General features: G+C 33.3%; 5 protein-coding genes across 7 annotated transcripts in view; 4 read left to right on the forward strand and 1 right to left on the reverse strand.

The window, feature by feature from the left end:
* LOC130961662 (actin-related protein 2/3 complex subunit 5A) overlaps positions 1-1,642 on the forward strand; it is a 2,700-nt gene extending 1,058 nt beyond the window's left edge. Inside the window, exon 4 of the mRNA XM_057887643.1 lies at positions 1,370-1,642. Coding sequence (XP_057743626.1) covers positions 1,370-1,505 — 136 coding nt within the window. The 3' untranslated portion in view covers positions 1,506-1,642. The remainder of the gene's footprint in view (positions 1-1,369) is intronic.
* A 1,526-nt stretch (positions 1,643-3,168) lies between these two features.
* LOC130961728 (homeobox-leucine zipper protein HAT3) lies at positions 3,169-6,764 on the reverse strand. The gene is made up of 4 exons (XM_057887720.1): positions 6,323-6,764; positions 5,774-6,114; positions 5,253-5,332; positions 3,169-3,983 (listed from the first exon to the last, which is right to left on the reverse strand). Exons 1-4 carry the CDS (start codon positions 6,522-6,524, stop codon positions 3,626-3,628), a joined length of 981 nt encoding a protein of 326 aa, XP_057743703.1. The 5' UTR covers positions 6,525-6,764; the 3' UTR covers positions 3,169-3,625.
* Positions 6,765-29,051: 22,287 nt separating this feature from the next.
* On the forward strand, positions 29,052-32,101 carry LOC130961061 (transcription termination factor MTEF18, mitochondrial-like). 3 transcript variants are annotated; one of them, XM_057886710.1, is made up of 3 exons: positions 29,052-29,389; positions 29,651-31,049; positions 31,189-32,101. In XM_057886710.1, the coding sequence occupies exons 1-2, from the start codon at positions 29,091-29,093 to the stop codon at positions 30,789-30,791; spliced, it is 1,440 nt and encodes a 479-aa protein (XP_057742693.1). In that variant the 5' UTR covers positions 29,052-29,090; the 3' UTR covers positions 30,792-31,049; positions 31,189-32,101. The 3 variants fall into 3 exon arrangements, with proteins under 3 accessions (XP_057742693.1, XP_057742694.1, XP_057742692.1); XM_057886711.1 differs by having other exon boundaries at positions 29,052-29,339; XM_057886709.1 differs by having other exon boundaries at positions 29,052-31,049.
* Positions 32,102-32,332: 231 nt separating this feature from the next.
* Positions 32,333-34,035, forward strand: LOC130961063 (oxygen-evolving enhancer protein 3-2, chloroplastic). Its single transcript, XM_057886712.1, has 3 exons — positions 32,333-32,754; positions 33,304-33,599; positions 33,818-34,035. Exons 1-3 carry the CDS (start codon positions 32,439-32,441, stop codon positions 33,914-33,916), a joined length of 711 nt encoding a protein of 236 aa, XP_057742695.1. The 5' UTR covers positions 32,333-32,438; the 3' UTR covers positions 33,917-34,035.
* Positions 34,036-55,635: 21,600 nt separating this feature from the next.
* LOC130962476 (uncharacterized) lies at positions 55,636-57,644 on the forward strand. Its single transcript, XM_057888683.1, has 3 exons — positions 55,636-56,481; positions 57,066-57,278; positions 57,639-57,644. The coding sequence occupies exons 1-3, from the start codon at positions 55,636-55,638 to the stop codon at positions 57,642-57,644; spliced, it is 1,065 nt and encodes a 354-aa protein (XP_057744666.1).
* Positions 57,645-59,973: the final 2,329 nt, after the last annotated feature.

Below are 59,973 nucleotides of genomic sequence, written 5' to 3' on the forward strand. Positions count from 1 at the left end.
AGTTCATTCTATGATTCTAATATGATGATAGTTTTACTTTGATAGCTTCCCATTCTTTGAGCATACATTTAAATTTACTTGGACTATGTTGAATTTCAGCAGTATATATAGTGACTTACTGATTAATATAGTTTTGTTCCTCCACTTCACCTATAGATCCCAATCCCAAAGGCACAAGTGTATTTCCATTTCCTTTTGCTTTTCCAGCTCACATATAGATCCTATATGTGGATTGCGCTATTCAAATATTAATTGGAAAGCATAACTTAGCTAGAAATCGGAATATGCAACTATAATGAATATAAATAATTTTCTTACCTTTTTAAGAGGCGGGGTGCTATCCATATAAGCAGATAAGCTAGATATGATTACATGAATAGCTTTCCAAGTGATGCTAATATTGGCAAGGTAACAATTCTGGATTCAACCATTTCTTGTTCTGGAATCTGGAATGTTTTGTGCTGGCTGTGTAAATTAACCATCAACCCCGACTACAGGTCTACAAGGTTGGAAATTCGAACTCAAATGCTAAATCTTCCTTTTTTCTCTATGCTCAATATCCTTTGTAATTACATTAACCACAAGAGCTGCATCTAGAGTTCCTTTCTTTTCTGCTTGTCTCTTTAGTATCTAGCCTTGTTGGCTGTAGCTTATCCACATCAACAGGATTCCAATACAACCCATCTATATAATTATGGGAACTGGGAAGGCATCACCTCATGGTAGAGAAATAAAAGCATATTGATATTCAAAGCAATGGACTCTTGAGTCTCTCTCTCCACCCTATTATTAATTATCTCTATTCCCAATCTTGCATTGGTGCCTCTCTCTCTCTCCACCCTATTATTAATCACCCCTTTATCATCTTCAGTCTGAATCTTCTTTACCTTGTTGTACATAAAGTATCCCATTCTCAGAATCCAACCTCCAACCTACTTAAGGCACCGAATTTGTTAGTCTTAATCCCTTTCATCTCCTTTTCATCTTCAAAGAACTTTTATAAGGTTGAATCATTCACTCATGCAATCTTCTACAGGTTGAGTTGCAGGAAGTGAGATATAATACATTAGCTTAAAATTTCAGTCAAGGATTTTGGCCTACATCATCAAAGTTTTTCTTGATTTGGACTGTTTGGTTAGCCATCTTAACAGTTTCGGTAGTGGCTCGGGGATGAGTAGTTTGATGAGACTGACATGATAGGTTTATAAGTCAGTAATCTAGATTAAATAAGAACCTCTTAAGAAAACAACATCTCTATAGAAAGTAATTTTTTCATTTTTTTTTTTTACTTCAATGAAAAGTACTTTTATATATATACCAAACGGTAAACCAACCAAAGAGGCACTTAAGATGCTCTTATTCACTACAGGTACTTATATAGAGGCTTAGCTACCGGAGATCGTCCCACATGTGACCAATGTCTCCGGATTCATGAAAAGTTGACAGAGAAAGCAGGACTCGGTTGCATTCTACGCTTCCTAACTGATACTGTAAATACTGTTTGATCTCTGGACTATCTTTTTCTTTCTTTTTTTTTTTTTTGTTTCGAGTTCCCTTGTATGCATTTGCAAGACCACAGAATCAATGTAGTGCAATATATTGATGTTGAATTTTAGACTTATTTGAAATGTTTGCCCTGCTATGTGCCTTTATTTCTAAGTCTTCAAATCTCTTGAGAAATCTGAATTTGTGAAACGGTATATATCATTTTTGGATTAAGTTCCTCTAAATAGAATAAGTTGATGAAGTGAGAAAGTGAGAGATTAATCACTCTTAAATCAAGATTGTGTGACTCACACATAATAGAAATTACATTTTTAATAGTAATTAACACTTTATTTTATTACTTTACGAATCTCTTCACTTTAGAGGATTTTTTCTATTGTTTTTACATAAACGACAAGAGTGAATTTTGCAATGTCTTCACACTTATATCATAGATGTAACCAACATTCGGGATTCTTAACTTTAAAACTATGCATTGCTTGGTTACTTATATTTGTTAAACAAAGGTATATACTCTTAATTTAGTATTATGGTATAAATCTTGGATGCAACTTCAAGTCCACAAGCTAAAAGATGTATACATACTATTATGTTTCATCATATTCGCATCAAGTTGTATAGGAAAATTTTTCTACATCAAACACTTATCATTCTATAAAATATCAAGTTGTAACTGACATATCCTGTCAAACCAAAAAAAAAGGTTGTAACTCGCATAGAGTAGTGTTGATGTTACTATCCACACACAATTTTATGATTAATTTGCCGACGGGCTTGTAAATTAAGGATGAAACCAAAGCTTTTCAGCCTCTTTTGCTCAGACTATTATCGTTTATCATCTTATGTGTAGACTAGCTAATTCACTAGAATAAGCAAGAGTTAAATTTGCCACTAAACATTGCTTCTTATGACACAAAAATTCTCATCTTGCATGATAGTTTTCACTAAAGTCAAATTAAACTATTATCTTTTACTTCACCAATTTATGGTGGCTGTTAATTGACACTTGGCATAACACTAAGGTAATAATTAAGAAAAATGAAGCAACAGTTTAGGATAACATGATTTAGCAAGAAAAATTGAGAATGAATCTGAGGCCACAATAAAATTAAAGATTTAGTTAACATGTGTGCTGAAATTACATATTAAGGTTATTAATGGAGAAATTTTCTTATAAAAAACATAAAAAAAAAGTTAAAATTTTAATACATATGTTTTGCATTTATTAAAGTAAAATGTTCAAAATTTTCTATTTACAGTAATAGTAATTTTAGTATGTATTCTTAGAGCATATAATAGTTAACTCCTAAAATTAACATAGTTCAATGAACATTGATTTTGTAATTTGGTCAAAAAACACAAGAATGCAACTACTACATTTGGTTGCTTCGTTGTTCAAACAAGAAAAAAACAAAGTTTGATGCACATGCTAAAAAAAACCTATAAAAAAATAGAAAATAAAAATTCAATGCAACAACTGTTAGTAGTGGTAACCATTGACCTTTATTTACTTGTTTTGTCAACTCTTCTAAGTGGCATCAGTAGTAACCCACATTCAAATAGATAATGAACAATTGAACAGAACCATCTACAGTTTGAGTCCCACAATAATATCTGACCCCATGTTCAAGAATGGTGAATTAGAGACCATAAAGTATGGGGAATCTGAACAAAAGTTGGACAAAATCATTTGTAATGGAGACCACAGTCATTTTGGACATGAGATTCCCTTAATTGTCCCCTCAAAATCTGCACAAAATCCCACCTTTCCATGAGCAAGTGGTATTAAAGAATCTATGAGAAATACCAAAACAGATTCGGATTCTTTTTTTTTCCCTTCATCTTTTCAAGGCTAACAAAAAAAACTTTTCAGCATATGGAAGACACAACCTACTTTAGCATGTCCACACTTTACATATCCTAAGGTTCACTTAAAACATGTTATACCTAGCTAGGTCTTAGCATAATTAAAATGAGCCTAGACTGAAAATGTTAACCAGAGTCATAATCTTAAATAAAAAGTCTTTGTAAACCTAGTGTTCCCTAATTGCATCAATTCATTTATGCAATTTTGCCTAGAAAAACAGCAATGCCCTTGTCCTCATTCTGAGCTTCATAGTTATGGCCGGGTAGTCGGGCTCTCGATGGGCCGGCGTTGAAGTGACATTGCTCCCCATGGATTGACAGGAACCGGCCGCTGAATGTTAGGTCCCATTTGGTTTTGACTAGCTGAGGCAGGGGCGGATTGCATGGTGGCCGACGAGGAGGAGGATCCGGTGGACGAGACGGCTACACGCTCACATGAAGGGCACATTGTAAGGGTGGTGGGAGGGTTCATGTGCATGTAAAGTTGTGGTGATAACTTCAATGCTCTAAGCTCTTGCACTTCCTTTTGCAACCTCCTATTCTCTTCAGTTAGATTCTCACAACATCTTTTCAAGTATTCACAATCAACTTCAGTTTGCTTCAATTTGGTCCTGCATTATTAATTGAATCTAATGCATTCACATCATTTTCTTCTACTACACAACACAAGATATATTAATACTATAGAGGCAATATTTATTTTATTTCACAACATTACTTTGGATGAAGATCTTTTGAACATGTACAAGTGATAAGAGGGAAGAGTATCCACTATCCACGCTTAGATCTATAAAGTTAAAGTGCACAATAACCCCTCACATTCTTAATCTAAAAATAAAATCACTTTAGGTAGTATTTTTCAAAATGCTCGAGATTCAAGTGAATTGTCTCATCACATGACAAAGGAAGGAACATCTGCAAATTATAAAGATTCCAAATTTGAAGTATTGACTTGCACCTCCATCATCACAAGATTACAACATGTTTGTTACGTTTTTGTGCGTGCGCCTTGGGCCATGCATACACGTGTAGCCACGTGTTTGATATTTAGAAATTATGTTATCTGTTTTTAGTACTAAAACAAGTAAGTCTCAAAAGATTATGTGATGGAAATCTCTTAAAATATAAATAGATTTATAATTCTCTGGGAAAAAAGTTATAATTATTTTTTTCTTTGTGGAGACTTATATGTCTATATAATTATTTTTTTTTAAGAATTAATAAGTCTATGTCTATCTACAAAATTTCTAAGGACCTAGTTGTTTTATTAATTGCAAATAAAAAAGAAAATTTGGTGTCCATTTAACAGGGTTTGGAAAAAAAAGGATGGAAAGAACAAAAGTATTCTTTCTTTGGGAAAGAATAAAAGTAATGTTTGTGTGACAAGTTAGGACCACCGACTAATAATATTTGCAGATTGAGTGTCTAAAATATTATTATTATTATTATTATTATACACTAATTCAGAATGTACAAATAATATTGGAAAAGTCTAGAGGTCAGCAACTTTTGTATTTTATTATCAGTACTTAACTATAAAAAAAAGTGAGTGATCTTCCACCATTGAATGTAATCTCACACTATTAAAAATATTATTGATGATCAATTGATAGTTACAAAACACAAAAATTACTGTACCTAACACTCCTCTTTCTTATATATACGGACTCAATTCTCAAATCTAGACTCAACAACTTGGTCAAATATATACCATTATTATCAATGTTAAAGCTATGTGATTGGAGTTACCTTGATTTCTTTCTCATTTCTCTAGTTTTGAATTGTAATTATGAGGAATGAGAAAGCACATGCCTAACAATAATAACAATAAAAATGCCTAATATTCCAATAATAATGGTCTAAAGATGAAGAACCCTCACCTTGCTCTTCTGTTCTGAAACCACACCTCCACCTGTCTAGGCCTCAGATTCAACTGCTTTGCCAATGCTTGCTTTTGTTTCTAAACATTAAACAAAATAAACACTTCAATCTCTCTTTTTTTTCTTATTTCATCTAAACTACCAAAATATATTAGATTTTGATGACTTTAATGATTTAATTTAATTAGAATAGAATCACACCAAATCCTAATTAGTAACTATTTTATTTCTATTTATATTTATAAAAAATCCAACTAACATGAAAAAATATATATTGTTTTATGAAAATTAAACAATAACATGCTTCAGAACAACAACAGTATGGAAAAATATTATTAGTACTACCCAAGGCTCTGAAAGTTGAAAAACCAAAATTGAAATCATTGAAAAATATTAAAATGGAAAAACAGTTTATCTAAATCCAAAAACACTATTAAAAAAATGAATAAGGCCAAAGTGAAATCCCAAAAATGCCCAATTGTCATTACTAAATTTACGGAATTACCACTGCCGCCACTCACCGGGTTGAGAGTGTTGTACTCCTTGAAGGTCTCTTCCAGAACCACCGCCTGCTCCTTGGACAACCGCAGCTTCTTTCTCGAACTATCCCCGTCGGCATCGCCGCCGATTCCGCCGCCGTCTTCTTCGTCGCTCCCTCTAGAATACGAGGCTCTCTCTGCGGCTTCGTTCTCGTCGTTTCCGTTGGGTTCCCTCTCGCTCCGCTTACCGCTGATGCTCGACACCGTGCTGTTCGGCGACGAGACGCCGTTCTCGTCTTCGCATGCCGCCGTCGCCGCCGTAAACGTCGGCGCCGAATTAACGTCTATTCCGCGAAGGAACGACCTCGTCTCGGAGCTCAGATCTACGAACACGTGAGTTGCACGTGAGTTAATTAGTGGCAATGTTGTAATTAACACTCAAGGGCATCATCTTATATTCTTATGTTCCCAAACCATTCAAAAAAAATCTCGCATTAAAAATCTTCAGAACAAAAAAATAAATAAATAAATAATAAAAAGGGAGAAAGAAAAATAAAAAATGCATGATGAGATAGATACATAAATACACACCATGAAAAGGAAACAAGTTGTTGAAGGAAAGCCTATGGTTTGGAAATGATTGAGGTAGAGGCTTCTGGATGAGATTGAGCTTCAAAGCTTCTTGCTCTTCGTTCTTATTATTGTTATTATTATTATTATTATTATCTCCAAATGATCCTAAGCTGAGACTCAAACCCAAACTCATCTTCTCTTTCTCATCGGGAGTAGCCATGGTTTAAGAGAATGGAGGAGTGGGGTGAGAGTGGGACAACAGTAAAAAGGTTGAAGGATTAGATGCGATTTATACATACATTGGAGAAGTGTATTTTGATAGACAGAGAGAGATGGGAAAAAGAGAGGTAGAATAGGGGTAATAGGGGTAATGATGAGGGGTGTCAGAGAGAGAAAGAGAGAGAGGCACATTGGTTATTCAATCATGATAATAATTATTAATGTTAGGGTTAAATGGCAATAGCTGCCTGCCTGCACCACTCCTTTATTCACAGTCTCTCATTCTTTCTTCAAAGTCCAAATCTGGTTACTTTCCCAACCCTACTCTACTCCTCTGCTTTGGGTTGAGTTTCTCTTTCTCACTTTCGGGTTTAACTATGTACCACACTTTAACCCTTCACCCTGTTTTTCGCTACCCAATGCGTATGCCTTCCAATTACACCTATACGCTGTAGACTACTGTATGGTATTTGCAAGTATCCAAAAAAAAATGAAGAAGAATTTTGTTAAATATATTAAATAGTTGTGCAGGAATATTATTGATAGAGGATAATATGATCCTTTTACTTTTTTAAAGAAAAATTAAACATTAATTATGGTAAAAAAAATTTACTTTTTTTTAAATTAATTATTATCTTTGACTGTATTAACTTTTACGTTTTAATATATAAAAAAAAGGTAATGTCTCAATTGATTTCTGAAATTTTTAACTTGTTTTTTTTAAATAACTATATGTATCTCTTACTCTTAAAAAATGTGAGTCTTTATTATTTTAAATATTATCAGTTATTTTAATGTTACTGATATATACAGTTAAGTGTCAACTTGATAATTTATTTCTAAAGTGACATAGACGAACAATAAATTTAATTTAGGTTAATATTCCAAATTTATTTAAAACATTCAAATTGATCTATACACAATTATAAGGTCCTAACTTTTAAATCTTCTTCAATTTTTGTTTCTCCTCTCCTCTTTTTTGTTGTCCTTCTCTTCATCGATTCTTGTTGTTGTTCTCCTCTTTTCTATCACTATAAGAAAAACGCTAATTATCGTAAAATTTATCGTTGGATTAATCAAATAAATCCACAGCTAAGTACATTAATGTCAAAATTACCATCGTCCTGTAGTTGACGGTATAAACGATGCCGGAAATAACGATGGAAATAGGGGTAATTACCCGCCTCCGCACCGGGGCGGGTTCTTGTGCGGGACGGAACGGTGTCGGGTTTAGGTTAAACCCTCCCCTACCCGCCTCGGTATATATAATATATGTATATATAAATATATATACTTTTAATATATAATATATGTTATATATATAAAATAATTAATAATATTGTATCATATTAAAATTTTTACTTTAATTTATGTTGTGTATGTAACGATGGTTATATAAATTTTAAAATTTAATTTTATTTGTTGGATTTTAATAATTATAGGGGCAGGTAGGGGCGAGGAAGGTATCCGTAGGGGAGAGTTAGGGTTTAACTTTTTACTACCCGCCGGTAGAAGCAGGGCGGGTTTGATACGGGTTATTGTATGGCAGGGCGGCGTCAGGTAGGGCAAAAACGTGTCCTTACCCACCCCATTGGCACCCCTAGCCGGAAACCCCTTACCAGTGGATTTTTTTAGTACGACGCTAATTACTGGCAAATTTTTTGTCGCTATTTTCAATGGATTGTCGAGCCTGGGTTGATGATTACTGTCGGATTAATCCGACAGTACATTCGCTAGTAGGACTTTTATTTTTTATTTTTAGCACAATTTAGCCACAACTAACAGTCAAATCAAATTAAAATTTTTGTTAACGAAATTGGTATCAGAAATCTAAAATTAATATAAATGAACAAATTATTTTATAAAAAATAAATGGTATGGATACAATAAAATGTCACAAAAATAGAGTAATGTGCCCTAAACAAACAAAACTACATAAAATGCTAACCCTTATAGATCCTGGTAGTCATCAGCGGCGGAATAGGTGCTGCCGTCGGTGCCCCACCAGTAGCGTCGCCGTTGGAACCAGCAGCGCCATTGCCTCCAGCACGCATCTGCTGGCTGTACTCCTCCATTTGTTGTCGCAGCTGCTCCAGCTTTTCTGTCAGGTTCGAGCTGGCGACAACGCGTGCAAAAATCTCTCGATACTTCTCCTCAGATTGCTCCTGCTACTGATGAAACTCCTGTGTTAGCTTCTGCACCTCCTCCCTCAGGTAGATAACTTCCTGAGGATAGCAGGGCGGGTGGCAGAGGCTGAGGTAGAGGAAACCACGAATGCGAAGGAGCGGAGGCCACTGGAGAAGAACTAGCCTAACCCGAATCGGCGATTCTTGTAGGGTTCAAAGGCGGTCTCCCGCCAAATCTTGTCGGAATCCATGACTGAGATCTCGGAGCCGGCTTCGTCGTCCCTACCAGGCGGCTGGGGTTGTTGGGTCATGGCCTCCAACTTCTGTTGATACTCCTCCTATGTCACACACGTTAGTTGTGATTAGGATAATAGTTAAATGATTGATTTCAAACCAAGCGAAGCTAAAATTTAGGATTAATTTAAACTCACATAATGGGCCGCCGACCGCTCGTAAGCAAATCTACTTGTTTGCCTTCAAAGTATGAGTATACTTGAAGGTCTCCGCCAATGTAGCCTCACGATCCAACGATTTAGACTGCAAATTAATATATCAAACAAACAATAAAATAAACGAATAAATTAAACAATGATAGACAAATATATATGAAGTAGGAAATCTCTATTCTAATATGAAAAATATAATTTTAATTTTTTCAATTTAAATGAAAATCATATAAAAATTTTGACAGAGTCTCCCCTGATATTCGGATTTAGCCACTCTTAAAGGGTTCCATCCAAACCAAATTAACATCATTATTTTCACAGTCAAGCATTTTTCAAACAATTTCAGCAATAGAAATCAGAAAACGATTAAATAATCCAACATTTTTCAGCAATCTAAGAGCCTAATCTAACCTATTCTAACCTATCGTAACTAAAACTGAAAATTAGTTACCTAAACTCTACTAACTGAATTGGGTAACTTGGTAATAAAAAAGAAAATTAAACACCGTAAACTCTACTAACTAATTCAAATAACTACTATAACATAACACAATACCAAAATTCTTATCAGTCTCGTGTTTGTCTTCATGAAGGTCACCGATCTACCCGTATACCTCGACGATCTGGGCGAAACTCTGTTGGCGATGTTCGTCAGACGTTGACACTTAAACCCCTCGTTATCTCTAAAACGAGCCTCCAGATCACGCTTGATATTTTGATAAATCCACAAGTTCAGGTGGTCTTTCCCCTAACGAACATCGCTCATCATCTACTGAAAATGTTTGGCTGCCCAGTGGTCGTAGATCTTCCAAATCATGAGGTTATGCTCCCATCCCATATGAATTTCAACTGCACAAAGTGATTCACCAACATTAGTTAGTTGGAATAAAATATAGTTCAAATACAGTAAATCAATTCTAACCAAATTGGGTTCTTACCGCCCATTTATGAAACCAGCACTCTCTAATCTCAGTTGGAATCTATGTGTAGGTTAGTCATGGATTGTCATACATGAACTTAATGACCTCGTATATCTCCTATGTGCAAGCATTGAGGTTTGGTGCAAATCTGCCACATACTTAACATAAGATAAACAAACTTAACATAAACAAACTAAAGATAAACAAACTTAATATTATAAAATTGAACTCACGTCTGCATGCCATTGGGTCAAATCCTCAGCCGGATGACAAGCGTAGTGGAAGAGCATCCTGCTCAGGGGCATCGGAGGTATCACCCATCACAGGTTCTGTCGACGTGGTCGCTGCATCTGCAGGGGCGTAGCAGAAGGAAGCACCCAGTTCGAGTTTGGGACCATGATAAATTGCTGATCTGATAGACCCGTCTGTGACGTCACAGGGGTCGATGGAGATAGCCGGATTAAAGGGCAATGTCTGAGCAGCCCTAGAAATTCGGTGGCAACCTGCCCTCTACCACGATCACGTATTCCACTCGACCTACCTCTGCTGCCTGTGGTTATGTCTGTACAGCGAATATATTAATAACATATTAATAGTATAACAAACACCAACAAATAATAACATAAGAAGAAACTCAAGAAATAACAATTAATTCGAAAAGTGGTTTAGTTTAATAAATCAAAAAAAGAAAAGAAAAAATTACATAGTATTTTAGTTTCAAAATAATTATATTAGACTTTTAAATCATTCTAACTTTATTCTAACAAAGTATTCTAACTCTCAAAGCATTCTAACTTTGTTAAGAATTTTTGAAAACATTCTAATTTTCAAAACATTCTAACAATCAAAAAATTTATCTTATGCAAGCTCAAGAAAGCACAAAATTATATGATGAAACATCACTAGCAATGCATACGACAAAGTGCTGTAATTAATCAGCATAAATCAGCAGTTCCAGCAATAATATGAATAAGCCAAATAAGCATTAAAATAGTAATTTCATAACAAAGCAACAGCAACCAGTGAACCATCAAAATAGTTAAGCATTGCTCAAACAAATCCAACAACAATTCTTCAGCCAAATTAACAGTAAAATGCAGAATTGATGATTCAGACCAATTCAAATAATTCCAACAACAAGAATTAACAATCTCAGATATTAATTCCAAATACATTGAGCAGAGATCAGAACCTATCAACTAACTAAATTATCCTAATTCCTAACCTAACCACCTAAAAATAATTTACAGCAGAAATTAATCTACCTAAAATTAATGAAAATCCCTAACCACCTAAAATCAACTAGAATAGAAATCCATCTAATTAAACTAATTAGAGGAGAGAAGAGAGAAAACCTGGAACAAAAATAGGCGGTTTGAGCAGCGGCGGCAGGGCAACAGCGGCGAAAACAGAAGACAGAGAAGGGGGTGTTTCGAGCAGTGACGGCGGCGGTTTTTCCAGCAACAGCAGGGCAGGGCAGCTGCGGCGACGGTCTTTGCAGCGGTGGCAGGGGGTTTGAGAGAGACCGAGGGGTGAGAGGTTAGAGAGAGTGAGGAAGGTGAGAGAGTAGAGAAAGAAACCAATTTCAAAATAAAGAAGAAGAGGGTTCACGGTTCGAATTTAGGACACGGTAACACTGTGCATGTAATCAAAATACAACGTTTCACTAAACAAGGTTCAGTGTTGGATTTACTCGCCGGTAAATCCGACGGTAGCTAGCGTGCCAAAATTTACTTTTTCCCTCCAATTGTTATCGTCAACGTTATTGTCGAAACATCAACTCCGACGGTAATATTTTAGGGTGACGAATTCATTGCCAATTTTGATAGAAAATTCGCCACTAATGTCCGACGATAAATCTAACAGTTCGCAGCATTTTTCTTATAGCATGTGGGAGGCATGATAGACGGTAGATTGGTGGTGATAGAAGTCAAGGAAGTTTAAGCATGAACAATTTTAATTTTGAATGAATGATTCAGTGATTATTATTCATTGTTTGAATTTGAGTTATTGTAGTTTGGTATCCACTGTAATTTCTAAAAGCTATTTAATTTCATGACAACCCTATTGCTAGTTGATTCTAGCCCCTTCACTCCAACATCAACCACTTGCGTATTATTTTCATCTCCTCTAGAAACTACTAAATGATCAGAACATGTTCATATGAACTAACATACTCATTTTCCTTTGTAACATCACTAAAATTTCCGCTAAACTTCTCATACGAGTTCAATTTGTAATTTCTATCCAAACAACATCTAGCCATTGATCCCTAGCAGCTCCAAATATAGTTAAACCACTTTCCTCTTCATACCAACATTCACTAATAGCATTCCCTACAAACCTAAAGTTCTCATTGTCCTCCACAGGATCAAAGAAATTCTAAGTTTTTCTTGACTCAGGAATAGAGGTGGTGGTGGGGACATTGGAACAAATTTAATTCATCATCCAAAAAAGTTTCACTCCCACAAGCATTGACCTTAACAGTGACGAAAGCATTTTTCTCTAACCTCATATAACTGAGTGGAGTCACAGAAAGAGAAAAGAGATTATGAAGTTCTGGCAATGCTAAGTCAGAAGCATCAACCTCTACCTTAGCAAGATGTAAAGGTAGTGATGTTGGAGAAAGGTAGCTACATTAAAATGGGTTTTAATCTGAAATTGAGAGAGAAAACTCCACCAAGACCTTGACTTTCGAGTACCTCCGAAGAGCAATGCCGACGTTTCGAAGAGATTGAATGTAAGAAACATGTGCGACGGCAAGAGCATACCTGGTATCAACGGCAATCTTGATGAGTCGGTTGCGATCCCTGCAAAGGGTCAAAGCTTCATTCTTTTGGGGTTTGGAGTTTGCAGTACTAAATGATGAAGATGAATATTTGGCGAGTAGGGTTTTATAAGTGTCAATGAATTAATTTGGGTGTTTTAACCAAATTTGAGCTGAACTTATTATGTGTCCACATCAGCGTGCAGTTAAGTGCCAACTTGGTACTTAACTGTACACATCAGTAACGTTAAAACGTCTGATAACTTTTGGACTAATAGGGATTCACAATTCTAAGAGTGAAAATTTTATTTGATCATTTTAAAAAGTGGGGAATTAATCTAAAGCGAGTTAAAAATTTCAAGAACTATTTTGGACATTACCTCTATAAAAAAATAAAAAAAATGATAATAAATTGGTTGTTTTAATTGATGTACTAATATTTTAGTCAATTAAAAATTTGGCATGGATATTATAAATTAATTTTGCTACACATCTTATAATTTTTGTCAACCAGATCCAACTATATTTGATTTAACATTAAAAATATAGAAAGCACGTCCATTCTTCTCTTCAATATTTATTATTTATTTATATTTTTTATATTTATTTATTAAATAAAAATATTTTAATAACACAATTTTACAATTAATTGTTATTTTTATGTTAAAAATAATTAAAATGACATAGATCATGACTAAAAAATACTAATTTATAAGTACATACATTCTTTCAAAACTTATGAAATAAGTACTTAATAAATTGATAATTTTTATATAAGTACTTAATAAATTTATTGATTAAAATAAGTGTATAAATTGATTGGCTCTCCTTAAATTAATATTAGGTATTAAGTTTCCATTAGCCTTTGTATTTATCGAAATAACTTATTTTGCTAATGTTATTTATCTTGTTTGAAAGTTAGGTTGTTCATTGTAAAAAGTAAAAACTCTCGCTCTCTTTAATGACAAAGTCAAAAGGGATTTGAATGATATATTTAAAAGTTATTTTTCTTTTATTATATTTTTTTCCTTTTTTAACATTCATCTCTTTGTCAAGTGGTATTTATTATTATTTAAACTTTTCTCCATTTTTTAGCTGAGTTCCAACAAATCATTGAAATAAAAAAAAGTCTTCAAAGTTAAATTAGTAAAGTTACGTTATATATGACGATAGATTGATGATAGATTCACAGTCTGTGTTCTTCATATCACAGGGTTCTGTTAAGAAAGATACACGGCTTTTTCGGCAGGTTGACTGTTGACCGGAGAATTGAGGGAGCGGGAAACAGTAACATAACTTCACGCGCCCGTGAGAACAACGCGCTGGGAACGATGATGACCTCATCATGCACGGCACTAGTGCTTGCAGAGTTGCAGGTCCCACATTTAACATGGTTTTTCCAAAAAATAATCCGTTTCATTATGCTCGCTTGTTAAATGGATTTTTAAAAAATAAAAATAAAAAATGTTAAAACTATTATTAATAAAAAAAATTAAATATTTTTTAATAAATATATTGACAATTTAAATTTTTTGTATTTTTATCATTTTTTAATTTATAATCTTAATTTAGCAAAATTCATAAATAAAATAAAATAAATCACATGTTTAAAATAAATACATCTCAGTCTTAATTCTATTTTATGAAAATTATTACAGTGCATCAAATTTTAAGTATTTACACATAAAAAATTATTAGTGGCAGACTATGGCTGAGGTAGGGTAAAGAAAAACTACGAATTATGCACAAAAAAAAAATTTTGAAGTAGCATTTATTTTGAAGTAATATATTGAAATTTAATATTATATTTGTTTATCTAGAATTTAGTATTAAAATTTCAGTCTTGATATCTAAAATGTCAATATTTTAGTACTTTAAAATGTGAAAACATAAGAGATTAAATTTTTTTAGAACGAAAATAAACTTTAATAATATTTCATATTTAAAATATTCTCATTTTAATTAATTAATTTTAACTTTATTTTTTATATAAATTAAATTAAAATTTTATTTTTATTTTATTCTTTGTGTTTCACTTTATACCAAATATAATAATAAAACTTATTTCAATTTTTATCTTTTAATCTCTGTTTTTCAATCTTAATTTCTCAATCTTTATATCTCTTTCAAATACTAACAAAGAACCACTGTGGCTAAGGGTAGATTATACAAAAAATAGGTGAGTGAAATAATGTGCAGCGATTTACGAAAAAATAGAAACATATAATTAACTTTGATTTACACACAAAATTCATGGTTCTAAAATCGGACCGAATCAGCCAATTGAACTGATTCAACCAGAAACCGACAATGAAAATGGTTCGATTCGCTATTAATAATTATTGATTAGAGAACCGTTTGAAAACCGTTGAATCAGCCGATTGGATCAAATTGCTAACCGACCAGTTCTATGAAAATGACGCCGTTTTGTGTTAAAACTTTAAAAAAAAATAAAAAAAGAAAAACCAAATGTGTAAGGAGCTGAAGCATGAAGCCATTCGTCCATTCCATTCGTGAACCCCCCCCCCCCCCAATTCCCCATCATTCATGAACCTCCCTGTTTCAAGCAAAAGCCTAGCCGCTTCTTCCTCGGGTTTCTTGTTGCCGTCGTCCCCAGGTTCTCCGTTCTCGGTGCCTCCGCTTCTTCCTCTTCCTCAGGTTCGGAACTCAGGTAGCTCGGTATGTCGTCCACTGACTTCTTTCTTTGTGGCTTGGAGGTTGGAGCAGCTTGTCGTTTGTCGTTGTCTCACCTGTTGCCGTCGTCTCATCTCTCGCCAGTTGCTGTCTGTATCTCCGTTGAAGGTGAGTGTCCGTGTCTCTCTATTTAATTTAATGTTGTTTTGAACTTTTAATTTCTGCTTTGCTAATACTCTGTTTAATTTCTGAAATTTAATTAAGTGTTTAATTTAGTGTCATCACTACCTTGCTGAATGTTATTGCTAATATTGCTAATGTTCTTTTTCTGCCTTGCTAATGCTCTATTTAATTTAGTGTTGTTTTGAACTTTTGAGTTTCTGCCTCGCTAATATTCTGTTTAATTTCTGCCTTGCTAATGTTCTATTTAATTTCTAAAACTCAATTCATTGTTTAATTTAGTCTCATCACTGCCTTGCTGAATGGTGTTGCTGTTCGTAATGTATTGGTATTGTTGTTTTAGTGTTTTATAATATATTACTATTTTTAGTATTTTGTAATTGCTGAATAATGCTAATTATTGAGTTCAGATATGGTGTTACTAATGATTAATTTAGTGTCACATTTTAAATGTTTGTTGATGAATGTTGCGCTATTTTTAACATTCTATACATATTGGATACACCCAAGGGTAACAATCTTTTTCTTTCTTTAATCTTATCATCATCATAACAATGGTAGGACTTTGGTGAATTGAGATTATTCAAGTTTTGATTTTGGAGTGCAAGAAAGGTAAAGAATTCAAACTTTCTAAAAGAGGTTTCATCTGTTTGCAACAAAAAAGAACATCTTATTGGGATAACTCTTATCTTCTTCTTCATTTTGAGTTTTCAGTTTGTTATTTTTTTTTCTAATTTTTTTTGTTTGTATTTTAGGATTGCCAAAGTTAAGTGAGATCTCTGTATGAAACTACCAATTTTGTTGCTGATGTAGGTGTAGTTGTAGTTCTTTTCTTATATTATATAATATAGAAGTCATTATCACTCTACTTCAAATATATAGCAAAGGTTATGCTTATTTGTGTATTATAAGGTTATATTATCATGTTGTGTATGTGGCTTTCCATGGATGAGAAGACTAATAACTTTGTATTTAATGTGAATTTGTAGAGCTGCTACAAGGATGTGAAGGATATGGAAGGGGGTTATATGGAGTGGGTCAAAAACAAGTTTTAAGTGAAATCATCATTAGGGAAAGAGAATCTCTAAAGTGTAATTGATGATATGAACATGTTTTTCATTTTTGAGTTGTACGATTGAAATATATAGTTCTTCTTGTTAATTGTTTGTATCCAAAGTGTTTAGCATACACAATATTCATTAATTACTTAAAAAAGTCATCTGAATCGGATTATAATTTTTTGAGTTTATATTTTGATAAGATCATATGAATTTGGTTGATGATATTTTATATAATGTTTTAAATTTTAAAGATATTTTAAAAATTATATTAAATTATAATTATATTTTAAAATATTTATTTATAATTTATTTATTATTTTTAAAACAATTTTTTAAATTGAATTATTAATTAGACTGATTAAACTAATAAACTAATAAACAGTTTGATGATCCATCTAATTACGTGTAGCGTTTTATAAACATTAATTGCTTTGTAAATAACAATGACAATACTAATGAAACAAAAATATAAAAGTGATTCATTTATAAAAATTTAAGACATCTATTGTGTTCTCTAGATTGCTTCTAATCAATGGATAAATAAGGTTTGACCATGATATATTAAAACTTGGTAAAATTTTAGACGAGATTTTTTTAATAAAAATATGATGATATATAATACTTCAATTAGGAAGAGAAGATAAATATTTAAAAAAATCTCTTATATCTGTACATATGGTGTAATCTTCAAAAATTTTACTAATAACAATGATAAAGATAGCGAACCTTATCTTGTTTTATTACATCTTGTAATTTTTGATTGAAATTTATATTAAAAATTCTTATTTTTAACTATTATTAAGACAACTTTTTATAAAGAATGTATGATTATTTATTTATACTTTGTAAAATTTATAAAAAGTGTGGATAAAATATTAGATGGTGTCATTAAGAATATAAAAATAAAGTAACTATATGTTTTAGTCTTGTTTGTATGAATTTTGTACTTATTTATATTTTTAATAATAAAAGGAGTATGATACTAAGTTGATGTAAGCAAGACTAAAATATACGACCACTTTCACTCGTACATTCCTAATGACGTCACCTAAAATAAATACAAAAAATTTCATATATAGGCACGCATAAAAAAATTTATGCACTTTATTACATATCTCGTCCAATAAAGAGATGATAAATAAGGATTAATAAAAACGTATCTAGTCTGCAATTGATATAAGACACTAAGTTCATTGAACTTTAGAAAAAATAAATTTTTATTTTTTTAACAAAATTTGATATAATACAATAAAATTATGTAATTAATTATATTTTAAATTAAGGGGTAAGTATGGTTTTGGTCCTAACGTTGAGGGCCAGAATCGAAACCGTCCCTCATCTAATTTTTTATTTAGAATCGTCCTTAATGTTGCATTTCTAATTAAATTCGACCTTTCTGATTAAATTTTTTTCTTAATGACAAATCTACCCTTTTCAACGTTAGTGTTTCGCGCGAAACACTTCATGTCTTAAATTGGATAAAAACCCTGAACATTAATTAGAACACCCTTTATTCACAATGTTTCGTTAACCAAACCTATTGCATTGTGCCCTAACCCAGAAGCGGAAAGGACCAAAGCTGTTCATGGACTGAAACTGAAGAGAGGAGGCGAGATCGAACAACTGGAAGGAAGGGACGTCAAGAGTCGCTGAAGCAGTACTGATAGGATTTGCGTAGGTATGATTTTCCTCCTCGTTTTGACTATGGTAACTCTCCTTGCAGTGGTTAGTTTCGGGTTAGATGGTTTAGGTTTTGGTGGTCTGTTTATTATTGTTGAAAAGAGACCTTGTGTGTGGAGACTAGGGATTAACGTCGCTATGAAATAGGGAGGTCTGTGTGTTTCATGTTTTTAATTAATTTCTTTGTGTTGTTGTATTCTGATAGTAATTTATTCAGGGTGTTGTAGAAGACAATGGGTTATTTTAAAGTGAAGGTCTACCATGGAGGATGGTTTACTTATAAGAACGGTCCATTAGAGTATGTGGGTGGAGAAACAACAGTGATTGAAGAGATTGATGGTGATCGGTGGTCTGTATTTGAAGCATATGCGGAGCTAAAGCAATTTGGTTACGTGGAGGAGAAAATTCCATCGTTGTGGTTCAAGGATCCGACACATGAAGATTTGGAGACAAATTTAAAATTGTTTAAAAGTGATGCGGATTCCATTGAGATGTGTAAAATAGCATAGTTGAGAGACTACGTAGAGTTGTATGTGGTTCATAAGGTTGAGGAGGAAGAGGTGTTTCCTGCTGCTGGCTACATTGATGTTGGGGAGAAAGATGGGATGGGTGACATTAGTAGTAAGGGGCAAGAGCTGGTTGTGTATGGTGGATTAGATGAGGGGCAAAACCAATCTGGACCAGGTGGTGCTGATTCTGCGTTAGAGGATGACAACGAAGTTGAGTATGGTAACTCTAGTGATGGAGACAGTCTTGATTCAGAGTATAAACCATCTGGAGAAGAGGACGACAGTAAAAATGATATGCACTTTACTAACAGTGATGATGAGCTTGATCCTGATGTAAGTGGTTTTCAAAATGTGAATGTCATGAGTAAAAAAATGCAGGGATGTGAAAAAGAATGCTGTAGGTAATGAGGACTTTGAAAATGACGAGGGAGAAAACAATGATGACTTAGATTTGGACCACGAGATTGGGGCTGAGGGGTCTAATTCAGAGCATCAGGGTGTGAGGCAAAAAAATATGAGTCAATACAAATGGGAAGTTGGTACAGTGTACGCATCTCGGGAGGAGTTCAAGGACACTGTGACTGCTTATGCTGTGCATACCGCAAGGACAATTAAGTTTAGGAAGTGTGATCTGAAGAGGGTTAGGGTTGTTTATTCGGGTGATTGTCCTTTTTGGTTGTATGCTTCCAAAATCGGAGATGAGGATACATGGCAACTCCGCAGGATGAATTTGGCTCACACATGTACACAAGCACACAGGGTGGGGATTCTGCACTTGAAATGGCTTGGGAAGGCGTTTAAGAAGAAGGTTGAAGCAAATCCGAAGGTGAATATAAGAGAGTTGGTTTCAAAGGCACAAAAAAAAGTAGAACTTGACTGTCACTAAGTCACTGGCAAGTAAGACCAAACAGATTGCATTGGATGAAATTCAGGGAACCTTTCGAGAGCAATATAAAAGAATTTATGACTATGGACATGAGCTTATGAGGGCAAATCCAGACTCCTCTGTTCGCATACAAGTTCAGAGGTCCCCAGATCTTGATAATGAAGCACCAGCATTATCCATGACGAATTACTGCATCTTTCAGAGAATCTATGTCTGCTTGGAAGCATGTAAGCAGAACTTCTAGCATTGCAGGTCGTTCATTGGTCTTGATGGCTACTTTTTTAAGACACCACATGGAGGACAATTGCTCAGTGCAATTGGTTGGGATCCGAATAATCAAATACTGTCCATTACATATGCGGTTGTAGAGGCCGAAACAAAGGACTCATGGACTTGGTTTCTAAGTCATCTTGCATCTGATGTTGGAGTTGAGAAGATGGGAAGATCTACCTTCATGTCTGACCAACAAAAAGTAAGCATAATACAATTCAGTTAAAGCATGATGTTATACCAAGAGTTGATAATCGGTTCTGTGTGAGACACTTGTACAGCAACTTCAGAAAAAGGTTTCCAGGGTTACAATTGAAAAAATTGATGTGGAAGTGTGCTAAAACGACTCATTGGAAGGCTTAGGAGAGGCACATGGCCGAGCTGAAAGCTGTGAATCAGGAAGCTTTTCGGTTCCTAAATGCTATCCCTCCTAGGTATTGGTCTAGATCTAGATTCACTTATAACTCTAAAGTAGATACACTGGTTAATAACATGTCTGAGAGTTTTAACTCTGCCATAGTTGATGCTAGAGAGAAGCCTATAGTTACGATATTAGAGGAGATAAGGGTTAAACTAATGACTAGATGGGCAGAAAATAGAAAACTTGCAGAGAATTATTCAGGGACAATCTTACCTAGGATTAGATTAAGGTTGGAGAAGAGATCGGGGTCAGCTGGGGAGTGGCGACTATACTGGTCTGCAGCTCAGAAATATGAGGTTGTTAACAGTTTAGACAAGTTTGCTGTTGATTTAGGCACCCATGAATGTTCATGTAGAATGTGGCAGATGAGTGGCATACCTTGTGTCCATGCTATTAGCTGCATCAAATTTAAGGGGCTTAAGTTAGAACCTTTTTGTGGATGGCTGTTATAAGATAGAAGCATACTTGAGGTGCTATAAGTCAATCATACAGCCCTTGAATGGACCAGATCTTTGGAAGAGAACATCACATCCTGATGTTATGCCTCCCCCTATCGAAGGCCTAGTCACAGGCCAGTGAAAAAGAGGAGAGCAGCTGCTGGAGATGAAGAACAGAGCAGCTGCACTCACTTATCAAGGAAAGGAGAGAAACAAAGGTGCTCTATATGTGGATCTGTTGGACACAACAAAAGCAGATGCCCTAAACCTATTGAGGATTTGGTATAATTTTTTGTGTCTTCCTTCTATTTTTTTGTTTGTCTTAAGCATAATATTGGTATGCTAAATGTTTACATGTTTGTGTGGCCTAGCAGTCAAAAAATAAAGGCAAGCAGCAGAAGGAAAGCACCAAATCAAAGCCTCCAACTGCCAAGGGAGAAAGGAAGACTGCTTCTTCCCAGCCTATTCCTAAGTTATCTGTCAAGAGAAAAGCTGGTTCAGCAACCCAGCCACCATCTTCAGCCCAATCCAACAATGTAGCACAGCCAAAAAGGCCTAGAGGCAAGCCCAAGGTGTTGGGATCAACCCAACATGATCCACAGCCTAACAAGATTGTCAGCCCAACAAGTTCAGCACCTCCTTCATCCTCATCACAGCCAACTACCAGAACTCTTCCTTCAGCTCAACCTCCCCTTGGCACATCTTCAAGCCAACCTGTTGGTCACTTCTCTGCCAGGTTTTCTGGAGAACCTCACATTTCTCCAAAGAAACTGAAGTTAATGGCAAAGTTGCCTCCAAAGAAATTAGGCCTGCTTTAGGGAAATGGAAAACTTAGCATCCTATCGGGTTGATTGTATATGATGCATTTTGTCTATTTTGAGTTATGTTTGTGTTAACTTTCTGGTACTTTCAGTGTGACTTATTAGCTACTTTTTGTTGGTGATATTTTGCCTATGAACATATGAAGTGTTGTACTTAATTACTGGCCTGGACCGGCCAGATGTTTTGGGATTAACTCTGGGTGTGAGACACTTTTTATTATGTATGTTAGTATGACATTTACCAAAGCTTGAGTTAAGCTTGTATTTGTTTCAAGTTTATGTCATTGTTATAGAATTATTCAGTAATGGAAATCAGGCATTTGCTAACCAGAAATGATACTCAGATTTCAAGAACCAACTATACTTACATAATTCTCATTCATACATGTTAAAAATCATTTCAACAGAACACATTCAGGGAAGTTACAGCCTAATAACTAAATCCTAACACAATTTACCAGCAACAACAACAACATCATACTCGTACACCTTTCTCACACAAGGTTCAATGGAATTACATACTTAGTCCTAGACATAGATGAATTCTGCAGCAGCAAATACAGAAACGCAACCCACCCAAAAATCCCTAACACAGCAACGACCATTAACTTTCACTCTGCCGCTTTCGTTCTTGATTTCAGCGAGGCAACCTTCCTCCTCATTCTTGTAATTTTTGGGTTTTTCACTTCTCTCTCTGGCTCTGCCCAACGAAAGAAATTGCAGCCTTCATGCACCTACACAATATCACAGCTTTCACTATTCAATCCTCAACCCAAAAAGCTCAACTCAGAAAAAAAGAAAATAAAACAAACCTCATAGTAAACACAGCCCCATAATCTGCGACCAGGGTTCTCTTTCATCCCCGAGGTTCGCAGCACCGGCCTCTCACCATGGAACAAAATAGGAACCTACCATGCGAGGAAGATTTGCTTCGAGACGAGGTTGAGCTATCGGCATCCATGGCGTTCTCCTTCCACGAGGTCGGCAACGGTGGAATCTGCAGAAGTGGGAGATTCAAACCAATTAACCCTTTTTTTTCGTTTACATATATATTTATAATGCTTTTCATTTTTTTATATTAAACATTTTTTTATTATTCTTGTCTTATGTGATAACTACCCCTAACGATGAAAAGGACATTTTTGTCCGAAAAATATGAAAAGGACGAATTTAATTAGAAATGCAACATTAAAGATGATTCTAAATAAAAAATTAGATGAAAGACGGTTTCGATTCTGGCCCTCAATGTTAAGGACCAAAACCATACTTACCCCATAAAATAATTATGCAAATGCTAATACGTTTTAAAAAATAAAAAGCATCATATTTTTTTAAAAATTTAGTTGTTATTGAAGGTTAAAAAAATTAAAACACTCTAAATATTATAGTCTACATTTTAAATTTTAAATTTTAAATTTTGTACTCTATCTTAAACTGTAAATTAAAAATTTAAAATTTTAATTTGAACTATTAATATAAAATATAATAAATAAAAAATTAAGATTTATTTATTTAAAAAAATACAAACTTAGTAAGAAAAACGTGTAAGGATAATCTAATAAATTACAAAATATTAAATTTTTTTATAAAATTATATTTTAAACTCAAAAAATATTACAAATTTATATGTATATAAAAATAAGTTTAATTTTAATGTATTTATAAAATGATTATTAAATTAAATTTAAATATTTAAATATTTTTTAAATAATGAATTTAAAACTTCATTACTTTTGTTAATACAAATATTTATATAAAATTATTTTATACGGTATAAAAATTAAAATCTCTATTAATAATTTCATAAAGATTAATCCATTTGCACTACCCATAAATTTCTTTCTCCACCCATCATCATCATCTCATCGCTTGGAACCTTAACCCTATGTTTGATTCTCGCGTGTTGTACTTACCATAGCATTTACCCTTCTCAACTTGGGCTGCTGCAATCTTCTGATTTTGTATTATGAATATGAAGCTTTGTTTATTAATAAACAAAGCGCATAGCATATGATTTGTTTTTGTTGCATGTTTTTAAGTAGTAGTAGTATACATAGTGTTGTTAATTTAGGTTCACGTGTAAAGTGAAGCAAGAATTGAAAAATATGGAGAGGGAGTTAGAGGGAGTCACGTGGCAACACGTGGTCCCATAATTGCACTCGTGCGTGTCACTTTGTCCCCTTCACAACCAGACACACAATCTCTCTACAATCATTGGATACTCTAAACTAAATCTTCACGCGTGCTTAGTAAATTTTAGAATTTTGTATACTTTATTCTCAAAAGCTATATATAACTGGTTTTGGATTAATGCATGCATCATAACGCAATAATAAGTAACAATGAAGTTTTTGTTAACAAATTTACAAAACACTTAATTATTATTTCTTCATTTAAAATAAATTAATTTTCTCAAGTATCCAATTAATAATGGTAAATATATTATATGGGTGGGAGGCACATACACCTGTGGTCACATGTATGGTGAAGAGTGAGGACATTATTGTCAAACTCAATGCCCAATCATTTTTCCAACTTCAAATACATACTAGGTAGGTATGTGCGTTGCTTATACTTTACATATGCTTTCTATATATATATTGTGTAATAATTAACCATCACTACTCTTGTCATATACTATTATTTTGTAATCTCATTTGTCCACATGTGTATTTGGAACTAGGGTGTTCAAGTTCCGTTCTGATTCCGAGATCCGGTTTGGATCTAAGGAAAAATTATTTAGGTTTAGATTTGTTATTTTTATCGGATATTATTTTTAAATTGAAATTAGATTATGCTTTCATTTATTGGTTTAACTTAAAAAATTATTTTTATAATAAATATTTTTTTAAATAAAATTAATCATGTCATATTATATTTTTATATTTTAATTAATATTTGTTATATTATATAATATTATTTTATTTTAAAAAATTTATATATACTAATTTTATATAGAATGAACTTAATTTATTTTAAATTACTTTTAAATCGGATTAAGATAGACATAGTGACATTTTAAGACCGGATCCAATCTAATAACATGAATTTCCCAAAAAAAAAAAAAACATTTGTTCGCTTCCGAATTTTCAGTTCATAGCGCTTTTCTAAGTTAGCGTTAATGACATATTAATTTCTAACTCCTTTTCAGGCTACATTTCTTGGCTGTGATAAAGAGATATAATAGTACTATCAATAAACATCGTCACATGATTCCCCCTCTCCTCGTTTCTTTTGGCTGTTTTTATGGCCTTTGGATGAATTTCAACTATATATATATATATATATATATACTGACCGACACCTCAGGTCATGATGGTTAGAAGTGTTGGATTTAAAATCTTGAGGGACAGTTAATTATCAAAAGAACATCATTTTGCTTCAAAAGAAGAACTGAAGGGATTATATAAATAGTACAACAATACACAATATAGATATATAATCTTTTAGGTATTATTGTATATTAAAAATATTAATTATACTTAAAATTAGCTACTAAATATTTATATATATATATATATATTAATTTAACCACAATAAATGAATAATTAATTTTATTAACAATAATATAATAATTTATTTATGAAATATTAAATATATTTTTTTATGTGATAATTAATTGATGACTAGTATGGTTCGTTGGTTTGGAAAGAAAAATTTTATTTCATCCACCATCATATTATTTGATACAATTTTAATTTAATTAGTTATTAATAGAGCTGTACACGAATCGGATATTGAAAACCGATATAGCTTATAATTCTATTCAATCCACACTGTACTTATCGAATCAAATTGGATACGATATTCGTATTTTTTCAAGTAGATCCGATCCAACCTGCATACTTGCGGATCGGATCGGATTGGATCAGATATCAGGTATATCCGCATAATTTAAAAAATTTTGTTTTAAGGCCATTTTTTACTCTAAAAAAATCTGTATTTTCACTTGTTTAACCCTATTTATTCATAAAATATTATCAATAAAAATTCTCTTGAATAACAAAAGAAAAATAATAACACAAGATTTAAATTTAATTCTTCTAAGTTAAAGTACAACATAAAAAATAAAAAATAAGATATTTTAAAATTCATAAAACAACACACTAAAATTCATATCATATTAGGGTTTACTTTCTTAAACTATACTATTTATATGAGACGTGCATATATGCGGATCTGCGAATCAGATTTGCGATTATCACCGCCAAATCTGCAATCCCATCCTACCATAGTGCGGATCGGATCCGATCCCATCCGATGGCTCTGCGGATCGGATAATATCCATAAAATTCGAATCGGATGTAGATAATTATTGTGGATATGCAAATAATGACTGCGGATATGCGGATATTATCCGATCCAGCTGTAGTTATTAATTGAGATTTCACTATTATTATAATTTGCAATAAAAAAGATTTAATTATTAAAAGATAAATGATGCAGACAGTGGTAATGTGAGGTTAGCTGGTACGAAGTATTAGAATATGTGTATGGTATGTACTATGTATTATGTAAGATGAGAATGAAGGAGTTGAAAATGGAGTGGTAGAGCCCACGAAGCATGCATGGGATGCGAATTTTGTGAAGTCAGAGGGAACCTAATAATATTGATGAGTGGGTCCTCTTCTGTTCATGTGATCCGATCCCATCTCACGTTTTATTTTGCATAGATTAGGGAATCAATACCCTCACTTTTACACACAATCATGTTTTGGTTTTTTGGATGTGCTTGTTTGTGCTACTCAAATATATTCTATCATTTTTCACTTCTCGAATCCTATTCGTTTATAGTTTCAATAAAGTGCAAAAATAAAGTAAAATGTAAGGTGTCAATTTTCTCATACAATTTCAATACTAATAGTAATGGTGAAAGATGTTTTCATGTAAATATCAATTACGCTTAGAAATGAATACGTCACGGCTAAATACTAATTTTATTCTGTGAATACTTAATTCGATTAGCGGCAAGTAGAATTTAAAATAAAATGGGTTGAGTTGCCAATATAGTAAAATTTGAATTTAAATTTAATCTTATTTGACCTACTTGTACTTTGGATTTATTAGTTTATATTGTAAAAAATTATTGTTAGCAAAGACTTGATGATGAATTGATATGATTATGTTGTTTGTAATTTTAATATTGAGTTGATTATAATTTAAATTTTTTTTAGGGCAGCATGGGAGTAGGTTGGGGTTGAAAAATTTTCAACATGCGGACAGAAAAAAAATATTTGAAAAAATTTTAAATTTACGAATAGAATTATAGTAAAATTTTTTTGGGGGTATTTAGAAGGGGCTTAAAGCCCAAGGAACACAAATAAAATTTAAATCCTATCGTTTGTAGTAATGAATATTTTCGAGTAACCGAACTAAATTAGATCAGATAAACTCTGATGCTACATAACTCAACTTCAAAAATTAGTAAAAGAGATGGGCGATATTTTGCACATTCATACTTGTAAATATTCTAAAGAAAACTATACCATTGAGAAACTTTTTTTGTTTTTTGGTCTTATACCATTGAGAAACTTGAGACAATAATACGAGAATATCTTTTTGTTTTCTTCAACTGCATTATGTTTTGGAAACTTCCTGGGTATTGTATTTAATCTGTTGATCCAATGAGGCCCATCATTAGTTGGATCAAACCGGCCACCCTTGTAAAGTATTTGAATTCGAACAGTTTAGTCAACATATCAATGAAGTTTAGATTTGGTTCCGGGTCCAAAAATTGATTGCATGCTATGACCAAAAAGATCAATAACCTAAAAGCTAAAACATATATATTAGAGTAAGGGAAATTTTATGGTGCTTAAAAAACAAATCAACATAATATACTGTTTTTATGCGTCAATTATTGAGGATTATTAGAGTCTATTTTTTTTAAATGAAAAAAGAAAAAGAAAGATTAAACTAAAGTAATATAATAAAAATTTTATTACAATAATTTATTATAATAATAAAAATTTTGAGAAATTTTTTAAATAAATAAATTAAGTATTTTATTTATCAAAATATATTATTATAAAAATATTTATTAATTAATGTAATGTTATTTATTCTATTTATATTAAAAACAAGATGTATATACATATATTTTATTTATACTATAGATAAAATAATATAAAAATAATATTAAAAATGTCTATTAATGTCTGAAATATTAATAATAAGTATAAAATTAATTAAAATAATAAATATTTGATATTTTTATTATAAAATTATTAAAACATAAAATTTAGATGAGTTATGTAAATCGATTTTATTTTTTAAAATAATCTAAAATAAACTATAAATACTATCTTTTAGTTTAACAATTATATAATAAAAAATATCAAATATTTAAAGGGAGATTATTTTAAAAAGTAAAATCGATTTATATAACACATCTAAACTTTATGTTTTAATAATTTTATAATAAAAAATATCAAATATTTATTATTTTAATTAATTTTATACTTATTATTATTATTATTTTAGACATTAATAAACTTTTTTAATATTTTGTTTATATTATTATTTATTTTATTTATAGTGTAAATAAAATATATGTATATATTTGTTTTTAATATAAATGGAATAAATAATATTACATTAATTAATAAATATTTTTATAATAATATATTTTGATAAATAAAATATTTAATTTATTTATTTAAAAATTTTCTCAAATTTTTTATTATTATAATAAAATTTTTATTATATTACTTTAATTTAATCTTTCTTTTTCTTTTTTCATTTAAAAAAAATAGGCTCTAATAATCCTCAATAATTGACACATAAAGACAGTATATTATGTTGATTTTTTGAGTAAGCACCATAAAATCTTTTTTAGAGTAGTAGTAAATTGGAAAAAAGGGTAAAATATTGTACATCAATTTAGATTGATTGAGTGGTCAGTTTAAGTAAATGTTGATGGTTCTAATCATACTTAAGTGTTAGTAAAATATTTGATAATAAAATAATATTAATGTTATTTTAAATGCTTTGTAATAAAAATAAATGATGAAAATATTAGAAATCAAAATAAAATTCATCCCAAATATTAAGAGTCAAAACAATACTTTATCCTATATATTATATAAAACCAACCCTTAATTGTGGTGTTAACCTTAATCCCAACAAAAAGAAAAAATAAAAGAAAAATCTCAAAAATTTACATATCCAATCTAATATCCAAAAAAAATATCAATATCTTATAGAATAATAAATATAAATTAATTAATTTAAATTATCATAAGAATTAATTTAAAAATAGCATATCTGTTTCTAAAAAAATTTATTAATACTTTTTTGTTAAAATAAATCTGTGTGAAATATAAATAGAGCGGATTTATTTGTGACTCTCCTAGAAAAGAAATTAAACACTCGACATTGTTACTGTGTTGATAGGACACCATGATTCCATGAATACGATGATGCAAGGGGAAGGAGAAGTGGAAAACATTCCGCACTGTACGATGTTGTTCCTTCACCGCCGTCTATGCACCACCGCCACCAGAACAAAGGTTCCTTCAAAGTACAAGAACCTTGCTCTCTCTCAAGCCCAGAAGATCCTCACTGATTACCTTCATTCCACAAGGTCCATCCCTTATGCCTTTGCTGATCAGATTGCTGCTAATTCTCACACTTCTCTCTCCAACCTCGTTGCAAAGGTGCGATTTTCAGCTCCGTCTTTCTCCCACACCCTCAACAAGTTCCTCAGGTACAACCCCATCAATGAATTTGAGTTCTTTTTTGAAAGCATTGGCATAAAGTATAGTCAAGTTCCTAACTTGTTGCAACCCCATAAGTTTTTCTTCTCTGAGGATGGCTCCATTTTAGATGCTGCTTGTGTGCTCTATGAATTTGGGTTCCCTTGGGATAAGCTTGGTTTGCTTTATGTGGAACGTTGTTCTGTGTTTAGGTGTAATACTGATGAGTTGAAGGGCAGGCTGTGTGTGCTGAAAAGTTATGGTTTTTGCAGTGTTCAGGTCATTGGGATATGTTTGGCTTTCCCTTTTGTTTTTGGTGAGCAGGGAGGAGTGTTGGAAGCTGAGATTGATGGGCTACTTGCTGATCTCAGGTTGGTTTTTCTGGATTTTGATTTGGCAGGGTGTGTTGAGGGGAATGCAGATTCTTGGTATGAGGTATGTAGGAAAATTCGGGTTTTTTACAATTCGAATGGTGAGAAGGGTAAGATGGGGGAGCTCATTGGAAGGTATAAGAATGTGATTCTTGAGCATGGAGAAGAGGAGTTGATGCAGAAAGCTGAGTATTTTTCTAGGTTTGGTGTCAAGAAGGAGGAAGTAGCTCGATTGATCCTACATGACTCGGAATTGTTGAATTTTGATTTCGAAACGCCGGTGATCAATGTATTGAAGCTGTTGAAACACTTTGGCATGAGCTCCAAGGATCTTGAGGATGTCCAGCAAAACTATGCTCATGCATTGGGAACAATAAAAATGGTTAATTTGCCTAATGTAATGAGGGCTTTGGGTTTAAGTAAGTGGTTCTTTAATAGGATAAAGGATGGGAAGCATCAACTCTTGCTGACTTATGTCACAAGCTTTCCCAATGAAGACCAAGATAAAGGATATCAAGATGGTTTAAAGGCGATTCGTGCTTCGAGAACCCCAGTTCACACCATGAATAAACTGAATTTCTTGCATGCCTTAGGCTTTGGAGAAACTGCTTTGACCATGGCTGTCCTAACTTACTTGAATGGGACTAGCAGCAAGTTACAGGAACGATTCGATTGCCTTCTTCATTTAGGGATTGAATTCTCAAAGCTCTCCAAGATAGTTGCAATTCGACCTAAGGTTCTAAGCCAACACCCGAAAATCATTGAGAAAAAGATTAAGTTCCTCTATGAGGAAATGGGATCCTCTGTGGAGCTTTTGGACACTTTTCCAGCATTCTTATGTTTTGACTTGGAAAACCGCATTAAACCTAGGTTCAGATTCTATATGTGGATGATAGAAAAGGGTTATTGTGCCAAAAACTTTTCTATGGCAACCATGATTGCGACCAGCGACAAGAACTTTGTTCCTCATGCTTTTCGTATCCACCCAGCTGCTCCGAAACATTGGTTTGAGCAATTCTATCTCCGCAAATTGCCGGAATGATGAATCTGTACAGATTCTTAATACTTGGTTATAATTCTTCTTCTGGAGTTGAAGACAAAAATGTTTGAGATATTGCTACAAAACTTGTTACAGAGATGCATTTCCTTTGCAGTGGCAGTGAGATAGACATCAAGAACAACCTGCAAGTATCTTGCATAGTTCTTACCGACATCCTATCTCGGATTTGAGAGAAAGAAACCATGAATCTGTGCACCTTTAGTCATGCTTCTACAAACTGATTATGTTAGAGGGAGCTATGTAAGTAGGCCAATTGAATGTTTCGCTAGGACTTGTTTCCTTTCATCATGTAAATTGGATTTTTGGTTCTTTGGTTTTCTCCACCCGAAAAGTTGCTGGAGAAATGTGATACCATTTGATAAACTTTATTTTGTTGCAGCAAGACTGGGAATGGCTTCCTAAACCATGGATGTTGGTGCTTGTGGAAGGTGTTGGAGTTGAGATCAAATCTTTTCTTTTGATGGTTATGGCTCCCAAAAGTAAAAGAAACCTTGTAACTATGAATCTGTGATCATTCCTGAAAGAAAACAAGCTACCAAGTTCTTCACAAAGTGCAAGCATTGATAGTTTGATATGATTGCAAGTAACACTAGGTGGATCATAATGAATTTATGGGGTAACTAGATCAATTGAGCACTTGTATAAGGGGCAAAGTAATTGGCCTACATTCTCATCATTAACCAAATGCTTCATTATCAAGAGAGAAGCAAGAAATGTAAGTTGAGCAATTATTTTTTTTTTCTGGGCCTATTTGTTGAGGTTGTTCATCATATGGCAATATGGAAACTGTTATATTAACCACAAATTTGATACTAAAGTTTTCAATTTTTTCATTTTTTTAGTTGAAATTTCTAGCATTAAGGTTTAATCACTTAGTAGATTCTCATAGTTTTATAAATGTTTTGTTAGGTGTTTGTAGATTATTAGATAAAAGTTTTCAATTAAGTATTTATTAATTTTTTTTGTAGAATGAAATATTCTAAAAATATTCAATTCCTTTTAAAGCCAATTGTTAGTAAGGATTTTATTAAAAAAATATTTAACATAAAAACTTAATTATAAAGTTTTAAATTACTGATATAAAAACTAATTGGTGCAAAATCTAAACAAAGAAATTTAAATTATTGATATAAAATATATAAATTTTAAATTATTGATATAAAATATAATGAATAAAAAGTTAAAATTTATTTAATTAATAAAATCCAACTCTTAAAAAAAAGTTTAAGGATAAGGATAAATTATTATTTACATCTGTCAATTCATTCAACTTTTACAAGTAACTAAACTAAATGACAAAAAACAAATAATAGCAAGGAAAATGAGATGCTAAATAATGAAAAAAAAAACAGTTTTAATAATCTGTGAATCCACGTGTCAAAGTGTTAAAGGGTCCACGTAGGCAAACACAATCCAGCATGTCATATAAGAAGAACAATCCTTGGAACATGATTGGGCAAAAGCATATCCAAGTTTATCCAAATGGCAGATATGATAAGCCACATTCCACTCAACAACTCTCCATCACACACCCCCAAAACAAAACAATCATATTTGAAGCTTCTCTTCTCTTAGTTAACATTCACATTCCCATTCAAGTTTCCACAAACGCACTCACATATCTTAAGAATGGCCCAAGCAATGGCATCAATGGCAGGTTTGCGAGGATCATCACAGGGTGTGCTTGAAGGGAGCATCCAGCTGAGTGGCTCAAACCGGTTGATGAATGTGGCAAGTGGAAGCAACAGCAGCAGGGTGGGTGCCACGTCAGCAAGATCAGTGAGTGTGAGAGCACAACATCAAGAGGCTTCTCCACAGAGCAGCAGAAGAGCCATGCTTGGTGCTGCTGCTGCTGGTTTGGCTTCTGCTTCCTTTGTTCAGGCTGTTCTTGCTGATGCCAAACCCATCAAAGTTGGCCCTCCTCCTCCTCCCTCCGGTGGACTCCGTAAGTCTTCACTTTCTTTCATTCTTCTACAATCTCCTTTTTTGTTCTTGTTGTTTACATGGATTCATCTCTTTATATTAGATGTGCTTATGACTTATGAGAGAAGAAAAATAGTCACACAATTGGCATTAGATATAGTTTTTAGAATTTAATTTTGATGCACTATCCGTTTTACACGTACATCTAATTATGTATTGCTACATCAGCAAAAATAACCTTTCACATTGACTATGAGTTACTGAGTGCATCAAAATTAAACTCTAGTTTCTATTAGTCTATGATAAGTGATATGTCTCACTAGCACACATAAAAATCAGCTACTAAATCAACTGTATATATATAATTTTATATTTTAATATAAATTTTATATGAGTGACTAATTTGTTAGTTGAAATATAGTTATCTAATATTATGTAACGAGGGTCAAGTAAAAAGAGCACAACTTAACTATAGTTGAAACTGGTGATTTTTATGTAGTGGGATAAGATTTTGTTGTTGTGGCTGAAAATTATAACCATGGTGTTTTTGTGTTATGGAAAAATTTGGCAGCTGGAACACTGAACTCTGATGAACCAAGGGACCTTAAGTTGCCATTGAAAGACAGGTTCTTCCTTCAGCCATTGTCACCAAGTGAGGCAGCACAAAGGGCAAAGGAGTCAGCAAAGGAAATTGTAAATGTGAAGCAGTTGATAGACAAGAAGGCATGGCCATATGTTCAGAATGACCTCCGTCTCCGCGCCGAGTATCTCCGATATGACCTTAACACTGTTGTCTCTGCAAAGCCTAAGGATCAGAAGAAACCCCTCAAGGATCTCATTGGCAAGCTCTTCCAGGATATCAGCAATGTAAGTCAATAATGGCCACACTGCGAAAAGAGATGAGAGAATTTTAAAATATTTGTGCATTTGGTTTGCATTTTTATTCTCCGTTTTCATTTTTTTAGTATTTTCTGTTTTTAGAATTTTATGAAGAAAAAAGAGGAAACAGCTTTTTACTAGTGATGTTTGTTGTGAGAGTTTAGAGTTAGACTAATCAAAATTTGTTTTTTATGTGTGATTAACAGCTTGATCATGCAGCAAAAGTGAAGAGCACCCCAGAAGCAGAGAAATACTATGCTGAGACTGTATCTTCTCTGAATGATGTTCTTGCCAAACTTGGTTAAATATGATTAGTATTTTCATGCTTTTTCCTGTCTAAGCTTTGTGTATGATCTTCTCAGACACTTTGTTTGACTGATGATATTTGAAGGAAATCAAAAGAGGGCAAGTTCATTATGAATAATGTGGAAATTATCATCAATTGGCCTTAGCTAGCTTCTCTAATGAAACAGCCTAATAACAAGATCAATGCCTATCATCACTTTACCCTTCCTACAATATAGAAAATGAATAACCAATAAAGTTTAATTTCTTATTACAAAACAAGAGTAAGTAAATAAGAATTGTATCAATATTTGGCTCATAAGATACTAGTCCGGGAATTCCATTTGAAGGAAGAATACAATCTAAGTTGCTGCATCAAAGATTTGCAATGGAAGAGAAAATGGTACATGTTGCTTGAGAATCTAACTTTTATCTATGTATCATTTTAGTTTCTATTCAAAGTTTAGTCTCTAAAGAATGACTATATCACCAATATGGATTGGTCGAATGGTTAGCTCACTTATCTATTTAAGTAAGTGTTAGGGATTCGAATATCGTTTTATGTATGTTGCAATTCATTGACCAACAATAGACTCTTAAATGCAATTTAAATCCATAGTGAGTCAATTCTTGATCTATCGGGCTGCAAAATACCATAAAAAACCAAAAGAATAACTATATAAATAAATAATGATACTATGTGTATATTAAAAATCAACTATCAAATTAACAATCTGTATAAAATATATTTTTGCTATGTATATAATATTTTTGACAAATAAAATTTTCTTAATATATTGTCATATCAACCTCTTTCTTAAAAGTAATTCACTACTTCAAAGAGTATACATGTATAGCCAATTTGATTAAATGATAATATAATATTGTTTGTATTATCATCTATTAACGTCAGATTTTTTATTAACTAATTTATTTTGTTATCTCTAATATAAGTTTTGTAACACCCTACCACACTGAACTTTACGCTTAAGTCGTAAAATAGAGGTGATGTGATATTACGACTTCTAAAATAAAATGTTTACATATAATATCAGAAAAACTATAATATACCAGAAGCTTTGAAGAATAGATGAAATAAAAATCGCAAAAATAAACGCGAAACGCTCAATTAATGAGTTAACTTGCGTGCTAAGAAAATTATAACTATCAAGCATAAGATAACAAAAGTAGAAATAGAGGGCCAAAGATACAAAATAACAAGCTCCTAACTCAGCTCGCGAAGTCTAGGCTGGCCGGAGAATATATTCATGTAACACCCTAACTATCAAAGTGTCACGCTTTCGACTGCGCCACTCTGATAGCTCGAGTATTACGATGACTCTTCTAATATTTAATACTAAAATATTAGCCTATTTAAATCTTAAAACCGCATAACCCTTCCTAAACACTTTTTTTGTTGAAAACATAAACATACATGTACATACAAACCAGATACAATACTATAATATATATATATATATATAACACTAGTTTACAAACATACATATCATAATTACCTATCCCTCTTACAAATTTAATAAAGATAAAGGCGAGGGAAGATAATAACTAAGATAATACAAAGATACCGAATAAACAGAAAATAAACATAACTCTTCTGAAGTTTCGTCGTCCATATCCTGAAAAAGAATAACCTGTAAGGGAGTGAGAACGTCGTCCTCGCTTGTTCTCACTATAGGATTTACAGAAATTGCTATAACAAGATACGTAAAATAAAATTATTCTTAGAGTACGGTGATCATTGCTTGTCTTATGAGTCTTTCCAATAACCTTGGGTACACATTCGAAATCCAGAAAATTTCCTTTTGAAGACTTGGTAAATTTCTCAAATAAGTTAAAACAAAACCTTTTTCGTTTTTTGTAAAATTTAAAAAGTTTTTCCTAAATAGTATGAAAGACCAACATGTCCCAAACATAGGTTCAATTAAGTCTATGTTGTAAGAGTTTGATTTTTCATACTTTTCTAGACTATAACCATGAAAGCAGTTACCTACGTGGTATAAATGACCATCCCGTTCAAAGCATAGGTTCATTAAGTTTATGCTGAACCGGTCAGATACTTTATACAGAACTAGAACTCAATATACCAATCACAGCCTCAAGCCCATTCAATCCAACACGGTCCTCGACCTAAACAACTCAATCATCAACCAATTCATCACCAACTAACCAATCAAACATAATCACAAATAATGTAGTTCAAACACAATCAATAACAATTACAACAACTATAGCAGTTAGCAATTAACATAGTATTCACAAAGGCAAACCAATTACAATATGCACACTCAAACAATGTCATATAAATGCAAAGGATGAATGTCTGCCCTATTGGCTGTGATATCACATTGTCGGTTCAACAGCTAACCCGACACATCCCCATGGAGATGTTGCCCTTCGGATTCATGGTGTGGGAACCTGACGAACTGATTTCTGCCAGTAAAGAATTTCATAGAAATAATCACGTTGTAAGTATAGTTTCTAAACCAACAGAGAATCATTTCGTACAAAAGTTTTGGTTGTTACTAAAGCAAACCCAATAAAATTTATAACCGAAGTATTTAAACCTCGGGTCATCTCTCAAGGAATTGCAGGGAGGTGTATTTATTATTGGTTATGAGTTTTCTTGAAAATTTGGAGTTTGGGCAATGAGCACAAGTATATGATTGTAAATTAAAGCAATGAAAATTAAAAAGAAGTTTTATGTAATTAAATAAAAAAAGCCTTGACCGGGGGTATGATTAATTAGAAGTTCTATCTTTGTTGGAATTTTCTCAAGTGTAGTATCAAAATGTTGTTATTTTCACTTAGTTAACCCTTACTAAATAAGGAAAAGTCAAGTGATTGAGCTAACTCTTATTCGCAAATCCTAATCTTCTCCCTTGGGAAGGACTAGCGTTAGTAAATAGAGAATTAGCTAACAACTTCCAATTTAACTAATCACTTGAGCATTCCAACTCAAATGTCTCCTTTTAATCAACCTCCATGTCAAGTTGGGAGTCTACTCTATCAACATGCATACCATCTTCGTTGTTGGGAGAAGGGAATAGAAAAGAGACATGATAATAAAATTGAAAGTAATTAAATAAATAATAAAATTAAATAAAAAGTACTCTTTGCATTAATAATTTAAATGAACATTGAACCTGGAATTGAGAAGAAGCAATCCTAAAATTAAGAGAAATCCTAAATCCTAAATCGTAAGAGAAAGGAGAGAGCCTCTCTCTCTCTAAAAACTACATCTAAAACCTAAAATTGTGAATTTGAATGTTGTGTGAATGAATGGATGTATTCCTCCACTTTATAGCCTCTAATATGTGTTTTCTGGGCCAAAAAATGGGTCAGAAACAACCCAGAAATCGCTGGGGGCGAATTTTGCCACGTGTAGGTCACTGATTTTTCTGCAGAACGCGCGTCCACGTGATTCACGCGTGCGCGTCATTTTGTTGTACGGTCACTATAACAAATTATATATCATTTCGAAACTCCGGATGTTAGCTTTCCAACGCAACTAGAACCGCATCATTTGAACCTCTGTAACTCAAGTTATGACCATTTGAGTGCAAAGAGGTCAGGCTGGACAGCTTAGCAATTTCTTCAACTTCTTGTATTCCTTCCACTTTTGCATGCTTTCTTTCCATCCTCTGAGCCATTCCTGCCATGTAATCTCTGAAAATACTTAACACACATATCAAGACATCGAATGGTAATAAGAGATGATTAAACATAGCAAATTTAAAGCCCAAAGAAGCATGTTTTCAATCATAGCACAAAATCTGGAAGGAAAAGTAAAACCATGCAAATAGTATGAATAAGTGGGTAAAGAGTTGATAAAAACCACTCAATTGAGCACAAGATAAACCATGAAATAGTGATTTATCAACCTCCCCACACTTAAACATTGGCATGTCCTCATGCTAAGCTCAAGAGAAGCTATAAAGGAGTGAAGAGGAATGGTAAAATGTATGAAATACAATCCTATCTATATGAATGCAACTAAATGTGAAATGCTTCTACCTATTTGGTTAAAAGTAAATAAATTCTTCAAGACAAACATAAATCAGATTCCACTAATTTAAATCACACAATAAGAGACTAGTAAACTTGTAGTAGCTCATGAAAGCAGGGAACATAGAATCAAGCGTTGAACCCTCACTGGTAGTGTATATCACTCTGACTCTCTCAAGTGTCTAGGGTTAATCACTCTACTCTTCTCTAGTCATACTTTCTAAACTTTGTTCTTCATCTAACCAATCAACAAGTATTTAATGTACCAATGCAAATATCATGAGGTCTTTTCAAGGTTGTAATGGGGCTAAGGTAAAGGTGAGGATATATATGGGTAAGTGAGCTATGAATTGAATCTTTGACTAGTCTAAGCTCTCACCTAACATACACATATTCTATATAACTCTAAAATCATGCCTAGCTACCCAAAATTCCCATTTTTTTCATCTCATACTCATACATTAACCTTTCTTTTAATTTTTATCACATATGTATTGATCTTTTTCTTAACTTAACTTAGCATTGGGGTAATTTTGTCCCCTTATTTATTTACTTATTTATTGAATATTTTTTTTATATTTTTTATATTTTTTTATTTTTTTATTTTTTTATTTATTTTTTATTTATTTTTTAAATAGAAAAATAAACATAACTTATCAATGCACATGGATTTTTAATTTTTCTGGTCTCACATGAGTAGGTACCCAAATTCCTAATATTTTATCAAAGTAAAAACATAACACATTCCCTTATTAACCTATGTTCCCACAGTTTTCCCACATTTAGTTGATACACAATCTCTATCTTAAGCTAACCAAAGATTCAATTGGGTTGATTACTTGTTTTTCCGCTTAAGACTAGTGATGTAGTAAAATATAGAATAAATGGAAATTAAAAAGGCTCAAAGTGGCTAACAAAGGTAAATGGAAGGGTAGGCTATTTGGGATAAGTGAGCAAAAACAAATCATGGCATCAATCATATGCAAGCATGTAACACATTAAACATTGGACATATAAACTGGAACAAAATATAGATTACAATCATAGAGAAAAAAACATACAAGAATAAAATATTATAGTTAAATAATGTAACCATGCAATTAAGTTTAAATCTCACTTATTTTGTGTGTTCAAGCTCTAAAACCATATTCCGAATTAAAATTTCTTCAAACAAGTTTTTCGAAAAGTTTAATTCAAATTAGTGAAATGCTATAAAAAGTTTCTTGAAAAAGAAAATATTTCTTCAACCAAGTGGTAAAATATGCACAAAAATCAAACAAACATGCAAATGCAACAACTCATTTAACAAAAAAAAATTAAACATTGGTGTTGAGACAGGAAGGTACTAACCCACGGAAGTCGGTATCGACCTCCCCACACTTAAAGATTGCACCGTTCTCGGTGCATGCTAAGATGTGCAAGTGGATGGAGGTTGTGGTTTCTCAGCTGGTGCTCTTTTTGTTCCTTTCCTTTCCTTGTTGGTGGTTTGGGAGTAGCTTTCTCTTTACCCTTCTTGGTGGCCATCCTGAAAAGGGAAAAAGTAAGTAACTTTAAAACTAAGGGTTAGAGCAAGGAAGAGGATGTGACAAGTGATAATCAATGCACTGTAAAGAAGGATGTCGTTAACACATGATCGTGACTACATGTGATAAGTTCATCAATGGAAATATAGCAAGTGCATGTTATGGCAATTAAATGCAAGATGTTTATTGACATGCTGGCAAAGGCATGAGTATCATAGATCAAGCATTAAATGTCTAAGTTTGATTATCAACTCTTTCAAACTAACAATCTGTTTGTATTGATAATTATATTCAATTAATAAAATAATGAAAGAGTTTTATGAAAAATAGGCATTAGAGTAGGAGAATAGAGTAAGTACAAATGCATAATGCTATACGAGCTTTTTCACAAACACTTAGTATGCATGGTAAATGTGTGATTGAAAGTATTAAATTTGAACATGCAAGTGACCCTAAAAATAATTAATAATTGTCAAACAATTCCTAATTAATCCACAAGCAATTATATAGGAGAAAATAATTACCCAAATAAATTTCTAACACTAATAAAAATAATACAAAAAGAAAGAAAAAAAAATATAGATAATGAAAGTAAAAAGAAAAGAAGAAGAAAACATAAATAAAAATAAAAATAATAATGAAAAATTAAAAAGGGGAAGAAGAAAAGAAAAGAACATTGATAATGGATGTGAAAAAGAAGGGGGAAGAAAGTAAAAAGTAAGAAGGAATAAAGAAGAAAGAAGGGAGAAGAAATAAATAAGAAATGAGAAGAAAAAAAATTAGGATTGGGGAAGAAAAGATAAGATAACTGGGCTGATCTGGATAAGCTATGCGTCACATGTGACGCGGACGCGTGGAGCACATGATCGCGTGGTGGGTGATAAGTTCAGGTGACGCGGACGCGTGACCTAATTTGTGCTATTGGCGCGAGTGTAGCCTCGTGTATGCACAACTCTCTGTTTTAAATGCACATTGCCAAAAATTTGGGTGACGCGTGCGCGTCACTGGCCATATTTTGAAAAACGACGCGGCCGCGTGGGGTGCGCGTTCTGTGGTAGGGCTGGTGCTTCCAGCACCATTCCAGCCCCACTCCATCATAACTTGCTGCCATATACCTCTTTACGTCGATTTTGCAAGGTCACGCGTGCGCGTGGGTGACGCGCACGCATGGAGAGGCTATTTTCCAAAACGACGCGGGCGCGTCAGCGACACGTTTGCGTGGGCATGCTTGTGCCTAAGGCACGCCTCCAGCCACGCTTTCGCGTGACTCTCTGCTTCTTTTCTTCTCGTGTCCAAGGCACCTATGATGCAGACACGTCGGTGACGCTCGCGCGTCGCATGCGATTTTTTTATGCAGTATGCAAAATGCAGAATGCAGAATGCAGATGACTATGTAGAAATTATGAATGAACACGAATGATATAAAATAAAATAAAGCTAAGAACAAAAAGGAAAGAATATACCATGGTGGGTTGTCTCCCACCTAGCACTTTTAGCTAAAGTCCTTAAGTTGGACATTTGGTGAGTCCCTTGTTATGGTGGCTTGTGCTTGAACTCATCCAGGAATCTCCACCAGTGTTTGTACTTCCAATAGCCTCTGGGATCCCAAATTAGGCGTAAAGAGCCTTCAAGCAAGTTGAAGCAAGTGACAAGGCCCCAAGAGTGTTAATTGCTAGAATGAATTCCGGGGTCCCAGACCTTACTTTTACACCCGTCTTCTTGTTGATCATCATGATTCCATCCGGGTGGCAAGCAACTAGAATTCTCACTAAAGCGTCCAAACAACTTTCTAGAACCATTCAATTGAGCTCTACACCAAACCTTACACTTCAATTTGGAGCATGCAACCATATTGAACATTGATTGACAACTCTTCCCACTGACCATCTCCCTCTTACTCTTAAAGCCACAGAGAGCTCTAAGTTGACCATCCATCTCCAGTAGCCCATATTCAAGTGGGAAAGTAAATGTCAAGGATAAAAATTTTGCCCACTTCAACGTTGTGTTGGACGGTAATGGCCTTGGGAGAGGTGTTTCTAATGATCTTACAAGCTCCACTCCCGTGTGCTCTTCTCTGACAACTTCCACCTCCTTGCAAGCCTCTTCAATTTCAACCTCTTTTTCTTGGTAGCTTTCTTCCAATTCAATCTCTTCTTCCTTGCTTACCAAGGACATGGGAGGTTGTGCTTCTTCTTCTTTAATCTCCACCTCTTGATCAACCTCTTCCAAGTTTTTAACCATGATATACCTTGGAGGTTGTACTCCCTCCTCAACATCAACATCAAACATCTTGGAAGGAGGTTCTATGACTGGACTTTCCCATGGAGACTCAGCATCTCCTAAGTCTTTAACCACTTCCTCTTTGACTATTGCGGCTTTGTCCAGTTGTTTTAGCATAAAATCGTACTCCTCCTTGATGATTACCTTTCCATGACAACCCCCTTCATCTACTCCTTCATCTTCAAGGGTCTTCACTATCTCTACCTTTTGGGTCTCCTCTTGCTCCTCTGGAAATAAGGATGCGTGCAACCGATCCATTGCATCCCTAAGACGATCCCTTCTTTCTTGTTCTATGTCAACAGCATGATCGTGTTGCTCTTGGATTGATGGATGTGGGTGCTCTTCCATGGATGGTGGTGATGGGATGGAGAGATCATTCTGTGGTTGAAAAGAAAGTGCACTAGAGCTTGAGGGTTGAATATTGGAGGTGGAAGGTTGGTCCATGCGGGATATAAGATTTTGGAGTGTAGAGGTGAGACCAATGAGAGAGGTAAGTGTGCTCTCCATAGAGGTTTGGGGTGGATAGGAGGGTTCATTATTTTGGAAAAAGGGTGCATGGTAGGAAGGTGGTTCTTCTTGATAAGGATATGGAGATGGTGAATATTGAGGTGGTGGTTCTGGGTGTGGTTCATGTGGTGGTTCGTTCGGCTCATAATGTGGTTGGTATGGTGGATATGGATTAGGGTCATATGGGATGTTTGGTGGTAAGGCGCTTGTGAGTTTGGTGGTTCAAAGGTATGTTGTGGAAGTGGTTCATAAGCATAGGGTGGGGCTTGTTGGTAACTACAAGAGGGTCCACCATATCTATCATCTTGGTATGCACCTCGAAATGGCTCTTGACCATAGTAATTTGGTGGAAGTGGGTTGTCACGAAAAGGTCCACCATAACTATTGTCCTGGTATGCATCACAGAGTGGTTGTTAGTGATAGCGCATTGGAGGGGGTTGTTGCCAAGAGGGTTGATCAAATCCTTGTGGCTCCTCCCATCTTTGATTCTTCCAACCTTGATGCATGCTCTCATTATAGCTTCCATTCCTTATAACAACATTGGAATCAAACTTGAAGCCAGAGGGGTGAGAATTCATAGTAGCAAAAGAAAATAAAAACAAAAATTAATGAAAATAAACTCCTAAAATTAGAAACACTAACAAGGAAATGAAAAAACAAATATTTACAATAACCAATAATAAGGTACACGTTTCTAATTTTCCGGCAACGGCGCCATTTTGACGAACTGATTTCTGCCAGTAAAGAATTTCATAGAAATAATCACGTTGTAAGTATAGTTCCTAAACCAACAGAGAATCCTTTCGTACAAAAGTTTTGGTTGTCACTAAAGCAAACCCAATAAAATTTATAACTGAAGTATTTAAACCTCGGGTCGTCTCTCAAAGAATTACAGGAAGGTGTATTTATTATTGGTTATGAGTTTTCTGGAAAATTTGGATTTTGGGCAATGGGCACAAGCATATGATTGTAAATTAAAGCAATGAAAATTAAAAAGAGGTTTTATGTAATTAAAATAAAAAAATCCTTGACCGGGGGTATGATTAATTGGAAGTTCTATCTTTGTTGGAATTTTCTCAAGTGTAGTATCAAAAGGTTGTTATTTTCACTTAGTTAATCCTTACTAGATAAGGGAAAGTCAAGTGATTGAGCTAACTCTTATTCGCAAATCCTAATCCTCTCCCTTGGAAAGGACTATCGTTAGTAAATAGAGAATTAGCCAACAACTTCCAATTTAACTAATCACTTGAGCATTCCAACTCAAGTGTCTCCTTTTAATAAACCCCCATGTCAAGTTGGGAGTCTACTCTATCAACATGCATACCATCTTCGTTGTTGGGAGAAGGGAGTAGAAAAGAGACATGATAATAAAATTGAAAGTAATTAAATAAATAATAAAATTAAATAAAAAAGTACTCTTTGAATTTATAATTTAAATGAACATTGAACCTGGAATTGAGAAGAAGCAATTCTAAAATTAAGAGAAATCCTAAATCCGAAATCCTAAGAGAGAGGAGAGAGTCTCTCTCTCTAAAAACTACATCTAAAACCTAAAATTGTGAATTTGAATGTTGTGTGAATGAATGGATGTATTCCTCCACTTTATAGCCTCTAATATGTGTTTTCTGGGTCAAAAACTGGGTCAGAAACAGCCCAGAAATTGCTGGGGGCGAATTTTGCCACGTGCAGGTCGCTGATTTTTCTGTAGAACGACGCATCCGCGTGATTCACGCGTGCGCGTCATTTTTATGTACGGACATTATATCGAATTATATATCATTTCAAAGGCTCGGGTGTTAGCTTTCCAACGCAACTAGAACCGCATCATTTGGACCTCTATAGCTCAAGTTATGACCGTTTGAGTGCAAAGAGGTCAGGCTGGATAGCTTAGCAATTTCTTCAACTTCTTGTATTCCTTCCACTTTTGCATGCTTTCTTTCCATCCTCTGAGCCATTCCTGCCCTGTAATCTCTGAAAACACTTAACACACATATCAAGGCATTGAATGTTAATAAGAGATGATTAAACATAGCAAATTTAAACCCAAAGAAGCATGTTTTCAATCATAGCACAAAATCCGGAAGGAAAAAGTAAAACCATTCAAATAGTATGAATAAATGGGTAAAGAGTTGATAAAAACCACTCAATTGAGCACAAGATAAACCATGAAATAGTGGTTTATCAGAACCCCTGAGATATAGTGCTCGGATCACTATCCAGGATTTTGCACCTGTACGCTCTGATGATCCGAAGGGATGCGAGCGGGATCTATTGCCACCAACCTCACATCTAAGCGCAAGCGGGACGAACCACCACCCTTACACCGCCGCCGCTACCTCGACAGGCGGGATCCAACCTCGGCCCCAGCCGGGAGCATAGCATCTCATAATCTCAATATAAAATAGTAGTCCAGGGGTTTTTCAGAAAAACATTTTCAACACATCAATCAGGCTCAATATCTTACTTCAAAATCATTCTTGGCCCATTTACTTTTAAATAACAACCGTATTCAATTCACATCTTGCCAAGAATCATTTTTCAAAATGGAGCCACTTTCCACGTCTTTCCAACACTTCCAAACAATCACAAAACCATGCCAAATTCAAAATCTCTTTGAAAGACTCAAAATCATTCATTTCTAAATCAAGATATGGTCGTAAAATTCCTTAGCAGAGTCTCAAGACTTCAGGGAAGAATAACCTAACTCATTTCTTAAATTCCTTGAATACCTCCGAAACTTTAACTTCTTGAGTTGAATAAATAGAATAGAGTTTAAACCAAAACCAAATCGTGTTTCTAATTATTCCAAACCAATTTCAAAACCAACCAAACTTAAGCCAAAACCAAATCATTTTTAAATCGAAAACCAATTTCAGTTTCATTCTTAAATCTATTACCAAGTGCTCGGAAAGTGTTTCAATTTTAATAAATCAAAGTTTCAGGAAATACTTCAAGCTCTTCCCAAAATGTCCTAAAGTGACATAGATTAATTGAAAACCAGGTTTATTTTAAATCCATTAAAACCCCTCCAAAATCTGTTTACTTAAATTAAATTCCAAAACATAAAAAGTTCCATATTTAAATTGATTTTTAAGACATAATTCCTTTCTTAATAATTACATCCAAAATATAAAAATTTCCTTAATAAGGCAAGTTCAAACATAATTTATTTATCAAACATTTAATTCAAAGCATAATTCATTATTTTTAAAATAACGTTCCAATCAAAATCTCAGATTTTATAAAAATTTCGACAGCATCTCCACTAAAACTTGGACTTTGCCACCCTATCTGGGTCCCAACCAAACCAATCCTCAACTCTTTCCAACAGGTTCAAGACCAAATCAGTTTCTAATAAAACAAAAACTCAAACTTTCACATTATCAAAAATCATTTCAATTCAATCAAATCTAGAAACCTCCAATTTATCAAAGCAGACATTATCTCAATAAAACAAGCAACCATATTCATTCAGGACAAAATCAGACAATTCATAAGACTCACATAATTACCAGAAACATGTTTTACACGGCATATCTATTTATAAAAATTTTCAATTTAAATTAAATTAGTTTGTATAAAGGCCCCTACCTTGACTCGTCGAAACCATAACCCAAACACCTTACTGAGTCCTTTTCGCCTCAACTCGAAATTACTGGCAACCAAAACCTCGGCTCCAAGCCACTTTCGCAATAACCATAACGACACTAGTCGCAACATACAATAATTAGGACTCAACCCCACGTTATTCAAGTTCACATTCATTAACCAAACACGACAGAATACTAACGCGAGACTTTCTGAAACATAAATACTTACTGAACTTGCGAAACGAAGCAGCCGCGAACTCTGAGCACGTCACGCAAACATCGATACACAACCCTACAACTGATAACGCCACAACACCTCAGCCTAAACTATAAGAACAATAATCTAAAGGGATTTCAAATCGAAAACGCTTACCGAACGAAGAAGGAACGGCTGAACCGGAATAGCGGCGGTCTCCAAACTGGTTTGGCGGCAGCCCGGCAGCCACATCAAGCGGCAGCGGCGACCAAAACTCTGGCGATAGCGGCTGTAACAAACAGGCAGTGATGACAAAGCTCCCAGAAACTCAAAAGAAATGAAGACCAACTTAAACCCTTACCGGCAGTGGCGTTCCCAGCGGCAGCAGTGGCAGTTCTCAGCGGCAGTAACGGCGGCATGGAACTCCGGCGATGCAGCAGTAGCGCGAGCATGACGGCGAAGAGGCCAACACGCGGCGGCGACAGCAGCTCCGCAGTGGTTCTCCTTCTTGCGTCCTCTGTTCACAACCCCAATGGCGGATCTGATGGCGGGCCTGAAGGCAAGGCGAGCTCCCACTCTTCTTTGCGAATGGCGACGGCATCTGGCAGCAGGGAAGATGGACGGCGGCGGCAACCTCCTTCCCGCGGTGGCTCCCTCTCGAGTTATCTCTCTCTCTGCCAGATCTCTCTATCTCGTCGGCGTTGGGTGGCAACAGCGGTGCAGGCTTCACGGCGAGGACGACAACGGCACCAGGGACCTCGCGAAGACGGCGACTGACACGCGCCCGTGGCGGCTTCTTCTCCTCTCTTCTCTTGACTTGTTTTCTCTCTCTCTTTCCTCCTGGTGGTAACACAACGAAGGCGCGACGGCGGCGGTGAGGTCCAGCACGCCAGCACGGTCTTCTTCCTCTCTTCCTCCCTTCCTCCGCAGTCCCTTCCCCTGCTTCCCCCTTCCTTCTTCCTTTCTTTTGTTTCTTCGGGTAGCAGCTGCTGCTGCAGCTTCTGGGTGTGTGTGTGGCTGATGGGGAAAGTGGGTAACGAGTTAGGGTTGTGTGTGTTGAGTTTTGGGATTAGAGTAAAATTGGGTACAAGGGTAATTTTGTAATTTCAAATAAAAGTAGGGGATAATATAGTAATTGAAACCCAAATTAAATCCAACACTAAATATACTATTTGTTCATCAAATTCACAAATTATTTTCAATAAAATGTTCAAACCCCAAAATTAGAAATAATATAATTAATTCCTTTATTTTTTCAAAACAACAGTATTAATATTTAAAATGCTAATTTTTCAATTCAAATCATATAAAGATCCCTATTATTTTATAACTGCCGACTTTATAATTTAAATATACAAAATAATTCAATAATTATAAAATTAGATAAAATTCTAATTTTAAATAGCCAAACCTCAATTTTTAAATTTCTAAAACTTTAAATTGTAATTAGTAGAATAATCCATAATTATAGAGTTTGGATAAAAATCTTAATTTTTCTCAAATTCAATTAATCAAAACTACCTTTAATTACCTTAAGATAATTTATGAAATTAAAACTGTAAATAAATATATGGTATGAGATTAGTTTAAAATAGGACTTTTCAAAAGTCTTGGGTCTTACAATACACATATATATACATATCCAAAACCCAAATTTACATAAACAAAATCCTGTCTCTCCATAAACTTCTAATAGGATCAAAGGGAACAAGTTATACGGAGAAAAAAATAAGTATATATATATATATATATATATATATATATATATATATATATATATATATATAGAACTATACAACCCAAAAAAGTAACTCGATAACCACTTTGTTTTTGGAGCTAAGACGCCTAAAGAGGTGCCTCTCGACCTGCATCTGAAAAATAATAATATAGTACGGGGTGAGAACCGGTGGTTCTCAATATGGTAAAGGTGCCATACATATAAGATATAAGGTCCTGGGAATGTCAGAGGCAATCCTAGAACGCCGACACTCAGATTATAAAGCTTAAAGTATTAAACAGAAGCCATAAAAGGTGGTGTTCTAAGAGTATCTGGGTCTAACTTAACTTAACATTAAATCTAAGTCTCACACTACCATTCCTCCATACCTCCACCTCCGTCAGCATTTCATAGACAAATAAACAGATAAAGTCAAGCACAAGAAGGTTGCAAGTACTACATGTAATAAATATACATTTAACTTGGCGAGTACACTTAGGCACACCTAGTTAATGCACAAACAAGTAATTCAAGTAGTATGCACATGATGCACGCCTGTCCTATGGCTGACGAATCTCATCTGTCGGTTATCAAGCCAACCCGACAAGTCCGGTTTGCTATACCATTGGACTGTCCCCCGACGTGCATCCCCATGAGTTTATGCATAACTTTTACTCATATATATATATATATATATATATATATATATATATATATATATATATATATATATATATCAAATCGCTCAATGGGGGTACCATTCCCGAAAATTTATAAGTACCCGGTCATCCTTACGTCGCAGGGTCAACAGAGTATCGAGTTTTTGACTTGGTACACATGGTAACAAGCCACGGTACTTTACCCAAGGAATCTCGTATCTCAGATCATTTGATTATTTAAGCCAAGTATCATACATAATCTTTCATGTGATTATTCAAGCCAAGTATCATACATGATCATCTGGAGCATTTCATAATCAATTCATCACTTTTCAGCTTTACTTCTCCTTCAAGTTATCCCCATTTCCTAACTTCATCTGATCATCAGGTTTAATACTGTTGTTTATGACTAAAGGAATGAAAATAGAGGTTTGAAAGTTTGAAACAGAGTTTAAAACTCAGAAAAATCATGTTTGCTGAAAAGAAGGCCACGCGTATGCGTGTGAGTGTAAAAATGCAGCTCGCGCGCGTGTCTATTAGTCATGCGTACGCGTAGTTGAAAACTTCATGTCACGCGTGCGCGTGGGTCATCGCGTACGCGTGGGCGTATGTTTCTTTAAAACAATCAGATTCAGTAGCAAAGCTGCAGAATTAACAAAAAAAAAACAGTTTTTGATTATAATCTTCCAACACCCATAACTTCTTCGATTTAAAATATTTTTCACCCGTTCTTCGAATAGCGTAAACTTCGTGAACCCAATTTTCACTTTAAAACAAGTTGGAAGCAAATTGAGGGTCTAAAAACCAAGTTATGCCTCGCCGAAGTTTGGCCAAAAACCAACTTTTTGCAAAACCCCTTTAACCTTATTTACATCCAAAATCTCCATTCCATTCCTTACCAAACTTGCCAATCCCAACACTATATGCTAGTATCAAAACTCAACAAAACTCTAAACTATTTTATCAATCACCATTCATCAACATTACACATTTCAACAAATCAATCTTGCCTTTAACAAAACTCAACAATACTCTAAACTATTTTATCAATCACCATTCATCAACATTACACATTTCAACAAATCAATCTTGCCTTCATTCAATATATTTGTAAACCTATAATCACCAACTTACTCATGTTTCATTGTATCATCAATATAACAACAACCTCCATCACATAATTAAATCACATCATAAATATGAAAAATACTAAGCATTGTACATGTCCGTGCGTTTCAGCTTATCCTATGGTCATCTAGCCTAAATTTTCACAGAACATTATATATTAAATGCAAGAAACCTAAACCATACTTTGGTCGATTCCCACGTAGCGATCAAAGCAATTCTCCCAAAACAAACATAGCCCCAAAAACCCAACAAAATACTAATGCACAGCCTCCACCAAAATTTCAACGTCCACAATTTCAAGTTCCAATTATTTATTCACAACCTAATACATATTCATAACACATACATACCCAATTTAATACCCGAAACATAAATTCAATAAATTAAATAGGATTTATGGTATCTTCGCCTTACCCAAGCTTCACATAAGTAAGAGTAAACGTTTTCCTCAAACTAATTAGATCCTAAAATATCAAAGAGCAAAGAAATTCAACACCCCTACAATATTTTCGAAAATTAGGGGAAAGGAGTGGCCGGGAGTAATGAATGACTTACCTATAAAATTTTTCTGGTAGAAACGTAGAGCTCGACGCGGTGATCGCGTAGTCGCAAACAGTGCGACGATTGGAGTTCGGACCGAAGAATTACGGCGAGTTGAATTTTACCGTAAGAGTTTCAGGGAAATTTCTTTTCTTGTTTTCCCTGGAAGCTTTCAGCGTTGCTTCTGCTGAAATAAAGGAGAAGAAAGCTTGGATCCACTTAAGTGTTATACCGGTTGGATCTATGGGTCTAGTTTGAGTTCAGTTCAACTAATTTAGTCTGTTCAGTCTAATTTTAGATTGAATTTCTTTTAAATTAATGTCAAAATTCTTATTTTAATAAATACTACCCAAATTTAATATAATATTCACATTTCTAACTTTTTTTTATTAAAAATTAATTTATTAATTAATTATTTACTAATTTAACGAAATTTACAAGTTGATATCTCCCTTGCTTCTTACGAAATTTGTTTTGGTACGTATGTATATGCATGCCCTATATGTATGTATATGTATGTACCTACGTATAAGCAACGTACAAAAGATAAAGTGAAACGTATATATTAACGCAAAATAAAATTACTAATAAATGTTAACGCCATAACTCCGTAAGTGTCATACATGTAATGAGTATGACAAGAGATAAAAATAAAAGATTACAAAGTTTAGAAAATAAGTGCCTTTCTAAAAATATGAATGAAAGTTATATGCATTAGTTTGTGCATACGTTACGAGTTACGACAAGAATACAGTGAGGCACGTAATTTATTAAAACAATTCAATTTGTATCTATAAGGAAAAAAAAAAAGAAAAATTCAAATTTTTCATTAATTTAATTTTTATAAAAGTTAATAATTCAATCATATTAACATATTATTAGTTTATTACAAGCAAAAAACATTGACTATTATATAATATTTGTTAATGTGTATTTTATGAGTTTAAATTTTTTAAAGTGAAAAAATTGGATGATAAATTATAAAGTTAATTATCATTAATTTTTTGTAACTTTCATAAAATATAAATCACATTATCTTAATTTAAGAATAATTAATTTTTTACTTTATTATTTTACTAACTTTTTTACTTTACAACATATCATTCATATTTTATTCCCCAACCCCAACCGATAGTGCTTTAACGTTTATTTTGATATAGTTTTTATTTTTTAGAAATAATTTATTAAAGCTAATTTGTTAAATATACCTTTTAAAAAATCATAGCGTGCTTAATAAATTAAAGTAAAAATTATTTTTAATAAATACAAATAACAACAATAATAATTATATTTAATAAAATAATTTTTAAAATTTAAATATCATAATAGACATAAATATAAAAAATAAATTTTAATATTTATTAATATATAAAATTATATTAGATTTTTTAATTCTGATAAGTATAAATTAACTTTAAAAAATATATTTTTAGATATTTTTAAAAGTATTCATAACTTTTAAGATATTTTTTATGCTTTTAAAAGTATAAATACTTTTAAAAAAAATATATACCAAATTAAATCAAAGATTAAGATCAATTTTTCTATTTCTCCCGGTCCCCTCATATGATCAATTGCTTTTTCCTCTCCCCCTTAACATATATAATTTTATTATGGGAAAACATCTGAAGTTTTGTTTTTTTCTTTTATGGGAAAATATTTGAAGGTCACGAATAAATTCATGAAGAAAATATTTATGGAATAGAATCATATTATTTTATAACTTGTTATAATCAGTGTGCTAACAAATGAAAAATATAGGTAATAATAAAATGGTAAATAATTACTTCTACGTTTATAAATGGCATGAAATCCGTAACGAATTTATGTTTTACAAACATAAATACATAATATAGTGAAATGAGATTTCTTTCTTTATTCTACACTTAAAACATTCTAGCAATTAAATGCATTCGCGGTCTCCATGATATGGTAACAATATTTTAGACTTTTTATTTTTTTAATTGCCATAATTGGGTTTTTACCCTAGCAAAAACGAGTTATATTTTGTTACCAAGTGAGAATGGTCACAACCAAATTAAATCCTGATAAAATCTTATAAAATTTTATTGCCTTTAGTTTACCCCTAAACTCATAACCGTAAATTACAATATATATTTTTTTATTATACTACATATCCAATAAATAAAATATAAATTAATAATATCTATTAACACTCTAGTATATATAAAGAGATAAAAGAATTGGTATCCATTTTTTAAAAACAAAAATACATAATAATTTTTTATTTTCAAGAATTATACTATCTTAAATGGTAAAAACACATTAATACATATTATCCATTAATAATAGAATTTTTTTGGTATCTATCATTTTTTTTGTCTAAATTACTTAAAAATATAAGATTCACTTTTTTATTTTTTAATTTTATGTCTAAAATTCAAACATCAGAAAAAAACTTTAATAATAATAATGTTTTCTGACCTAGTTATGAAACATGTCAACATTTCGAGTGAAAATCAAGCCGGGGTCTCTACTCTCTACTCTTTAGTAGGATGTACATGACCCGATCTGGTCCGAAGATTCGATCTACCCTCGAACACTTTAAAGGTTAATTTAGTGTGATTTTATCAGGTTTAGAATTGGATAAGGGTTTCAAAAATAGATCCGGTCATTATTTTGTGTCGGGTCCGAACCATTAGGGGTGGCAATGGGTAGGGTAGGGTAGGGTTTGAACCCAACCCTAACCCTACCCGCGGGTTGAAAAATACCCAACCCTAACCCTACCCGCGCTTAATCCGCGGGTATCCGACCCTACCCGCGGGTTGACAAAAAAATATTATAATGACACAAATATCTCATAAATAACACAAGTATTCTTGGTTCAGTGGCTAGAAACCGTCCTTAGTTCAACTCCCATATGTAACATTTTTAAACATATATAACACATATTATGAGGGGTGCGGGTAGGGCGGGTAGGGTTGAGACTCAACCCGCACCCTACCCGCTCCGCAGGCCAACCCACTTCGTGCCCAACCCTACCCGCAGCGGATCGGATTGGCAACCCTACCCGACTGAGTTGGGTCGGGTTGGGTACCCGCGGATAGGATCCATGTTGCCAGGCCTACGAACCATAGCTCGGGTCACCCGAACTCGGCGCAGTGGTCCGGTCATCATACACAATTAATATTTTGTGTTATTAGTGATGGATGATGGCTATTTTTATGTGGAATTTAAATATTGTAAACCTTAATATTTTGTGTTATTAGTCATTATAAGATTATAAGTTAATGTTTTATATTTAAAATGCATAAGACTTTAGACTAATGCATAATATTGTGCTATATTTGTATTGATTTAAATATTTAGTGTTATTAGACAATATTAGTATTGATTATGGTTATGCTTTAATTTTAGAGAATGGTTGGTTCTTGTTATATTTTTTTAAGTGAATTTTACTATGTAAATTGTGAAATAATGGTAGAAGATTAGGTGATTTTTATATGCTAAAGATCCAGTTTTTATTCGGTTTTTATCCGATTTTTACTCGGCCTGAATGTACATAGATTTTATCGAGTCTAGAATCGAATTAGAATCTAAAAATTAGGTTCGGTTTATATTTCGGATCGGATTTAGATTAAGCCAAAGTCAGTATAACCCGACGTATGTACACCCCTTACTCTCTAGTCTACCACTCATCATTAATAAAATCTCACTAGTAATAATTCACATATATTATGAAGTTTTACAAAAATTGTGGTTATAATAATATTCAAAATTCCAGCACTTATTGAAGAGAGATAGAAATTAAATATTGCAATAATATCGGCTACCTGCTGCTTTCTCTAATATCACCTTCATATATATAGTTTATTTTGTTGCATATATATATATATATATATATATATATATATATATATATGATGCAGCTATATTATTGTGGAATGAAAAATTTCGAAAAAAATTAATTTAAAATAGTCAAAATTTATTTTATTTTTATATTTTTAATAATTACTAAATAATTAAATAATTTTAAATATAATACATATATAATTATAAATATTATATGTAAAATTTAAAATATTAAATTAAATAAAATAATTTTAAATTATATCTTCTTTAACATAAATTATTTTTAATTTTTTTTTCTGCAATAAAAAGTTACGCAAGTAAATAGGATATATTATATTTACTTTAATAAATGATTATTCACTTAACTAAATTGAATTAGTTTAGTAGTTAGCTCACTAGTTCGCTTAAATAAGTGTTAGAAGTTCGAATTAAATATTTGTGTTGACTTGACGCTAATAGTTAATGCAAAATTATAATTAAAATTTTGGTAGACTAGAATCCTTCTTTAAATTGCGGTAGACTATAATTAAATTTTTTAAATTATAAAAAGATTTATTCATTGTTTGGAGCATTTAATATATTTCAAAAAAATAAAAAAAATCATCAAATGACTAATTTGTTATTAATTTTTAGGTTCAAATCCGATCCAAAATTTATAGATTCAATTGAATTAGATATAAGATATTATTGAATTTTTTTTAAAATTATTAAAAAATTCAAAACAAATTTAAAAATGATTTTTTAGACTTATTTATTTCTAAAATATTATTAATATTTTTAAATAATAGAAATAAACAATCAAACATATATGAATAATAATAAAAATAAAACAATCAAATCGAATTATTCAAATTCCAATAACAACCAAATAATAATACAAAATTTAAAATATTAACATTTCAAAAAAAGTACGATATCCTATTATTTATATTTTTTTATTTATTATTCATATTTGTGGATCTGTATCTAACCATATTTAATTATAAGTTATATTGAAATTCGATTTAATAAATCAGTAAATTAGATTATATTTACGAATTACGGATCAAATATAGATAAATATTACAATATTATAAATCAGATTTAGATTTATATGTCTTTAATTCTATGTATCTGGACATGTATATTTGAATATATATTTTTTATTTTATCTTTTATTTTGGTTGAATATAAAATTGTTAGTAAATTGAGAATTAAGAGTAATTTTTATTAAACAGTCCATAATTAATGAAAATAGAAAATGATAAAATTCAATTTCAAGATTTTTATTGAACAAGGATATAATTGATAATTTAATAATAAGTTTTTTTTTTAAAAAAGAGTGGCAATTTATTGTCGAACAAAGAAAGAAAACCAATGTCATATATAAATATTTGTTGTTTAATAATGTAAATAAATTATTTAAAACAGCATTGTTTTATGATGAAATTCAAAACAGCATTTATTTTGAAAGAAAGAGAAAATATTTTTTGAATGAGAAAAGTCAAATAATATTTAAAAAAAAGATAAGAAAAAAACAAAAAAAAGAAAGAAGAAGAAAGTGTCATTAATAAGGTTTGCATGGCAAATGCCAACTCTTCACTCTTCGTTCTTTCTTTCTTTCATTCATTCATTCATTCATTCTCTCTGTTCTCTGAATCCAATCCAATTCAATTCAATGCATAAACAATGTTTCCATTTTCACTATTATATATACACAACAACTCATTCATTCATTCACTCACTTTCATCGTTTCATTTCAATTCCAATCCCAATTCCAATGGTGCATCACCCACCCAACTCTCACCCCGAGCTACCACCGCCGCCGCCGCCGCCGCCGCCACCACCACCTGTACCACCGAGGCCCTTTGCCGCCTCCTTCTCTTTAAGGTGGGCGCTCGGAAACCGCAACCGCAACGCCAAAATCCCCAGGCGGTTCCAATTCGGAAGGCTGCCACTCCCTACAACCGGAGGTGTCAACCCGGTTCTCCGACTCGGGTTGTCGCCTCTGAACCCGGCTCGACGTAGCGCTCTCCTTATCAACCCTGAACCCAACTCTAACCCGAACCGGTTCGCTGCTTCTCCTCCAAAGGAGAAAATTTTGGTTGAACCGGTTGAGGGTTCGGAGAATACACCTGAGGATAAGGGCACAAACAACCTCTTGCTCCGGTTTTGTGTGAAAAAGAGGGACCTTTCTGCTCCCAGTGCTGATCCTGAACCTGAACCCCAGGCTGAGGCTAAGGCTGAGGTTGAGGAGGCTGAGGTTTTGGAGGAAGGAGAAAGTAACCCTTTGGTGAAGACATGGAATTTAAGGCCGAGGAAGGTTGTGGAGAAGAAAACTGCAGTGAAGGGTAGGAATGGTGGCTCGTTGGGCCATGATGCTGGCAGAACGAGAAGCAGGGTGCGGCATGGTTCATCAAGTCGGGGTAAGAATGGGGGGCTTAAGGAGCTTAAGGAGAATGGTGGTAGGAGGAAGGAGGAGGAAGAGGGGGTGGTGTTGAAGACGGCAATGCTCTCATTGACACTGACAAAAGAGGAGATTGAGGAGGATTTTCTCAAGGTCACTGCTGCCAAACCCCCCAAGAAGCCCAACAAGAGACCTAGGGCTGTTCAGAAGCAGCTTGATGTAAAATCATACATTCATTCTCTCAATTTCATTATTCCATTGCCATCCTTTATTTTTTTTTTATGGTTGTTCTGGATTTCATGTGCTGCTTCTGCTTGTTTTGTTAAGCTTTTACCCTTGTAGCTATTTGATTATATGGTTATTGGTTTGGATGCTGATATGATTTAGAATTTGATACTCTTAAATCTTGTGTGATTTATGTAGCCAACCTCACATGCTTAGTTGTTGTATCTGTAATTAGATGCTGTTGTGGTATTCATTTGATGAATTTAAATATTTTCCCCCAATGCTTGGTATGATCAGACGATTATGTTGTTTGGTTTGTATGATAATGCTAGTGTTGATGTAATCATCGATCAATTTCACCAATTTTACTGGTTATATTGGATTTCATGTGCTTAAGCTTGTTTTTTATTTGAACCATAAACCCTTTGTTTAATTATATAATCATGACGTGATGATGATTTGGTTTTCCTTGTGTTTATATGATGTGTTGTTATATGATATATGACGGTAGGGGTAGGTTTGTTTGGTTTGTTTTCCTGAGGATGATAATGCAGATCTTAATGTTTGTGATTTTGCAGGCAGTTTTTCCTGGCCTTTGGTTGACAAGTGTGAGTGTGACCCCTGATTTATACCAAGTTCCTGACCCACCTCTTAAGGTTTTCACCTTCATATATCTTTTTACTTCTCTGACTGTTTGCCTAGATGATGAAGAAATGAATATGAACGTGAAAAGGAAGAAGAAAAAGATCCTTGTGCTTTTAACTGATCATCTGGGGCAATACGTATCTAAAGTGAGTTTGTATCTAAAGGGAAAATATAAAGGTGTATCCTCCTTTCAATCATGTATGGTTTAAGATTCTGATGCACTTTGGCTTGAATTAAAGGTGGATACACCCTTGTTAGTTCATGTTGGTACAAATTCACTTTAGATGAGCTTTATTTGAACATAGTGGTTAGTGTTTATTGTAATAAGCACCAAGCTAATCTAAGCCACTTGTTCCAAGAGCGAAAAAGAGAACAAAAAATAATTGTTTGATGTGTTAAAATTTTATTAGCAACAATCAAGTGTTCATTCAAGTTCTCACTAAATGATATTGTTACTCTTTGGAGCAATATGGTGATCATCTTGATAATCTGTTTGTTTTTTACAGGGTTAGGGTGTTCACTTGCTAGTTCTGGGATCAGAATGTTCTCTGCAATTCTGACATCTTCGAATATCAAACTGTTCTGTCTTAGTGACATCCGGAGAAGGTATTACCATATAGTGCAGATCATAAGAAGAAGAGAAAATAAATGTTTGTTTCTGTGCCTATTATCTGTTCCTCGAGGCACCTAATAAGAAACAACCAACCTGTTCTAGTAGTCAAGTGGTTATAAGTAGTCAGTCAGCATTGTACATTATTTATGCTTTTCCGTCGGGTTTCTTTGTCAAAGTATTTATAATTTATGGACTTCTAGTAGTATCTTTATCTATATCTATATATTATATATTTTCGTTTTTCCCTATAATTCATCCTATCTTTTGACATCGTGGTTTACTTGCAAGCATATCACTATTGATGTGTTCATGGGCTAATTTTATTAGAAATAATAAAAGGAGTATAACTTTAAATATTTGACATACTAGAGAGGATCCAGTAAAATTTCAATGTATTAATGGGAGGATGAGGATGGTATTGATTTGTTTAGTTTCCCTTTCTCTGGTATTTGGAATGTGCGTGTGAATCTAATTGCACAATCTTTCTCTATATCTCTTTAAAATATTTTGGCGCTGTCAGATATTGATGTCATTACCATGTTTATGTCTATACAAAATCTAAGGGCTTTAGATTCCACATTGTTTCTCTCTAACTTTTTGCTTGAACGAGCTGGCACATTAATGCCAGGAAACAAAACACTATAACTCTTGGACTTTATGTAATTTGTAATTTTACTTATGCCGTGTGCATTCATCTAATCTAACTGTTACATTCAACCCTTAAGAAAACTAAATAGTTCTGACATCTGAAAGAGTTCCTTTAGTGCATAGTTTTCATTTGATATCAGGGCCTGTTTGTCTGGCACTTTCGAATATGTAAACCACAGAACATTTCATCTTTTGCTGTTAATAATATATTTGTTTCTTTTATCATATTTGAGACAAGACAAAGAAATTGCTTGTACATTGATGCTATTTAAATTATTCTTTCATTCTTGACTCTTGTGTGATACGCATAATTGTTGTCATTGAGTTGCATTCTTAGTTTTCTTGTCTGTTATTTTTACTTGTTTGCAGGATATACTCTCATTACCCTTGGATTGTTTATGCATTGTCCTTTCCTCAATAAAGATTGTAAACTATAGAATCCAAGTTGGTGGTTGAAAAGAATGAGTGCTTTGCTCATCATTTGTGATTAAAAATAAGAATCAGAAAATCTTAAGATTTTTCTTAATGGCACCAACTATAAGACCAATGGTATCATGAGACTAACTGTCAGGTGGCTAAAAAGGAAACTAACAAGAAAATAAGATAAATATGACAGAAATGAGGATGCTATGTTGATGAATAAAAGGGGGGAAGGGGGATGGGGGTTCTTGCCTATTGTTTGAAAAGGTGGTAGAGTCCTGCTTTTGATGGTTTGGACATATGAAGAAAAGGCCTGTAGAAGCCCTAGCAAGCAGAGTGAATCAGATGGAGAGTAGTCCATAGTTAGAGGAAGAGGAAGGCCTAGAAAACTATATGAAAACCCTAATTTAAACTTGATTCATCATGAAGTATTGTATTGTTGTCTCTTTAGTAAATTTCTTCCATTGTGCTTCATTCTCTCTCCTAATCAATGCCTCTGCATAAATGAGTAACCTGCAAAGATTGATTAAATGATGTAAAAAGTTTATTGTTATCCAATTTTTCTGGATGGCATAATAGCAAATAACAATGGCTTAGTAGCTAATAACTAGTTTAATATGAAGTCCTTGGTTGCTCTTCAAGTATATGATATAATATATACTTGTTTTGTTTTGTTTTGAACTTTTGATATTAGCCATCATGTGTCAATGATGTGTTTTTGTGCACAACATTTATAATGTATCATACTATGAAACGCCGCGAGGATAACATGTACTTGTTTTCTGATTGTAGCAAATGGAGAAAGTATAATAGGGTTGATATGACAGAATCTATTCTTTGCTCACTGGATGCTTCAAATTCTTCATGTGCTGCGCGTTTGCCATTGAACACAGTTCATTATGAAATGGTATGCACTAATGCATTCTAAGTTCTTATTGGTTTGGTTGAAGTTAAAAACTTACCTAGTATGTTTAGTTTCTGTCTCTGTTCCATCAGATCAAATATATTCTAGATTACAATGGACAAGAATCTTGATGCTGCAGCTTATCAATAACATGCAGATAAGAATGCCACTACGATTCCTGCTCCTCAACTGGTAAAATATTTGGTTGCCAAACTTGTAAACTAAGTAATGCAATCAAGTATATACATTTAATTTT

Source organism: Arachis stenosperma, chromosome 2 (assembly GCF_014773155.1).
Source record: "Arachis stenosperma cultivar V10309 chromosome 2, arast.V10309.gnm1.PFL2, whole genome shotgun sequence".
NCBI classification, from domain to species: domain Eukaryota; kingdom Viridiplantae; phylum Streptophyta; class Magnoliopsida; order Fabales; family Fabaceae; genus Arachis; species Arachis stenosperma.

Coding starts and splice junctions, on each gene's coding strand:
- LOC130961728 (XM_057887720.1), bottom strand. CDS start 6,524: ATGGCTACTCCCGATGAGAAAGAGAAGATGAGTTTGGGTTTGAGTCTC. Junction 5,333..5,773: donor AGTACAACACTCTCAACCCG/GTGAGTGGCGGC, acceptor TTTAATGTTTAG/AAACAAAAGCAAGCATTGGC. Junction 3,984..5,252: donor TTTCAGAACAGAAGAGCAAG/GTGAGGGTTCTT, acceptor TTAATAATGCAG/GACCAAATTGAAGCAAACTG.
- LOC130962476 (XM_057888683.1), top strand. CDS start 55,636: ATGGTGCATCACCCACCCAACTCTCACCCCGAGCTACCACCGCCGCCG. Junction 56,482..57,065: donor CTGTTCAGAAGCAGCTTGAT/GTAAAATCATAC, acceptor GTGATTTTGCAG/GCAGTTTTTCCTGGCCTTTG.
- LOC130961063 (XM_057886712.1), top strand. CDS start 32,439: ATGGCCCAAGCAATGGCATCAATGGCAGGTTTGCGAGGATCATCACAG. Junction 32,755..33,303: donor TCCTCCCTCCGGTGGACTCC/GTAAGTCTTCAC, acceptor AAAATTTGGCAG/CTGGAACACTGAACTCTGAT. Junction 33,600..33,817: donor TCTTCCAGGATATCAGCAAT/GTAAGTCAATAA, acceptor TGTGATTAACAG/CTTGATCATGCAGCAAAAGT.
- LOC130961061 (XM_057886709.1), top strand. CDS start 29,091: ATGAATACGATGATGCAAGGGGAAGGAGAAGTGGAAAACATTCCGCAC.